The 71,156-nt window shown below is 39.2% G+C and overlaps 5 protein-coding genes across 14 annotated transcripts; 4 read left to right on the top strand and 1 right to left on the bottom strand.

Moving 5' to 3' along the window:
* The first annotated feature begins 1,216 nt into the window (after positions 1-1,216).
* On the top strand, positions 1,217-8,911 carry LOC105279596 (general transcription and DNA repair factor IIH helicase subunit XPB). Of its 2 annotated transcripts, none has more exons than XM_011339468.3 (15): positions 1,217-1,382; positions 1,908-2,113; positions 2,213-2,323; positions 2,405-2,554; positions 2,643-2,816; positions 2,913-3,104; positions 3,193-3,290; positions 3,380-3,486; positions 6,859-7,155; positions 7,232-7,500; positions 7,579-7,743; positions 7,845-8,031; positions 8,123-8,271; positions 8,413-8,529; positions 8,679-8,911. In XM_011339468.3, exons 1-15 carry the CDS (start codon positions 1,349-1,351, stop codon positions 8,805-8,807), a joined length of 2,385 nt encoding a protein of 794 aa, XP_011337770.2. In that variant the 5' UTR covers positions 1,217-1,348; the 3' UTR covers positions 8,808-8,911. The 2 variants fall into 2 exon arrangements, with proteins under 2 accessions (XP_011337770.2, XP_011337769.2); XM_011339467.3 differs by having other exon boundaries at positions 1,896-2,113.
* Positions 8,912-13,765: 4,854 nt separating this feature from the next.
* LOC105279594 (ceramide glucosyltransferase) lies at positions 13,766-16,753 on the top strand. Its single transcript, XM_011339466.3, has one exon. It carries the CDS (start codon positions 15,062-15,064, stop codon positions 16,256-16,258), a length of 1,197 nt encoding a protein of 398 aa, XP_011337768.1. The 5' UTR covers positions 13,766-15,061; the 3' UTR covers positions 16,259-16,753.
* Positions 16,754-35,038: 18,285 nt separating this feature from the next.
* LOC105285387 (leucine-rich repeat flightless-interacting protein 2) lies at positions 35,039-48,168 on the bottom strand. Of its 7 annotated transcripts, none has more exons than XM_011349544.3 (9): positions 47,613-48,168; positions 42,618-42,795; positions 40,214-40,349; positions 39,994-40,133; positions 39,233-39,496; positions 37,096-37,240; positions 36,886-37,011; positions 36,530-36,744; positions 35,039-36,449 (listed from the first exon to the last, which is right to left on the bottom strand). In XM_011349544.3, the coding sequence occupies exons 2-9, from the start codon at positions 42,699-42,701 to the stop codon at positions 36,339-36,341; spliced, it is 1,221 nt and encodes a 406-aa protein (XP_011347846.1). In that variant the 5' UTR covers positions 42,702-42,795; positions 47,613-48,168; the 3' UTR covers positions 35,039-36,338. The 7 variants fall into 7 exon arrangements, with proteins under 7 accessions (XP_011347846.1, XP_011347849.1, XP_011347850.1 ...); XM_011349547.3 differs by having other exon boundaries at positions 42,618-42,749; XM_011349548.3 differs by having other exon boundaries at positions 42,618-42,749; positions 47,681-48,168.
* A 2,240-nt stretch (positions 48,169-50,408) lies between these two features.
* On the top strand, positions 50,409-57,175 carry LOC105285389 (sugar transporter SWEET1). The gene is made up of 4 exons (XM_011349555.3): positions 50,409-50,674; positions 56,254-56,331; positions 56,419-56,701; positions 56,835-57,175. The coding sequence occupies exons 1-4, from the start codon at positions 50,598-50,600 to the stop codon at positions 57,048-57,050; spliced, it is 654 nt and encodes a 217-aa protein (XP_011347857.1). The 5' UTR covers positions 50,409-50,597; the 3' UTR covers positions 57,051-57,175.
* A 103-nt stretch (positions 57,176-57,278) lies between these two features.
* On the top strand, positions 57,279-68,240 carry LOC105285388 (FAD synthase). 3 transcript variants are annotated; one of them, XM_011349552.3, is made up of 10 exons: positions 57,279-57,562; positions 57,663-57,938; positions 58,016-58,110; positions 58,190-58,313; positions 58,431-58,687; positions 58,743-58,885; positions 59,059-59,262; positions 59,329-59,517; positions 59,669-59,923; positions 62,058-62,146. In XM_011349552.3, the coding sequence occupies exons 2-10, from the start codon at positions 57,818-57,820 to the stop codon at positions 62,113-62,115; spliced, it is 1,446 nt and encodes a 481-aa protein (XP_011347854.2). In that variant the 5' UTR covers positions 57,279-57,562; positions 57,663-57,817; the 3' UTR covers positions 62,116-62,146. The 3 variants fall into 3 exon arrangements, with proteins under 3 accessions (XP_011347854.2, XP_011347856.2, XP_011347855.2); XM_011349554.3 differs by lacking the exon at positions 62,058-62,146 and adding an exon at positions 67,911-68,240 and having other exon boundaries at positions 57,279-57,938; XM_011349553.3 differs by lacking the exon at positions 62,058-62,146 and adding an exon at positions 63,640-63,767 and having other exon boundaries at positions 57,279-57,938.
* The last annotated feature ends 2,916 nt before the right edge of the window (positions 68,241-71,156 follow it).

Here is a 71,156-nt window from a genome sequence, read left to right as displayed (position 1 = left end):
CAGAATTAGTTATTTAAACTCATAAAATAATACGGGTAAGGCCGGATGTCCCATTCCACCAACGTTGCTTAATTTTAACCGTAGTTTAACTCACTCTGTCTCTTTCTAGGGCGAATAGTTAGAAAGAGACGAAAAAAATATATAAAAGGCGATCATCGTTTTAAATTAAATTAAGTTTGAAATTAAATTAAATTATTTTGTCGACAATAAATAAATATGTGTATTTGAAACTTTTAATTCATCTAGCTTCCACCAGATGTCCAAGGTGGTCACGTGCACGGTCTTACATACAGGTCTGGAAACTACCTCTAATTTCAGTGGTGGGAGTATGGCCGCTTTTTGAAGACACATTTAGTTTCTAGCATAACCACTACTCGTCGCTGTCATCGATGTCCGCAGATAAATATAACCTGAAAAACCGGAGATAAGAACCCACGTGTGTTCATGACTCTTATTGAAAAATGGTTATTGACTACAAAAGTTATTGAAATGACGAAATGGTGTGCGGTACCGAATCGCAAGACCGGCGGTAGAACCGAGCAGAAACGTTCTTTATTTCGAGTGCCGAAAGACATTGTTACTTGGAAAAAGTGGGAAAAAGCTATTACCCGGAAAAATAAAATAAAAAGATAAAGGACAGATTTAAACATAAAATCCTGATGGAAAAAATATAATAAAATTTTGCTAAAATGTGTTTGAAAATCTCTATCAATTGATCCCGGTTCATTATGATTTCATCATAAATTTTCAAACTTTTGGAATATTAGATATAAAATTTCTAATAAAATACGAAAATTTCTAATAAAATATAAAAATTTATGATGAAATGTTAATGAATCGAGGTCAATTGACAGAGAGTTTCAAATACATTTCAACAAATTTTATTACATTTTTTTCCATCACGGAAGGATTCGTTTTTATTCACACTTAATTTTGAGATTAAAAACTCAATTTTATTTCATATACATATTTCACTAATTCATTTATAGTCTTAAATTATTTAAAGCGTTATTAATTTATCATATTGTTTTGTGAAGACTGCGAGTGGAATAAAGACGGACAGATATTCCCCCAGCCTCTGACGTCCCTCGTCCGCCTGCGAACATCGATCGCAACGCCTCTAGTGGCTACTAAAGAAATAAAAAGCGACACAAAATGATCCATCTCCACCTCTGAAGTTTCCAGACCTGTGTATAAGACCGTGGTCACGTGACTCACGCCACTCGCTTCTCACGGGTTCGGTTCATGTGAGGCCTTAGTGGGTGTCTGTTGCGTTTTACCCTGTACTGGCCATCGCATGCAATGCGCAAGTAGACTTATCGCCAGAATTTCAGTTGGATTTTGAAGAATGGGTCCACCGAAGCGTTTCAAGAGAGATACTGGTATGTCTTTTCTATTCTACGCGCATTGCTTTTGCGCTAATACTTAACCGTATGCACGAGTTTGCTTAACCAATTTCTTCTTCGATTATTTATTTTTGTATAAATGTATAATTTAATCTTTCTACTTCAGATTTTGACGTAGATTTATTCGATAGCATTTTTGCGTAGAATAAATTTTGAAAACTTGTACAGAAAGTAATAAATGATTAAAAATAGCGTTTTGTTAGGTTAGGAAATCTATCACCGACCTAATGTATTATAACTGTTTGTGGACGTGTCGTATTATGTTATGCCCATAATTGTGTATTTCGTATGTGCAAATGCTTCATGCGTATAACTTTGAGGTTACGCAAGAAAGTTATCAAATAAGTCTTCATAAATTTCTGAGCAAAACGTGCAATCAAGTATCAAGTGTTTTATATTATATTGTGATATCTATTAAGTGTATCATTTATATTTACGTTTGCATTACTAAAGAACAATTGTATTTCACATTTTACTTACATCTGTCAGTTTTTAATAAAGGTAAATGGAAGAAACGTAAGGACGATTATGACGAATACAACGATGAAGATTCAATTGATAGCAATGAAGCGGATGGTGTGCCAGATGCAGCCAAAAACGATGTAGAAAAGCAGGATGAAAGTGCGATCGAGGATGAGTTTGGTGCAAAGGATTATCGCTCGCAAATGATTTTAAAGCTAGACTGTGCGTCTAGACCATTATGGGTGGTAAGATTTGAAACTTTTTAGATAAATATGGCAGAAGATTTTAAATTTACTTACAAACAAACCTCTTATTAGAAATAATACTTTTTGTATTCTCCATAGGCACCAAACGGACATATCTTTCTGGAGTCCTTTTCTCCTGTGTACAAGCATGCTCATGATTTTTTAATAGCTATATCGGAACCTGTGTGCAGGCCTGAACACATCCACGAGGTATGATAAAAATTAAGATTCATAAAAAATATTGAAAAATTTTTAACCACATATACATGCATCATGCTTTGATTTTTCCAGTATAAACTGACCGCGTATTCACTCTACGCCGCAGTCAGCGTAGGTCTGCAAACGCAGGATATAATAGAATATTTGAAAAGACTGAGTAAGACTAGCATTCCTGATGGTATAATTGAATTTATCAAGCTGTGTACATTGTCCTACGGAAAAGTGAGTGGAAATAGCTTGTCATCGTAAAATACTTGTCCAACACTGTCAGCAGATATGCTTAATAAAGTAGTATATGTTTATTTCATAGGTCAAGCTGGTCTTAAAACATAACAAATATTTTATCGAGTCGCCGTTTCCTGAAGTATTGCAAAAATTACTGAAGGATCCGGTAATTCAAGAATGTCGATTGAGGAAGATCGTGGAAGATACGGAAGCTGATGACATTGTTACAAATGTTCAAGCCAAAATAAAAGCCCCTCAGGTCAGCAACACATGCTAAACAAATTAATTGTAATTAATTTTTATCAAGCATGCAATTTTTGGATCAAAGTTTGTTCTTTTGTGTCGATACATGCAGTTTGGCGCAAAAGCAGCTGGTAATGTTCCTGCACCTAGCAAGACCAATCCAGAAACCGAATCTGACCAAGTGATAACGGAAACGGTCGCTATTCCAGAAGACATAACTGCATTCTATGATAAAATCGACAAGGAGGACGAGGACGAGGAGGAAGAGCAAGAATTAAAAACAGTCAGTTTCGAAGTGAATCAGGTGCGTATTTATTTTAACATATACTTCAAATAAAATGTATTTGCTTGATTTATACAAAATGCTGTAAGATATTTCTGACGATTTAAAGGAGAAAATTGAAGTTATACAAAAACGATGCATCGAGCTGGAACACCCTCTACTCGCAGAATACGACTTTCGCAACGATACCGTAAATGCAGACATAAAGTAAGTGAAATTGAGTATAAATGGTTAATGTAAAGTTTCTTATACATGTATGACGAAGAATGAAATGGCAACATCTTGTAATGCTGCAGCATCGACTTGAAGCCGTCAGCTGTGTTAAGGCCTTATCAAGAGAAAAGCTTGCGGAAAATGTTTGGCAATGGGCGAGCCAGATCTGGGGTGATAGTCTTACCTTGCGGTAGGTGCTTCGATCAGTTCTAGCCCTAGAGGATTATATGTTAGGTTGGCCAAAAAGTAATTGCGTTTTTTTCCAATAAATGGACATACATGTCTTGAAATGTAACTAACTTCATTCTAAATCGCAAATTCATTATGTAGGTTAACAACTCACAGTTCAAGCTTGTTTTACAAAAAGAAAGTACACGATTTCGTTAACAATTGTTTGTTTGCCGTCGATTTCAAAATGGAAAATCAAAAAGAACATTTTCCTCATATTTTGTTTTATTACTTCCGAGAAGGGAAAAACGCTGTGCAAGCTTATAAAAAGTTATGTCATGTATATGGCGAAGATGCTTTAAAACTGCGGCAGTGTCAAAATTGGTTTACTAAATTTCGATCTCGAGATTTTAATGTGAAAGATGCACCACGCTCAGGAAGGCCAATCGAAATTGATGATGACAAAATAAAGGCACCGATCGATTCCAATCGGCGTTTAACGACACGAGAGATTGCTGAGAATCTTAACATATCGAAATCGAGTGTTGAAAACCATTCAAAACGACTTGGATACATTAGTAAGCTCGATATTTGGGTACCACATGAGCTCAAAGAAATTCATCTCACTAAGCGTATTGACATCTGCGATTCTCTTTTGAAACGTGAGGAAAATGATCGATTTTTGAAACGGATGATAACAGGCGACGAAAAATCGATCGTCTACAACAACGTCAAACGAAAAAGATCGTGGAGCAAGCGTGATGAACCTGCTGAAAGCACTTGAAAAGCAGATATTCACCAAAGAAAGATTATGCTGTCAGTCTGGTGGGACTGTGTATTTTGAGCTGCTTGCAAGGAATCAAACCATTAATTCAGACGTATACTGTCGTCAACTGGATAAGTTAAATGATGTCATCAAACAAAAACGTCGAGAATTGGTGAATCGCAAAGGTGTTGTGTTTCACCATGATAACGCTAGACCACGTACAAGTTTGGTCACTCGTGAAAAATTGTTGCAGCTTGGATGGAATGTGTTACCACATCCACCATATTCGCCAGACCTGGCACCATCAGATTACTATTTGTTTCGTTCTTTGCAAAACACCTTGAATGGTAAAACCTTTACTGCCGATGAGGATATCAAATCGTTGTTGGAATTGTTTTTTGCTGAAAAAGATAAGAACTTTTTTGAGCACGGAATCATGAAGTTGCCTGAAAAATGGCAAAAGATAATCAAACAAAATGGACAATATATTGTTTCATAAAGTTTTTGTTTCCCATGAAACATTCGCCTTTTATTTATATAAAAAAAACGCAATTACTTTTTGGCCAACCCAATATATGGCGAAGATGCTTTAAAACTGCGGCAGTGTCAAAATTGGTTTACTAAATTTCGATCTCGAGATTTTAATGTGAAAGATGCACCACGCTCAGGAAGGCCAATCGAAATTGATGATGACAAAATAAAGGCACTGATCGATTCCAATCGGCGTTTAACGACCCGAGAGATTGCTGAGAATCTTAACATATCGAAATCGAGTGTTGAAAACCATTCAAAACGACTTGGATACATTAGTAAGCTCGATATTTCGGTACCACATGAGCTCAAAGAAATTCATCTCACTAAGCGTATTGACATCTGCGATTCTCTTTTGAAACGTGAGGAAAATGATCGATTTTTGAAACGGATGATAACAGGCGACGAAAAATCGATCGTCTACAACAACGTCAAACGAAAAAGATCGTGGAGCAAGCGTGATGAACCTGCTGAAAGCACTTGAAAAGCAGATATTCACCAAAGAAAGATTATGCTGTCAGTCTGGTGGGACTGTGTATTTTGAGCTGCTTGCAAGGAATCAAACCATTAATTCAGACGTATACTGTCGTCAACTTGATAAATTAAACGATGCCATCAAACAGAAACGTCGAGAATTGGTGAATCGCAAAGGTGTTGTGTTTCACCATGATAACGCTAGACAACGTACAAGTTTGGTCACTCGTGAAAAATTGTTGCAGCTTGGATGGGATGTGTTACCATGATGTTACCACATCCACCATATTCGCCAGACCTGGCACCATCAGATTACCATTTGTTTCGTTCTTTGCAAAACACCTTGAATGGTAAAACCTTTACTGCTGATGAGGATATGAAATCGTTGTTGGAATTGTTTTTTGCTGAAAAAGATAAGAACTGTTTTGAGCGCGGAATCATGAAGTTGCCTGAAAAATGGCAAAAGATAATCAAACAAAATGGACAATATATTGTTTCATAAAGTTTTTGTTTCCCATGAAACATTCGCCTTTTATTTATATAAAAAAAACGCAATTACTTTTTGGCCAACCCAATATATGGCGAAGATGCTTTAAAACTGCGGCAGTGTCAAAATTGGTTTACTAAATTTCGATCTCGAGATTTTAATGTGAAAGATGCACCACGCTCAGGAAGGCCAATCGAAATTGATGATGACAAAATAAAGGCACTGATCGATTCCAATCGGCGTTTAACGACCCGAGAGATTGCTGAGAATCTTAACATATCGAAATCGAGTGTTGAAAACCATTCAAAACGACTTGGATACATTAGTAAGCTCGATATTTCGGTACCACATGAGCTCAAAGAAATTCATCTCACTAAGCGTATTGACATCTGCGATTCTCTTTTGAAACGTGAGGAAAATGATCGATTTTTGAAACGGATGATAACAGGCGACGAAAAATCGATCGTCTACAACAACGTCAAACGAAAAAGATCGTGGAGCAAGCGTGATGAACCTGCTGAAAGCACTTGAAAAGCAGATATTCACCAAAGAAAGATTATGCTGTCAGTCTGGTGGGACTGTGTATTTTGAGCTGCTTGCAAGGAATCAAACCATTAATTCAGACGTATACTGTCGTCAACTTGATAAATTAAATGATGCCATCAAACAGAAACGTCGAGAATTGGTGAATCGCAAAGGTGTTGTGTTTCACCATGATAACGCTAGACCACGTACAAGTTTGGTCACTCGTGAAAAATTGTTGCAGCTTGGATGGGATGTGTTACCATGATGTTACCACATCCACCATATTCGCCAGACCTGGCACCATCAGATTACTATTTGTTTCGTTCTTTGCAAAACACCTTGAATGGTAAAACCTTTACTGCCGATGAGGATATCAAATCGTTGTTGGAATTGTTTTTTGCTGAAAAAGATAAGAACTGTTTTGAGCGCGGAATCATGAAGTTGCCTGAAAAATGGCAAAAGATAATCAAACAAAATGGACAATATATTGTTTCATAAAGTTTTTGTTTCCCATGAAACATTCGCCTTTTATTTATATAAAAAAAAACGCAATTACTTTTTGGCCAACCCAATAATATATTAACACATTGTGGATTATTTTTAAATCGCAGGGGCTGGTAAGAGTTTAGTAGGAGTGACAGCTTGCTGCACGGTGCGCAAGCGCGCCCTAATACTGTGCAACTCCGGCGTGTCGGTGGAACAGTGGAAGCAGCAATTTAAAATGTGGTCGACCGCTGACGATTCCATGATCTGTCGGTTCACCAGCGAGGCGAAGGACAAACCTATGGGCTGTGGAATATTGATCACCACGTATTCCATGATCACGCACACTCAGAAACGGTCGTGGGAGGCTGAGCAGACGATGCGGTGGCTTCAGGAACAGGAGTGGGGTATTATGGTTCTGGACGGTGAGTGTTAAATATTCGCATGTGGTTAACGAAACGATCTTCATTCCCATATAATAATTCTAATGTTTATGTTCAGAGGTACACACTATTCCCGCAAAAATGTTCCGTCGAGTATTAACGATCGTCCAGTCTCACTGCAAGTTGGGCCTAACGGCGACGCTCCTGCGAGAAGATGATAAAATTGCCGACTTGAACTTCTTAATCGGCCCTAAGCTGTACGAGGCTAACTGGCTGGAGTTGCAAAAGAGAGGATTTATTGCGAGGGTACAGTGCGCGGAGGTCTGGTGTCCAATGACGCCGGAATTTTATAGGGAATATCTCGGTTGCAAAATGAGTAAAAAATTGGTTAGCGTATTATCATGTCTGTAATAATACAATTTATAGCTTCTTCCAATTTATTTACTAATTTCTTGATCATTTCAGTTGTTGTACGTGATGAATCCAAATAAATTCCGTTGCTGTCAATACTTAATACGGTATCACGAGAGACGCGGCGATAAGACGATCGTCTTCTCAGACAACGTGTTTGCATTGAAGCATTACGCGATTAAAATGAATAAACCATACATTTACGGTCCTACTAGTCAGGTAAGTTAGTCAGCACACGAGAACTTTATCCATCATTATGTTTGCGTAGCATATCGCTTTTTCTTCTCTGACCTCCGTGACTCACTGGTTCATATTTTCAGAATGAAAGGATACAAATCTTGCAAAACTTCAAGTTTAACATGAAGGTGAATACAATATTCGTTAGCAAAGTCGCGGATACCTCTTTCGATTTACCGGAAGCCAACGTCCTGATACAAATCTCGTCTCACGGTGGATCCAGGAGGCAGGAGGCACAACGATTGGGACGTATTCTCAGGGCTAAGAAAGGTATCGTTTGTTCGTTGTATAATAAGTTAAATAATTGAAAATTTGGATAAAAAATAAAATGTAAGTTTTAAATCAAAAATTTTTTTTACAGGAGCAATTGCGGAGGAGTATAACGCATTTTTCTACACGCTCGTGTCGCAGGACACGATGGAAATGAATTACTCGCGGAAGCGTCAACGGTTCCTCGTGAATCAAGGATACGCGTACAAAGTTATTACGAAACTCGCCGGCATGGACGAGGTAAGAGTCGATGCAATCGAACGGGTCAATATTTAGCAAGCCGATATATAACATTCTCTCGATACAACACGCGCGGAGTGTTATCAGTTTAGATGTAGGACGATGATAATGTGAATAACATGCAATCCCGATTTGTGGTAGGAGCCAGATTTAATGTACACGAGTCGGGAAGAACAGGGTCAGCTGTTGCAACAAGTCTTAACGGCCAGTGACACGGATGCGGACGAGGAACGTATACCTGGTGAAGGAGCAAGACCGGTAAGTTAATTAATAACAAATGTATATTATTAAAATTAAAATATATTATTAAAATAAAAATTAAAATAAGAACATTAAAAGTTGTTAAAATAATTCCTTATAAGATTGCTTAATGAGAGCATCATTAACAACTGTCTCTGGCATTTCAGATTATACGCAAAGCTGGCACTATGACGTCAATGTCTGGGGCGGATGACGCCGTCTATTACGAGTATAAGAAAGCTGCCAGCTCGTCAACAGCGAATAAGCATCCACTCTTTAAGAAATTCAGAACGTGAGACAAGTGAATGTTCAATTATTGTGATATTTATCTCGTACGTCAGCGCTTGTAATAAAAAATAAATGATGTAATTACAGTTTGATTAAAACTGATTTATTCTCATTTATGTAATTCATTTACGTAATCCAAATAGTAATTTTTATTTATATTATTTTCAATTAACTTTATGATTTTATTGCTTATCCTAACCACAGTATAATGATATACAGTAGGGACAAAGAGCGTCGGCACCTTTGATCTTTTTCAGCCGATCCGCCATGTCTTCGGGCGGCAAGTAGCGTATCAATAATATTAGAAACCACCGCTATCAGCAAATATTTTTAATGTGTTTTCTTAAAAACAATTACATATTTTATAAATACGTAAGTAATGTATACCGTTCTTTCTCTTTTGGAAAGCGAAAAAATGATATATTATCATCATTAATCATTGTGAAAACAATTTTGCACCGCACACACTCGATGTATTCTCTTAGACATTGTTTTTAACAAAAGCACAAAACAAACAATACAATACAACCTGCGAATGTTTATGTTTGGTTATGTTTCTCTATCTATATGTGATCACAGTTACGGAGATAATGTGCGTTCTTTACTTTGAACGGGATTGGAAGCCGCCCAAGAACATGGCCGCTTGGGATGCGCAAGCAAATCTGCGCGGCTGACTCGAAAACGGGTGCTTGTCCCTACTGTATATCCTTCATTGACATAGGAATGTATGGACGGAGCCAATGCTACGAACTTAGGCAAGGGGGATTATGAGATTTGCGGTAAGGAGAGGCTGCTGGCAAATCGGGCGAGTTCGGCTGTTCTCGACATCGCCCGAATAATACTCGATAAAGTTTTGTAAAGTTGTGATACTGAAATTACATGTACGATGAGTTATTGTGTTGTGTTGGAATGTAGCAATCGCATTAATACAAAAAGGAAAAATTGGCAACAACTTACGAAAGAAAATGATCCGAAAATTTCTTTTCATCTGTAAGTAAAATACATACAATTGTAGGTTATACACAATGCCGGTAAAACGTTTCAGATATTGTTATGTGTTTATTATTATTTAAATTTATTATTATTGTGTTAAGAAAGTATTTTGGCTTGTTTATTATTATATTCATATGAACAATTGTTCGATAACAGTTTTTCATTTATAGTTTTTATTAATTCATATATTTAATAATTATATATACGATTTGACTATATATACAGGGTGTCCGAAATAAAGTGACTCAGACGAAAAGTACATGTAGATAGGAGTAAACCGAGAAGAAAAGTCAAATACTATTTTTCGAAATTCGCAATAGGTATTAAGTTATTACATATACGTCTGAGCCAATAAACGCGCTGAAAGCGTTAGGCCGGACTCGGGAGATAGAGCGAGAGGCGGAGTCAAGAAGAGAGGGGCGAGGGGGGAACCGCGAGCGACTCGCGAGTCGCGAAGCGCGGCGCGTGACATATGATACCGCGCCGAGAATCTATTATGTATTTGTGCTTTCCGTACATTGCCGACGAGGAAACAATAATTTTCCAGCGCGGTGTTTTTAATAGCAAGGAAATGATACGCTATCATTTCCACACCACCTAGCGGTAGATAGCTCGGTGCGTTTTTTTATAGTGATTTCCCCGGTAGGCCTAATCCACTCTCATTATTTAATTCGATTAATTTAATTGAATTGTTCGAAACGTCGTCCCCTTTCTCGTACGCAGAGGTCGGCTCGAACACGACGCACTGGAATTCCTCTCGTATTATGCACGAGACACCCTGTTTCACGCAATTGTTGTACAGTGCGAAAAATCGTACGCGATGTTGGATAATATGCACGCCCAGGAAATCGTTCGGCATAAATCCGAGCCGCGAGACGCGCATTTTCGCCTGCTAGCCCATAAGCCACTATCATATTCGTATACTCTTCCGTAGTATATCGCATCGTCGCTGTCTACCACCTCGAACACTTCGAATATCTTGAACACGAGACTTATACGCGGCTGTACAAGAAAATATCGTGCGAAAATATCGTGTAGGCAGAACATGACTTTCAATTGACTTTCAGCAACTGTAGACAAAACACGAACATTGTTTGCTGCCTGATGGCTCGCGAGAATCTCGGTTTGAGGTGTTCGAGGTGATAAACAGTGATATTATCCAACATATCGTACACTTTTTCGCGCCGTACAAAAATTGAGACGCAGAAAGAGTGCTCGACGCGTTTCATGAAAACCCTGGAACCAGCGTACGTCGTACGGCACTCGAATTTGGTCTTTCGCGGTCCGAGGCGCATTCCATCTTACGGCAAAATGAGTTGCACCCGTACCATTACCAACGAGTGCAACAGATTTTACCGAGGGATGTAGAACGAATATACTTTTGCGAAGGTTTGTCATTATCAACTTTTTATATTCACGATAATTTGAAAATGTACTAACCGTCGAAAAACCATACGCAGGATTTCTCGCACAATGTCGACGGAATGTCTCTTTTCCCGACATTATTTTATGGACGGACGAATCAACGTTCACACCAAACGGCGTGTTCAATTGCCGCAATTTTTTGTATTGGGCAGACGAAAATCCTCATGTCGTCCGTCAAGGCGCATTTCAATATCGTTGGTCCATTAACGTTTGGGCGGGAATAATCGGCAATCAAGTCGTAAGTTTAAGTTGAAAGAAAGCAATTTCTCCTGCTGTTTAAGTAAAATATGTTCGTTTATACTTATTATTTTCGGATTAGTCCATACTTTCTGCCACCGCGTTTAACCGGCGATATTTATAGAAATTTTATAGTGAACGAATTGCCGATACTTCTCGCGGATGTGCCTCGTCACATACGAAGACAATTAATATTTCAGCACGACGGGGCTCCGGCTCATTTTAGTCGTCAAGTACGCGAGGTGTCAGACGCACATTTTCCCGATAGGTGGATAGGTCGTGGTGGCCCTATTATCTGGCCGGCACGGTCGCCAGACTTGAACGTGTTAGATTTTTTTGTATGGGGACATAAAAAATGTAATCGAGCACCAGCGTAATGGTACAGAAAACGAGGTACGTGAAGCTATTGTTGCGGCCTTCAATACCATTACGCCGGACATGGCGCACCGTGCCACACGCGATATTGTACGAAGAGCCGACCTCTGCGTACGAGAAAGGGGACGACATTTCGAACAATTCAATTAAATTAATCGAATTAAATAATGAGAGTGGATTAGGCCTACCGGGGAAATCACTATAAAAAAACGCACCGAGCTATCTACCGCTAGGTGGTGTGGAAATGATAGCGTATCATTTCCTTGCTATTAAAAACACCGCGCTGGAAAATTATTGTTTCCTCGTCGGCAATGTACGGAAAGCACAAATACATAATAGATTCTCGGCGCGGTATCATATGTCACGCGCCGCGCTTCGCGACTCGCGAGTCGCTCGCGGTTCCCCCCTCGCCCCTCTCTTCTTGACTCCGCCTCTCGCTCTATCTCCCGAGTCCGGCCTAACGCTTTCAGCGCGTTTATTGGCTCAGACGTATATGTTAGTAACTTAATAACTATTGCGAATTTCGAAAAATAGTATTTGACTTTTCTTCTCGGTTTACTCCTATCTACATGTACTTTTCGTCTGAGTCACTTTATTTCGGACACCCTGTATATATAGTCAAATCGTATATATAATTATTAAATATATGAATTAATAAAAACTATAAATGAAAAACTGTTATCGAACTATTATTCATATGAATATAATAATAAACACATAACAATATCTGAAATGTTTTACCGGCATTGTGTATAACCTACAATTGTATGTTTTACTTATAGATGAAAAGAAATTTTCGGACCATTATTTTCTTTCATACGTTATTGCCGATTTTTCCTTTTTGCATTAATGCGATTGCTACATTCCGACACAACACAATAACTCATCGTACATACAGGGTGTCCCGGGTTTTAACCGACAAACTGCGGGAGCATATTCTACTAGTGGAAATAAGAAAAAATTCTTATATCGAGTTTGCTTAGAAATGCTTTATTACAAAGTTATAAACCAATATTGAAAAGAAATATCAGATAAGTAACAACGGATTTTTTCACAAAAATAAAAATTATGTCTCTTTGTCTGGTAGTATGTAGATTATTATGAGCCCATACATGGCTATTATGAGAATTGAATATGCCTCGTCTTGTAAAGGTCGCTTCATCTGTCCATAATATCATTGATGAGAAAAGATTGTCCCTTTCTACTGCATTCACATACCAGTTACAAAATTCGACTCGTTTCTGATAATCGATTGGAAGTCATTCTTGTACAGGTGTGTAACGATATGCGAATCTGTCATCAGCACGCAATGTTCTCCAAATAGTGTTTCGCGATATCTGCAGTTGAGCTGAAGCACGTCGAACACTTTGTGTAGGAGTATTATCAAAAAGATTTAAGATTCTTTCCGCGCGTCGTCGGTGTCTTAGAGCTGAACGAACATCATCATATTCATTCATAGGTCGAAATGAACCCAAATTATGTAATTGCAAATGGGTATTACTAAACACAGAACTATCTGGTACTCTCCTGTTAGGAAATCTACGTTGACACTCTCGTACGGCAGCTCGTGCATTTCCGTGACAGAATCCGTACACGAAATGAATATCAGTGTATTCCTCATTTGAAAACACTTTTGGCATTCTGATAGTAATTGCTAGTTGACACGACGATTGAAATCTAACGGCTACTGTTGTGAAAGTAACAATCATACTGAATCGTTTCAACATAGTGAACATGAATACATGTGAACATCTTCGACCTTGCAAATTCTACACTATGTTACTTATCTGATATTTCTTTTCAATATTGGTTTATAACTTTGTAATAAAGCATTTCTAAGCAAACTCGATATAAGAATTTTTTCTTATTTCCACTAGTAGAATATGCTCCCGCAGTTTGTCGGTTAAAACCCGGGACACCCTGTATATATATCACTAGCGGAACCGAACATACCCGAACAGCCGAAGTTACACGAAGTGCCAGTGCTCCTCCTTACCGCTAATCTCGGCTTCCCCTCGTAAAAGGCTCCGTCCATATATCCTATGTCAATGATATCCTTATACTGTGTCGTAACTCTGCCTTATCGAGTAAGGCAGTGTAGCTTTACTACAGCTACTCGGGAAAAAATTTGCATAGATGGCGGTCCCCGTCTCGAAACTTTTGATACATTTGACTGATTTGACCGTTGCCGCTGTTGCAAGCAATCGAATGCGTTTGTTCGCCGCACGAAGCGTCCAGCTTCTTGCGCCAATCACGAATTCGTATTCGAGTCACAGGTCAATTATCGTCGTGGCATGTGTCCTTCTCGTTACTTTACTCTCGTTACCGGGTCTACGAGTGACGCGCGACGCGGTTCGCGCATTGATCATGGCAGTACGGAGGGACGCACGCCGGATTAAGTGAGTCATCCATATGACGGAAATAAACGCTGCGAATCCTCCGACAGAGGAGAGAGAGCGAGCGGGCGAGTGCCGACAATACGCGTGACTGCGCGCGTCACGTCGGGCGGTGCGAGATCGAAACCTCTTCGTTCGGGAGTTCCTTGCGCGACTCCGCTCGAGGGTTCCCTCCACGTTTCTCGTCGCTTCCATCGAAGAACGGAACGATAACTCGAGGCTCGAGCGGCCCGACGGTCCGGAGTCCGGAAAGCACGATAAGTGCGCGCGAGTTCCCGGAGTGCGAGCGGGGTGGACGGTAGGAGAGTGTCAATGCTACGAAGTGCGGCGTGGACGAGGAAGGATACACGGAGACGCGGTGAAGTTGCCGGGGATCGCGGGATCGAGTGGCTCGGTGCGTGCGACGTCGACGATGCGCTCGAGCGCGGGTGTCCCGCATGCCCGAGGACGGAAAATGGGATCCCGCTGCGGCGAGGAGCGCGGTTACCCTCGCACTACGGGCGAGTCGTGCAGTTGACGCGCGTCGGGGAACTTATCTCCGTTGGCAAGACGGACGGCGATAAGGGGGAGCAGGCGCGCAACGCCGACGGACGGCTCGGCTGAACACGTGGATGCGTCGCACGGGGCGAGCACGTCGCCGCCGTCGCCGCGAGAAAAGCCGTAGCAATGGCCGGTCAGTAGGGCGCATCGCTCGACGTGAGCTCCGCCGCGTCGAGCATGCCGCGAGCGGGACCCCCGTGATGCGTCCGCGCGGGGGCGCGTGGCCGAGGAACAGTAGCGGCGAGGAAGCGAAGAGGGTGCCGGCGGCCTGAGCGGAAAAGCTCTCGCCCTGGAAAATGAACTCCATGCTATACACCGTGTACGGGTTCGCGATATTCTTCACGATATTCTGGTCGGGCATGTGGGTGGTGCACGTGCTGGCGTTGATCGCCGGCCGCTGCAAGCTGCACCGGAAGACGAGCCAAGCGCCGAGCTACGAAGTGCCCCTGCCGGGGGTCTCGGTGATCAAGCCGCTGATGGGGGTGGACCCGAACCTGTTCGGCAACCTCGAGACCTTCTTCACGATGGAGTACCCGCGGTACGAGCTGCTGTTCTGCGTGGAGGACGACTCGGACCCCGTGCTGATGCTGGTGCGCAAGCTGATCGAGAAGTACCCCGAGGTCGAGGCGCGACTGTTCGTCGGCGGCTGCAACGTCGGGGTGAACCCGAAGATCAACAACATGCAGCCGGCGTACGAGGCCGCCAAGTACGAGCTCGTGCTGATCAGCGACAGCGGCATTCGCATGAAGGAGGACACCCTGCTGGACATGGTGAGTCACATGACGGACAGGGTGGCGTTGGTGCACCAGATGCCGTTCACCTGCGACCGCGAGGGCTTCGCCGCCGCGTACGAGAAGATATTCTTCGGCACGGTGCAGTCCCGCATGTACCTCGCCGCGGACTTGCTCAGGATAAACTGCCACACCGGCATGTCGGCTCTGCTGCGGAAGTGCACTCTCGACGAGGTCGGCGGCCTGAAGGCCTTCGGCATCTACCTCGCGGAGGACTTCTTCTACGCCAAGTCGCTGACCGACCGCGGCTGGCGCATCACCGTCTCCTCGCAGCCGGCGCTCCAGAACAGCGGCAACTGCGAGGTGAACACCTTCCAGGCGAGGCTGCGCCGGTGGGCGAAGCTGCGGGTCGCGATGCTGCCCACCACCATCGTGCTCGAGCCGCTGAGCGAGTGCCTCGTGCTGGGCGGGTGCGCTTCCTGGGCAGCCAGCGTGCTCTTCGAGTGGGACTCCCTAGTTTTTTACCTGGTGCACGTACTCCTGTGGTTCATGTTCGATTGGATGCTGCTGTGCGTCGTGCAGAACGGCCCGTTGCCGTTCAACAAACTCGAGTTCATGTGCGGCTGGCTGCTCAGCGAGACCACGAGGCCGTACCTTTTCCTCCAGGCGGTCCTGGATCCCCTCATACAGTGGCGATCGCGCGTTTACAAGCTCAAGTGGGGCGGCGTCGCCGAAGAGGTCAAGGCGAAAGTCAAATATTAAAAATTCATATGCATGAGTGCGTGCGTGCGTGCGTGCGTGCCATCGAGCAACAAGCAAGCCGAAGTCGCGATGCTCCTTTTCGCGACCGCGAAGCGCGCGTGCACGAGGCATTCTGATCATCGTGACTGCGAGTCGTTTTTCGCGGAAGTCGGTAGCGGATGCTCAACCGATTACGGTCTCGATTTTAGCGAATTCGGAGTTACGAAGGCGTAGACAATTTATCTCGAGATTATTTGTGTCTCTTACGCTTTCCCTGAACGATATTGGACTTTTACACACACACACGTGCAAATAATTTAAGCGTGAACTGAAATTTATTTTTGACCCATTTAAATTCCAGTTTAAATTGGGACTAGTTTTGGGTACGGTGTATAATTGAGTGTAAGGTTTTAATTTATAATTATCAAATTATATTGGTAGTTTGAGCATCGCGCGAAATGCAATGAATGCTCCGTCTGATAATTCGCTTTTGTTCCCGGAAAAGAACTTGCGGCATATAATAAGAACTCGCAGAAAAAGAATGCACGATGCTTCGGGATGTCTTGCTTACACAATTTGCGTGTGTATCGATATGCGTTTCAGACCTGTCGTGCACGGACCGACTTGTCCAGTTATCGAAACGAACAAATCTATTTTTACTTTTGAGTAAACAACATCAATCTCTACGATAAAATGCTCGTTTCACGAACAAAAAGTGTAAAAGGATGAGTATGTGTATTAGGCAAGTGGCAATTCGTTTCAATTTATTGTTAACGGTGCACGTTAACGATTAACGCCAACTTGACAGATGATTCGATGATATACAAATGAGACGAATAATCTTATCGTGCTGTTACGTTAAGCATAATGAAGGAGATACAAGTTGGTCAAATCGATTTGTACAAGCCGCGTTAACGCGCCACGAAGCCAAGAAACGTTAAGGGGATCCTGGAGTCGTCTGTATTACCGGCGGAATCGGTCGATCTTACTGTACTAATTACTCTTTCATGATCGTATAGAATGAAAAATCCTTCTCCACGATTAAAGTATACAAAGAAATATACCGAGCGAAACTCGACTTTATGTTAAAAACGACAAAAAAATTTACAGTTTTATTATCGGCTTATTATGACGTCACCTCGTACATTAATGTTCTTAATATAAATGTTTTGCAGTTCGTGTGGCCAAAATTCGATAATCGCAAGGACGGAACAAAATGAAAGAATATGGGGAAGCTTTTAGAAATGAGTTTAGAAGCCTAGTGTAAAAGTAATTAGTGCAGAAAGATTCGTGATCATTTCGTGCCTACGTATGCCTGTGAAATCGTGGCTGAATCAAAAATTGTGATTTTTTTCCGTTTGGAAAGTTAAGTCCTGCTTTTTACATTACATTATTGTGTGTACTTTCATCGTGGAAAAGGATTTTTCATTCTGTGAGTTCAATAAAAAGAAAATACAGGAAAATCATCGATTCCGCCGGTAATTCAGACGCCGCGACGGAGTTCACTGGCCACTCCAGGATCCCCTTAAAAGCGAAAGGAATATTACGTGTTATTTCCATCGAGTCAAGGTATGCTTGATATGGTGCAGTGTTCTCCGCGCGTAAATTATTTATAATACTACTGATTTCGTCTCGATACTTACTAGTCGTTAAAAATACAACGTCGACGATATCGTCGTTCCCTTTCGCAACGATATCGCACACACTTGTCTTTCCACGTATTAGTTATGCAACGTACTTTGCGATTAAAATGAATCGAGATTAGGGCGCGCGAACGTATAATTTTTCTTATTGCATTAGCAACCAAATAAGTCGCCAGACGCAAAGTCCGAAAAAGCGTGGTTTTTTTAACGGGCAATTGTCTTAATTAAAATTTATTAATTATAGATGCCTGTATGCTCTGTAATGTAACTATAAGAATGTGTGTGTGTGTGTGTGTGTGTGTGTGTGTGTGTGTGTATCTGTGCGTATGTGGGTTTATTACATATATATATATATATATATATATGTTTTGATTTTTTCTCACATCTATTTATTTATTTATTTATTTTAGATTTTCATGATATTAGAAAAATACAAGACTGTGACCTACCAGTTTAGTAAATTTTCATATAGGATATTGTATGTACATGGTAATAATATTATTACGTTATACGATTTTATTTGTTATCTTTGAAATCATCAATTGAAATTATAAAAGCCACTTGCGCTGTACTTACTATCAGAGAAGAACTTTTATACATACATAAAACTTCAGTTAGCTCGACACTGATAACCCGAACATTAAAACAAACAATTAAGCTGAAACATGTAAATAAATACCAATTCATAATTTGTCCCTTTATGATTATTAATGTAATTATATAATGTATATGTGTTTCAGCCTTGTCCAGTTATCGAAACGAAATCTATTTTTACTTTTGAGTAGGTAACATCAACGGCTATGATATATTTTCACGAACAAAAGGGTTAAAGGAACGGATATGTATGTTAGACAAGTGACAATTCGTTTTTATACTCTTCTTTCTATATTATACAAACATGAAGCGTACATTGCTTACATTATCTTGTTTAAAACATCAATTTTATTTTTTTTTTTTTCTCAAATAAATTTATATGGAGTAATTTGTAATAAATGTATCGTTGCCTCTCGATTAATCGATGTTCGGATAATTGATGTTAATTTGCTATTAATAACACCACTACTTGATTTGTGAACATCAGCTTGTCATTAAGAGTTAGTCATACTTATTAAACGCAAGCGCAGTTCAACAAAGCAGTTTTTTTGTGAGATTAGAAGAATACTTAAAAACCACGAACAGAACACCCTCAGAAAGGATTTCTGATAACAAGACGAAAAATATTCTTGACTAATTTAATCGTATTACAAGTATAAAAAATATGAAAATAAAACAATTTTTTATTTAAATCAGTAATTTCTATTCTTCTCTCTCGAATTAAATAAGATTGTCTTACTGTCTCGAGACAAGAGTAACATGTACAAATTTATGCTTATATATCCTTGTATGTAGAATAATTTGATATTAGCGCCACTTTATAGTAGGTTTTGTCAATGTCGACGCATCATTTTCTCACAGTCGCTCGTCGACTCGGCGCTTCTGCGTCCTTTATTCGGATAAAACGGCCAATATTTATGTGTTGCAATCGAAAATCGGGAAAGTGTTTCTGTTATTTACAATGAATAAGTGCAATACTCTACAAGAAATATTAAAAGATATGGAAATGTAAGTAAGTATATACAATATACTTACTTGAGAAATAAGATTCGAGATAAGACATTTCCACTTATTCATTGTAAATAACAGAAACACTTTCCCGATTTTCGATTGCAACACATAAATATTGGCCGTTTTGTGCAGATTCTACAAATTCTCTTAGAAGAATAGAATAAGATGTCTTTTAGATCTCACAATATTCTGAAATCAAGAATATTGTGAACTTGCTACAAATTTTTATCTAAATCCTTCTGAGAAAATGAATGAGATAGCACCAAGATTATTTTAATCTAGATTTTAGAATTTTCTATTCGAGATTAAAATATGCTTCTTTTCAATAATAAATATGATTGTCGCTATAGCGATCTTATTTTATGATAGATTAAAGAGTAATAGCATTAAGTCCAGAAATCTTTTCTGTGGGTGAATGTATGTAAATTTTAGCATACATTGCCATCGAAGTTTCGAATACTTACGTAGTACGTGTTGGGAGATTCCGAGATGAAACAAGAGCAATATATTTCATATAAATATATTTCATCATCGATCTTAAATAATATATATCGATAAATGAAGTACTTACTAAAAGACTTGGTATTCTAAGCGCGCAAATGCGTGTTACAAGAACCGAATTGCCCACTTTGATGTGACTTGATCACCTTTTGTTTTAGTTTTTTTTAGGACTTTTTTAGCTCGACTGCAAAACAAACTAGGCATGTAATGTGTGTTCTATTGTTTCGACTTTTTTTTCTTATAAGAAGAGACAAATACTGATACCGTTTATCACTCGTACTCACAATGTTAAAATAACGAACAACATCATTCATAGAATAACGTGACGATAATTATAAATGATTTCACGGAATGTAATTGCACACTCTCTGGTGAATCACACGATATCACAAAAGCGGGTATCCTGTTAGCGGGAATAGATAGCGATATCGGATCATTGCGTCATTATAATTTGCCGACTCGGCTTGTCCGCGATGAATTAAAATTGCCGGCTTAATCTGCCGATAGAACAATTTCTTCGAGCGATATCAGCAACGACTATCGACTTATTGTTAGTAAAGAGTGTTTCCTACGCGTTTGTCATGTGTAAACAAGATTGAAATGATTGCGCTTCGTGGATATTAATAGTTGAAGCAGGCTACTGGAACGCGTTTCCGTATTTAGCATTGTCTGCAGGAAAATGCGAGTCGTGCGGAAATGTAACGTTTATTCATGTGCACACTGGAAAAAAAAACGATTAAATCGATAAAGCCATTCTCATTCAAATGTCATATTCAACGAACTGATTGCGTTTATAGCATGATAGATCGTATCAGTTTTACTCAGTTAAATCGCAATTGTTGAATCAATCAACGGTTTGTTGCAACACTTACGTAATTTGTTTAGAATATCAAACAAATATTGCGTAATATTTTTTGTTTTTTCGAGAAAATATTGGGTTGGCCAAAAAGTAATTGCGTTTTTTTTTATATAAATAAAAGGCGAATGTTTCATGGGAAACAAAAACTTTATTAAACAATATATTGTCCATTTTGTTTGATTATCTTTTGCCATTTTTCAGGCAACTTCATGATTCCGCGCTCAAAACAGTTCTTATCTTTTTCAGCAAAAAACAATTACAAGAACGATTTGATATCCTCATCAGCAGTAAAGGTTTTACCATTCAAGGTGTTTTGCAAAGAACGAAACAAATGGTAATCTGATGGTGCCAGGTCTGGCGAATATGGTGGATGTGGTAACACATTCCATCCAAGCTGCAACAATTTTTCACGAGTGACCAAACTTGTACGTGGTCTAGCGTTATCATGGTGAAACACAACACCTTTGCGATTCACCAATTCTCGACGTTTCTGTTCGATGGCATCATTTAATTTATCCAGTTGACGACAGCATACGTCTGAATGAATGGTTTGATTCCTTGCAAGCAGCTCAAAATACACAGTCTCACCAGACTGACAGCATAATCTTTCTTTGGTGAATATCTGCTTTTCAAGTGCTTTCAGCAGGTTCATCACGCTTGCTCCACGATCGTTTTCGTTTGACGTTGTTGTAGACGATCGATTTTTCGTCGCCTGTTATCATACGTTTCAAAAATCGATCATTTTCCTCACGTTTCAAAAGAGAATCGCAGATGTCAATACGCTCAGTGAGATGAATTTCTTTGAGCTCATGTGGTACCAAAATATCGAGCTTACTAATGTATCCAAGTCGTTTTGAATGGTTTTCAACACTCGATTTCGATATGTTAAGATTCTCAGCAATCTCTCGTGTCGTTAAACGCCGATTGGAATCGATCGGTGCCTTTATTTTGTCATCATTAATTTCGATTGGCCTTCCTGAGCGTGGTGCATCTTTCACATTAAAATCTCGAGATCGAAATTTAGTAAACCAATTTTGACACTGCCGCAGTTTTAAAGCATCTTCGCCATATATTGGGTTGGCCAAAAAGTAATTGCGTTTTTTTTTATATAAATAAAAGGCGAATGTTTCATGGGAAACAAAAACTTTATGAAACAATATATTGTCCATTTTGTTTGATTATCTTTTGCCATTTTTCAGGCAACTTCATGATTCCGCGCTCAAAAAAGTTCTTATCTTTTTCAGCAAAAAACAATTCCAACAACGATTTGATATCCTCATCAGCAGTCAAGGTTTTACCATTCAAGGCGTTCTGCAAAGAACGAAACAAATGGTAATCTGATGGTGCCAGGTCTGGCGAATATGGTGGATGTTGTAACACATCCCATCCAAGCTGCAACAATTTTTCACGAGTGACCAAACTTGTACGTGGTCTAGCGTTATCATGGTGAAACACAACACCTTTGCGATTCACCAATTCTCGACGTTTCTGTTCGATGGCATCATTTAATTTATCCAGTTGACAACAGTATACGTCTGAATTAGTGGATTGATTCCTTGCAAGCAGCTCAAAATACAGAATACCTTTAAAGTCCCACCAGACTGACAGCATAATCTTTCTTTGGTGAATATCTGCTTTTCAAGTGCTTTCAGCAGGTTCATCACGCTTGCTCCACGATCGTTTTCGTTTGACGTTGTTGTAGACGATCGATTTTTCGTCGCCTGTTATCATACGTTTCAAAAATCGATCATTTTCCTCACGTTTCAAAAGAGAATCGCAGATGTCAATACGCTCAGTGAGATGAATTTCTTTGAGCTCATGTGGTACCAAAATATCGAGCTTACTAATGTATCCAAGTCGTTTTGAATGGTTTTCAACACTCGATTTCGATATGTTAAGATTCTCAGCAATCTCTCGGGTTGTTAAACGCCGATTCGAATCGATCAGTGCCTTTATTTTGTCATCATCAATTTCGATTGGCCTTCCCGAGCGTGGTGCATCTTTTACATTAAAATCTCGAGATCGAAATTTAGTAAACCAATTTTGACACTGCCGCAGTTTTAAAGCATCTTCGCCATATATTGGGTTGGCCAAAAAGTAATTGCGTTTTTTTTTATATAAATAAAAGGCGAATGTTTCATGGGAAACAAAAACTTTATGAAACAATATATTGTCCATTTTGTTTGATTATCTTTTGCCATTTTTCAGGCAACTTCATGATTCCGCGCTCAAAACAGTTCTTATCTTTTTCAGCAAAAAACAATTCCAACAACGATTTGATATCCTCATCAGCAGTCAAGGTTTTACCATTCAAGGCGTTCTGCAAAGAACGAAACAAATGGTAATCTGATGGTGCCAGGTCTGGCGAATATGGTGGATGTGGTAACACATCCCATCCAAGCTGCAACAATTTTTCACGAGTGACCAAAGTTGTACGTGGTCTAGCGTTATCATGGTGAAACACAACACCTTTGCGATTCACCAATTCTCGACGTTTCTGTTCGATGGCATCATTTAATTTATCCAGTTGACAACAGTATACGTCTGAATTAGTGGTTTGATTCCTTGCAAGCAGCTCAAAATACAGAATACCTTTAAAGTCCCACCAGACGTACAGCATAATCTTTCTTTGGTGAATATCTGCTTTTCAAGTGCTTTCAGCAGGTTCATCACGCTTGCTCCACGATCGTTTTCGTTTGACGTTGTTGTAGACGATCGATTTTTCGTCGCCTGTTATCATACGTTTCAAAAATCGATCATTTTCCTCACGTTTCAAAAGAGAATCGCAGATGTCAATACGCTCAGTGAGATGAATTTCTTTGAGCTCATGTGGTACCAAAATATCGAGCTTACTAATGTATCCAAGTCGTTTTAAATGGTTTTCAACACTCGATTTCGATATGTTAAGATTCTCAGCAATCTCTCGGGTTGTTAAACGCCGATTGAAATCGATCAGTGCCTTTATTTTGTCATCATCAATTTCGATTGGCCTTCCCGAGCGTGGTGCATCTTTTACATTAAAATCTCGAGATCGAAATTTAGTAAACCAATTTTGACACTGCCGCAGTTTTAAAGCATCTTCGCCATATATTGGGTTGGCCAAAAAGTAATTGCGTTTTTTTTTATATAAATAAAAGGCGAATTTTTCATGGGAAACAAAAACTTTATTAAACAATATATTGTCCATTTTGTTTGATTATCTTTTGCCATTTTTCAGGCAACTTCATGATTCCGCGCTCAAAACAGTTCTTATCTTTTTCAGCAAAAAACAATTCCAACAACGATTTGATATCCTCATCAGCAGTAAAGGTTTTACCATTCAAGGCGTTCTGCAAAGAACGAAACAAATGGTAATCTGATGGTGCCAGGTCTGGCGAATATGGTGGATGTGGTAACACATCCCATCCAAGCTGCAACAATTTTTCACGAGTGACCAAACTTGTACGTGGTCTAGCGTTATCATGGTGAAACACAACTCCTTTGCGATTCACCAATTCTCGACGTTTCTGTTCGATGGCATCATTTAATTTATCCAGTTGACAACAGTATACGTCTGAATTAGTGGTTTGATTCCTTGCAAGCAGCTCAAAATACAGAATACCTTTAAAGTCCCACCAGACGTACAGCATAATCTTTCTTTGGTGAATATCTGCTTTTCAAGTGCTTTCAGCAGGTTCATCACGCTTGCTCCACGATCGTTTTCGTTTGACGTTGTTGTAGACGATCGATTTTTCGTCGCCTGTTATCATACGTTTCAAAAATGGATCATTTTCTCACGTTTCAAAAGAGAATCGCAGATGTCAATACGCTCAGTGAGATGAATTTCTTTGAGCTCATGTGGTACCAAAATATCGAGCTTACTAATGTATCCAAGTCGTTTTGAATGGTTTTCAACACTCGATTTCGATATGTTAAGATTCTCAGCAATCTGTCGTGTCGTTAAACGCCGATTGGAATCGATCAATGCCTTTATTTTGTCATCATCAATTTCGATTGGCCTTCCCGAGCGTGGTGCATCTTTCACATTAAAATCTCGAGATCGAAATTTAGTAAACCAATTTTGACACTGCCGCAGTTTTAAAGCATCTTCGCCATATACATGACATAACTTTTTATGAGCTTGCACAGCGTTTTTCCCTTTTCGGAAGTAATAAAACGAAATATGAGGAAAATGTTTTTTTTGATTTTCCATTTTGAAATCGACGGCAAACAAACAATTGTTAACGAAATCGTATACTTTCTTTTTCTAAAACAAGCTGGAACTGTGAGTTGTTAAGCTACATAATGAATTTGCGGTTTAGAATGAAGTTAGTTACATTTCAAGACATGTATGTCCATCTATTGGAAAAAAACGCAATTACTTTTTGGCCAAGCCAATATTTTCCCAAACTAGGTTGTTCTTAACATAGGTATATTTTTTTCAGTACGTTGTAAATATATTTCAAACGACGTGGGTAGTCATAAGACAACGCGTTATCGCGTACTTTTTTGAGTTTGCAGTATGTAATATCAGATGATTCTCGCGTGGCAGCCGGGCAACAGTCACATTAATTCCCTCGTTATTACGCATAATTATGTATAATCCGTTTCAAAGTAGCATCAGACGTGCGTACGATCATGCGATGCACGACGAGCATGCAAGGACACGAAGCACATGTGTGTGTTACACATTTATATCGTGTGACTATCTGTTTTGTTGTGACCACTTATTTCACACAGTCGAGTGGCAAGCATGAATTACTTTAAATTTTACCTGATACACGCGCCAAGTTCCAGCATAAATGTTTATTTCACCTTCTGCACCGCTGCCTCCTCTCTCGCGTATCGCAAAACTCGAGGGTGTTGTTTTTTTATGGAACAAGTGTGTCTTAATTATTGAAATTCCAATATTGATTTAAAAAGGAAGTTGACTCATCTTTATCTGTAGTAAGATATTGTTGAACTTTGCCGTATCGATTGACACGTAAGCTGAATGGCGCGAGTCGAACAATTGCGACAAGATAACGTGAGCATGACACGCCTCCTCACTTATATAGGACTGTCAGGAGTTGAAAAGCTATCGTAATGATAAAAATGTTAAACTTAAAATTTCAAATTTTCAATATTGCAATTTCCGAGCACTTTTCTGCAATATGCAATCTGCAATGCTGTTTACTCCTTTCGACCTTATATTCTTCTATATCAAGGAATGTTTGTTCAAACGTCTCATGCGCATCTTGTACTCCGTTATTGTACTCTGTTATTTTTGCGTTAGCTATTTCTGGCAAGGTTTCTATTGATAATTTATCGATTTATAAAATCGATGTTTTTGTGTACCCACGCTGGTTCGGACATAAAAATGCCGTTTGTGCGTTTCATTGCGAAAAATAATCCGCTACTCCATTACTTGTTAGCGAGTTTCACAAATTATCATTTTTCTTTCATTGGTCATCAGCCTTCTCTGTAGCATTATTATTTAAATGAAATATTAAACAATACGGGAACAGTTTGTACGATTAACAAATTACCTTTGAATGATATTTAGCCATTTACGTGGACATGTATAAGTCGGTGGATTCTATTTTTTTATTTCTATGATCAAATTTATTGTGTAATTTAGCTTACCTGGTATTTAGAGAGAGAGGGGGGACGCAATAATAATAGATTTAGTGACTGATTCTTGATGATATTTAGTTGACCTTTTGAACATCAATGGCGGATTAATGGCAAAATAATTACCTATTTAATTATTCCGATTAAGCGTTGTAGAGATACCGAAATACTGCGTTAATGTATGTAAATTTCGCCGAATCTCTCTCTCTCTCTTTCTCTCTGTCGACTGATTTGTACATATTATAAATTGATATATAAATTAATATAATTATAATATATATGATAGATTAATATAATGCAATTTTAGTTAAGCATGATGAATGCATTTATTACCCATTTTCGAACTCGTCTCATGCGCGTCGTATGCAACTGTGCCCGTATTATTATTTCGGTTTATACGTTTGTACATACGTACATTTCACATCGAGCATCGAGATTTCCTCTGTCGAAATTTTTTTCTCTTCGTTCACAGGAAAAACCAACTTGCTCTCATTAGATCTTTTCGTATCGAGCGTAAAATATATAGTGTATTCATTGCGCCGTGTAGTGCATATATCTATGTATATGAGTTTGAAAATTGAATGGGTATGGATGTACAAGTGCGCGCAGATCTGCATGTATGTGTGTGTGTGTGTGTATCTACGTATGTACGTGCGTGAAGAAAAAAAAAGAGATTAAACGAATAAGTGACAAGTACAAGGAAATTTGTACTTTCTACGTCGTCATTGTCAACAATGGTAATTATGTACTTTAACGGACCCAGCCCCGATGACCTTGACCTTGACATATGAATTTGAAAATTGAATGGGTATGGATGTACAAATTTGTTGTCAAGGTCACCCTCCTGAGTGACCTTGAAGAAGTTTTAGCCGTCGCTCGTTGTTTGTTAAAAAGTTATAAACAAAGAAAGGTTAATGATTTCGCACGAATTTTTAGCTGTCCACGTGAAGCAAGAACATGATACTGACATATATTACAAAGGTCACCTTCCCGAATAACCCGCACTAGGTTTTAGTCGTCGATCGTTGTTTATGAAAAAGTTATTAACAAAAGCAATTTCGAAAATATAGTAGTTATTTTGAAAGAATATTGAATATTGAAAGATATAAACGACGAATATGTATATGAACGAAGAGAGGAAAGTCATTTAAAGCAGTGAATTGTTAATATATAGAATAGTTTCTTTTAATATAAGTACAAAGTATTCTTCACTTTAACGAAAAGCACAAACAGTTAAATACAAAGTGTTCTCTGCTTTAACTTAACCTAACCTAACCTAACCTGGTTAGGTTATATTTTCCGAAACTGGAGCCCCGGACACATACGCTCGTTTTCAGCCCGCTTCGCGGGAGGGTGGGGGGAGGGGCTTTGCCCCTCCCCCCCCCGACGGGGCCAGTGTAACGGATTTCACCGTGCAGATTTTGATCACCTGGTACACGCCACGGAGTCCGGCGGATTTAAAGCTAAAATTCCATCAAATATACTCTTTCGTAAGCGTATATGGTATCATAAAATTATGCTTTATTCATTAAACATTTTTGTTAATAACTTTTTAACAAACAACGATCGACGGCTAAAACCTAGTGCGGGTTATTCGGGAAGGTGACCTTCGTAATATATGTCAAACTCAAGTCCTTGCTTCACGTGGACAGCTAAAAATTCGTGCGAAATCATGAAACTTTCTTTGTTTATAACTTTTTAACAAACAACGAGCGACGGCTAAAACTTCTTCAAGGTCACTCAGGAGGGTGACCTTGACAGCATATATCAAGGTCAAGGTCATCGGGGCTGGGTCCGTTAAAGTACACAATTACCCCAACAATTTCCGCGTACGATTGTAATACCGCCTATACTTTTCATTCCATCGACTATCGTGACTATTTGCCGTCATCCACGAATTTAAAGCGCAAACGCAACTCGAAAAAACAAACTCCCGTTTCTGTCTCGCAAACCGGATCGCATAAAACGCGAATGCATAAAACACGTGTGCGCGTAAAAATAGCGCCGTGGGAAAAATGCCTGTTATTTCTGTGGCGTTGTGCAGCCTTACTTACATTCTTTCTCATTTAACGTTTAGACCTTTTTATCTTTCCCCGCTTTATCTTTAAAGTAAAGGCGCGTACAGACTTGTTGCGTAAACCCGTGTCGTATCACTGTCCTACCCGTGGATGAGAGGCGCTGCAACGTTACGTATTAGAAATTGGATGCGAAACAAGATTAACGCATAAATTCTCGCTTGCCAAAGAACCTAATGTCAACGCCAAACGGAAATAACTTTTAGAATCTAGTCTTTTCAGATTTTCCCGCCAATCTAACAGAGTAGTCGGTAGTCCCAAGTTCGCCACTGTACCACTCACTCGTAAAGTTATACAGAAAGATACGATACAAGGACATGCCCCGCAAGTCTGCATGCGGAATTCACGTTACACGCGAAATCTCTTCCTTCGAAACGACCGTTGCGTAGTTATGAGCCACACCAAGGAAAACAAAACTACCGCACGTGTTCAAGAAAGACATTAAAATAAAATACTGCAACGAGCGAGAGAGCTCGGAAATGCTTTGTTAAACTATCGCCGTCTAATTCCGAGGCGGGAACCGAACTGCTGAAAAACAAACCCAATAGTGAACGTTTCTATTAAACTGATCCCGATGGGATCACGAAAAAGAAAATTGTATCTTCGTTTATTACATTTATTACCCATACAGGCTGTGAAATAATAATCTCGCGTCGCACGTAAAATCTCTGTAAAGGATAATATATTATTTATCCTTATTTCAATAACTAAGCAGCTGAGCAATGAACAATAAAAAATGGAAAAAAGGATGTCGAAGCTGGCACTAAATAGGAATGTGTAGATACGTTTTTCTTCTCTCTTTAATTACGATCGTGAATATATTTAAAAACGAAGAAAACTGAGAATACCTTTAACGAAGATTTTCACGTTAGATACATTTTTGCAGTTTTAATATTAAATAGTGGCATAAACATCGCGTAACAGTGTGGCTCACGCTCGCAGCATATACCAGCATACGCGACGTTATGCTATGAGAAACCCCATCATCAACTCTGCTACATTGTATTTATGCTACGCTATGCTACGCTACGCTGCGTGTGCGTTTCATCGCGTTATATTCTATTTCAATACCGCGGCCACATGGCCGTGGGATGGGATACGTGCATACGTAAATCTGAATAGTACGATCTGAGAGCCCATACAGCACGAAAACATTTCAGAAATATTTCAGAAGTATTTCATCTGACAGATGAAAGCATCTCATAAATATTGCAAAATGTTTCTGCAACAGTTATGAGACAACACCGGAATAGCAAAATGTCCGCGACACTTGCATTCAAAACCTTGTAGAAAGGTTGCTGAAAGGTATAGATCAATCTGCAACTTTTCTGAAATATTGCCGAAAGATTATTAAAATAGCTGAAATCTTTTTGATATATTACTAAAGGTTAATTGAAATAATTTTGAAACTTTCCTATGATGTTGCACACAAATTACAAAGCTCTTATTAAAATCAATTGAAAATACTTCAGAAATTATATTTAAATTTATTATACGAGTATTCAGAAGATTGCAAATACTAAAAAGTTATAATAAAAATTATATATAAAATGTATTTATTATTTTTATTTAATATTTGCAATCTAATTAATATAATAAATATGCTTAATGAAAAAAATACATAATATATATAAGATATATAGATATACACATACATAGCTAAACCAAGTATTCACCAAGTTTCCCTTTAAAAAGCGTGAATTGTTGGCATATTGACAAAGAGCCACTCTTATATTATATATTTTCCTTTTTCTTCCTCCAAATAGTTGATTAAAAGGAAAGAATTATATAGATATATAATTCTCTGTTCAACCAACACTTATATTTGAAAGAAAAAAAGGATACGTGAAGATAATGCATTTTTTTGTCAACTGGTTAGCTTCACTAAAGATCGAATACTTGGTCTAGGTATATACAGGGTGGCCCATTTTAATTTATACAGTCGATTTTTTAAAAACCTAAAAGAGATACGAAAAAATGTTTCAGACAGACATGTCACGATTTCGAGGGGGACATAAGATGATACCACTGGTTTGACCTTGAATAGTCGTTTGAAGGTCACGCGAAGATCACCTTCAATTTCTTAAATTGAAACCCCAACTTTTTATTGCAGATTCTTATTCTCCATCGAAAAGTAAGTAACTTTTGTCTGAAACATTTTTCCGAAAAATGTCATCTTATGTCCTTAAAATGTCCTCAAAACTCATCTTGAAGATCATTTTAAGGACATAAGATGACATTTTTCCGAAAAATGTTTCAGACAAAAGTTGCATGTTTTCTCGCGTAGAATCCGAATTCGTAATAAAAAATACCATGTCTCATTAAAAAAAATTTCAGAATTCTAACTTCCGGTCTGAAATTTTTTTTAATGAGACATGGTATTTTTTTATTACGGATTCGGATTCTACGCGAGAAAACATGCAACTTTTGTCTGAAACATTTTTCCGAAAAATGTCATCTTATGTCCTTAAAATGATCTTCAAGATGAGTTTTGAGGACATTTTAAGGACATAAGATGACATTTTTCGGAAAAATGTTTCAGACAAAAGTTACTTACTTTTCGATGGAGAATAAGAATCTGCAATAAAAAGTTGGGGTTTCAATTTAAGAAATTGAAGGTGATCTTCGCGTGACCTTCAAACGACTATTCAAGGTCAAACCAGTGGTATCATCTTATGTCCCCCTCGAAATCGTGACATGTCTGTCTGAAACATTTTTTCGTATCTCTTTTAGGTTTTTAAAAAATCGACTGTATAAATTAAAATGGGCCACCCTGTATATATATAAATTTTACTTTTTACAATATTCACATTTTTTCCAATTTATTGCATGTGGTAGGTTTTAGAAACATTTCTGTTGCAACATTTCATATGACATATTGCGGAATCCTTTCAGAAATGTTGCATATGAAATGTGAAATCTTGAAATGATTTTGAAACCTTCCTGAAAGCTTTCTGTATTAATCGGTGCTGTATGGGAGGGAAGAGCGCCAAATTTTCTTTTTTTTCCCACGATCAATAAATCGATTTTACAGCTGTCGGCGATTTGCCGAAAGGAAGGAATGGCATTAGTAAAATCAATCAGATTAAACGTAAGCGTTTGTCTCTCTCGCGGCGACGTTTGAAAGATAGTTCCGTTCGAAAATTTAGGACACGATAACGAGTGTGCACGGTGAACGTTTGGTTTGGCGGTTGTCAAGGGTAAAAATACTGCAATACGGCGCGGCGTGGCGATGCAGCGCGTTGCTACGATAGAATCAATCGACATAGCGTACAATCGAGTGCATCAATGTCGTCCGATACGCTTTCACATTCAACGATCAAAAACGCCTTTGTGACGTTCGAGGTGCACGTCTTTTATCGTCTGACGTACCCGCCGCGTCCTCGCAGAAGCGCCCTTTCCACGATAACGTCGCGACGTCGATTGCTCGCCAGCGACGAGCTATACAGAATCGGAACCGTTTTTCCCGTATTACACAGCCATTACATTAGCGTTGCCGCGCAATCGGACTGGGCGACAGGCTTTTCCTTTTCGCGCTATCGATTATTCGTAACTTCGCGATAGATGTTTACTCTTACGTAATTACACGGAGCACAGAGTAGTGACCGAACCCTTTTATGTAACTCCGATGCTCGTCTGAATTCTTAATGGAATTTGACAATTTTGTTCGACGCACATTTGTACGTTCCCAGGCAGCACACATTGGTTTCAAAACCGTTTCATAAACGTTTTGCCGTAACGTTTCATAACCATTTTATTGAAACGTTTATTTAGCAGAAAAATGTCCAACGAAAAAACGTTTCAGAAACCATCAGAAAAATATTTATCAATTTTATATATTAGTGTCTCAAAGATAGACAGGGTTAAGTCACATTTTTGTAAAAAACTAGATTTTTATATTTTATGAATTACTCTCTAAATTTCGTGCAGTGGAATCTCACTCTTTTGAAATATCACTTCAAGTAACAGTGATCTCAAAAGTTTCAAAAGAAAAGAAGAAGAAAAGAGTATTGGATCGGTTTTCCGGATGGTTATTTATAAGGTGATAACGCAAATGTTACTTGCGAGAACGTCACGTCTGGCCTGGCCATCTATCGGTCGCTTGGTGAATCAGAGGTGGGAATCACACACGCTTGTGTTGATTTTTGTCTCTTGTTCCATAATCGAGTACATTGAAACGTATGATGTAACAATAATTAATACTCGCAAAGTAAGAAGAAATTACTATTTTTTCTATATTAATTATATAATTTCAAATCAATTTAATAAAACACATTTTTCGTTTCTGTGGAAAGGTGAAAAATACGTTTTTAAAATTGAGGTCTAAAAACGGTTTCTATTTAAACCGTTTCTTAAATGGTACTTTATGTTTCTTAGACATTAGATACGTCTAAGAAACATATATTAGGCTAACATGTGCTGCCTGGGTTAATTGTGATCGATGTAGAGTCGAAGGTATAATTCGTACGGATCTCGTTACGTTCCTTTTTAATATGCTTTAACATTCTCAGCCTAGAATGCATAGCTTAGCATACGTACGTACGCGCCAAGAGGAGAGAAAGAGAGGGAGAGAGAGAATGAAGAGATTGAACAAGAATGGATTATATTGAATAGTTTTGTGTACTTTGCGTCTCTCATAAGCGCGGCATTACCATTCTTCAATTCGAAAATGCCAAGTAAAATTAAGTAATAAAATTGCAAATTCTGTTGAGTTTATTTAAAGGACTCGTTTTTTTCTTTTTAAACAAATGTCTCCCCATTCTAATAACTTAATCCAAAATTAACGACACTTGCACGTTTCACGAGGAAAAGTTTGTTCCATAGGATTTAATTCGTTCGCGGTGAATGAAGTTTGATTTCCCAGAGGATATCGCGGTTAAAATTAGAGACCTTGAAGTTTAAAGTCACGAAGTAACGGCAAAGTTAGATCGATGACGTTTCGGCTAAAATTAGAAATGTTTTATCCTGTTTTTGTCCTGTAAAATAATTCGAACATTGATGGTACTACATCGTGTTTTACTTCCCGGCAACCATCAACTGTAGTTTTTTCGCACGTTGTTTTAAAACAAATACTTTCATAACATAACTTTTTAGCAGAATTATTGTTGTTTCTTAGCAGAACAATCGGGCATTGTTTGATTTAAAATCTAATGAGTATATTTCATGTACAGACAGTGTACAACATAGACAGTTGTCATACAGTCGTATAATATCCAGTAGTTAACCTAAACATCGATATCAATCAAAATCGGTGACGTTATTTCGTGACTATAGGTCTGCTTTTTATTCCTACACTGCTGAACTGGTGCAATAGGTTAGAGTGAGAAAAAATATACTTGTTTCACTTTAACGTATTGCACCAGGGCATCTATCACGTAACTTTTCCCCTAGGATGGAAAATGAAAAATGAAAATTTCGCGTGAACTTTTACGTTATGATTTGCTGCTGAGATGAAAAAATTTTCATTTTTCATTTTCCATCCTAGGGGAAAAGTTACGTGATAGATGCCCAGTTAGACAGTGCGGGAATAAAAAACAGACCTTCCGATTCAAAAGTCTTTAACGATAAGCAAAACGTCTGAGGAGGGCCTCTATTCATTAACGTAGTTTTTTTAGTGATTAAGGGGATGCTGGAGTTGCTAGTGAACTATTTTTTCACTATAGCGATGGTAATTGCAGTTTCGAAAATTCTCTTTATTGCTTGTGCAGAATAAAAAATCCTTTTCCACAAATGAAGTATAGATAGAAAGAAAGCCCGCTCTACAGGACTTTATATTCAAAATGGAAAAAAGTTAAAAACTTGCATTTGTCTTTTCTAACTTTTTTTCATTTCGAATATAAAGTCCTGTAGAGCGGACTTTCTTTCTATCTATACTTCATTTGTGGAAAAGGATTTTTTATTCTGCACAAGCAATAAAGAGAATTTTCGAAACTGCAATTACCATCGCTATAGTGAAAAAATAGTTCACTAGCAACTCCAGCTTCCCCTTAATACGCCATATTTAGTCCCGTTTCAGAATTACACTAGATGTCACTAAACACACCGTTCTTTTATTTTAGTAAATTCTTTACTTGAGCCAAATGGGCGTGTTCCTGATGGCTTTATCAATAAAAAAATTTATTTTTGGATTAGATATTTCCGTGATAAATGCATCCGACCTGCAATAAATATTCGTACTCCAACTCCATTATTGAGTACTAGTGGATTCTATAATATACTAGACTGTGAACGAAGCCGCCGTATCGCGTGTGAAGCAGAAGGCTATCTTTTTTCTTCTTACGAGGCTTATAGATCACGTGTTCTGTCCTCCAACACGGTATATATATCCCAACTCAGGTAATACTCGGTGATATGTGGAGACGTTTTCCGTCTTTTCCACAGCAGCACACCGCACATGGTCTACGAGCAGGATTTCTACTTGTTTACCTTTCAGTATATTAGAATTTACCGATTAATAGAGAAATATAGACACAGCATTTTGTTCCAAGAGTAAAGTATTGTCGAAAGAATGTTGAGGTAATATACATTTACTTTTTGATTAGTTTATTTGCTATCCGAAATTTTACAGTCTGTTATCTTGTATAACTGAGAAAAATTATATGTGAAATAAATAGTTCAAACAAATATATGTATAATAGATTGTACATAATATTAAGTTAATTAACTGAAACATAATTATAATTTCCTAGACAGTAGATAAATCTAGATAGATGCATCTTACCAAGAAATATATCTAATTTATATAATTATAATATACTTTTGAACAAACTTTTGAAATTTAATTGAACTATTATACAATGCATAAAGTTGTCATATATTTGATAAACTTTTTACACATCAAAAAGAATTAATATTAATGAATGTTCGTGAAACGATTTCAACAATATACTTTATTTTAAATGTACACAAAGACCACACTATCGTATATCTCTACGTTTGCTTTATCTTACATCAGTCTGTCGAATAAGCATACAACAATTCGTTGCAAGAATCAGTTCTGGAGACAATTCAAGTAAAACAAAATACCATGGGTTTTAGTCAGCGTCAAATGTGAGTTTGATTAGTGGTACATGGAAAATTGAGTTGACATAATTTTGTTAATGTACTATTATGGTATTAGCAGTATAGAAATCGAGCTTTTATGCTTATCCTTAGGTATATTATATTAAACATTTTCATTACACTTTTATCACAGGGATAGGTAAAGGAAGAAACTACCGAAATACTCTGCCGCATTCAATTTAATATAAGTAAAAAGCATTTAACTGTTTGTCGTTCGTTCGTCATAATTATAAATATTCTGCGCTTTTAAAAAAATATATATATATTAGTAATTTTAAAGTAATTTCCACGAACTCATATTGCAATGAGACAGAAGCGTATTACACTATTTAATCGTTTGTCATCTATGTGGAAGTACAAAGAACTTTGAATCGACTCCATAACTGCTTTATATAAATTTGTAGAAAACGTTTTAACGTGTGAAATGCGTCGTTAAGAAATATATCTTGCTCCATCTCACTAAGAGGACAATGCGGGAGTAACGAAAATCAAATCGAATCAAGACTCGAGTGATGTTAAGAAGTGGTAAGAGGTAAGAGGTAGGGATCTTCCTCACAGCGATTTCCTGTGTGGTCGTGTCCAAGTGACATCCACTACAATATGAAATATTATAACGGGAATACGGTGATCCTCGCCTTTTTTTGTAAACTACATCCAAAGTGTTAAGTAGTATTAATATCGAGGCAACGTCGGCACACGATCTCTTTTTCAGGGTTTATAAGTAAATGACGGATTCATTGTACATCGTTGTGCACGTCGCTCCGTCAGAGCTCCTTCAGCAGAGCGGATTTAGCATTTTTAAGTTTATCCAATCGCCTCTGCAGATGAGAATTCGCGGTCTCCAATTCCTCTACGCGACCCTGCGTCTCCCTCACCTGGGAAGTAAGAACGAACGTACAACGTGCGCGATGCATGAATCTCTCATCGTGTCTGCGATAAAGATAAAGATTCATACCTCTCGTTGCAGCTTCCTTTTCTCCACCTTCAGTTCATCCTCGGCTTTCTCAGACGCCTCTGCAGCCGACTTGTAACGAATTACTTGGCTCTCCAGTCTAGCTACCGTCGCCTGCAGCGTGGACATGTCTTGCTCCGCCTTTTGTAATTTAAATTTATAATCCGCCAGCAACTTGTTTGCCTCACGCTGAATATCTTCGTTATCCGACAAGGAACCTGTCGTAATGGACGTGTATTAATTGGTATAAATGATTAATAATATTATTAATTATCGTTTCAGTCTTTTATATTCCGTATTAATAATCGCACGTAGAATTGAAAAGCAATGCTGGGAAACAGATTTGTATAAACGTTTACCTAATACTGAGCCAGATGATCTCTCGGATCTCACGCGATTTCTGGTCTCTTCCAGCTCTAATCTTAAATGTCGAATTTCATCTTGCAATTCCTTCTTCTCGGAGGCAAATTTTCTCAGTCGAACATCTGAAACAATTATAGGGATTGCAGAGATGATAAAAGTTTACGATATAAATAATACTAGATGCATGGATTCGATCAAGTGCATACCTAGGGAACCTTTACCAGCGGTTTCTAATAATTCTGCAGCTTCTGTACTGACTAGTACTCTTCTTCCATGACATGGTCCATTTTCAATATTTCTATTCTCTTCATCCTCGCTTCCTTCATCGTCAACAATGACTAAGCCGTTTTCCTAAATTACAATTTTTAACATTTCTCAGTGACGCTATCAAAACGTTAATATATGTATTAGGAGTGTGATTTAGTTTTGAGGATTTTGCAACAGATAGCTGTAGTGTCAGTTTGTTCCAATAGCTGTTTCCGATAACTGTTGTTTCTTACGGTGTTGACATTATCCATGACATTTAGTAGCATTATAGCAATAGATGCAATAACAATCGTGTTTATATCATCGTAAAAATGCAACTTCCGAAAGAGCATTTTCGACATGCGTTGCTTTTGTTTTTTAATCAAAAGAAAACTGCGGCTGACGGTTATAGAATTCTTGTGGAAACTTATGGTGATTCTGCCCCATCAATTAAGACGTGTGAATACTGGTTTAGACGCTTTAAAAGTGGTGATACTGATGTGAAGGACAAAGAACGCTCGGGACAACCAAGAAAGCTTGAAAATGCAGATTTGCAAGCATTATTGGACGAACATCCAACAGAATCCACTTCAGAACTTGCCAGGGCATTAAATGTTGATCGTACAACAGTTACCAAACATTTACATGAAATGGGAAAAATTCAGAAAGAAGGGAAATGGGTTCGACATCAATTATCGGAAAGTGCCATTTGAACATTTGCATTTCGTTGATCGCCGGGCAAAAAAAGAAGAGTCTTTTGTTTCAAATTGTTACTGGGGATGAAAAGTAGATCTATTTTGATAATCCCAAACACGGAAAATCATGGGTGGATCCAGGCGAACCATCAACATCCACTCCGAGACGCAATATTCACGGTTCAAAAGTAATGCTCTGTATTCGGTGGGATAGTGTACTATGAGCTGTTAAATCCGCACGAGACTGTCACGGCTGATCGTTATCGATACCAATTGTACAAGTTGAAGCAAGCATTGGACGAAAAACGACCACCAATTGCGAGCAAACGACGGAAAGTAATTCTTCTTCGTGACAACGCTCGACCTCACGTTGCGTTATCAGTGAAACAAACACTATTAGAGCTTGAATGGCAAGTCTTCTCCGGACATTGCTCCATGCGATTATTATTTGTTCCGGTCGATGCAACACGCTTTAGAGGATACACACTTTGATAATTTCGAAGAAGTGCGAAAATTCGTCGACGAATGGATCAACTGAAAAGAAGAGTCATTTTATCGTGGTGGAATCCATCTCTTGCCAGAGCATTAAATGTTGATCGTACAACAGTTACCAAACATTTACATGAAATGGGAAAAATTCAGAAAGAAGGGAAATGGGTTCGACATCAATTATCGGAAAGTGCCATTTGAACATTTGCATTTCGTTGATCGGCAGGCAAAAAAAGAAGAGTCTTTTGTCTCGGATTGTTACTGGGGATGAAAAGTGGATCTATTTTGATAATCTGAAACGCGGAAAATCATGGGTGGATCATCAACATCCACTCCGAGACGCAATATTCACGGTTCAAAAGTAATGCTCTGTATTGGTGGGATAGTGTACTATGAGCTGTTAAATCCGCACGAGACTGTCACGGCTGATCGTTATCGATACCAATTGTACAAGTTGAAGCAAGCATTGGACGAAAAACGACCACCAATTGCGAGCAAACGACGGAAAGTAATTCTTCTTCGTGACAACGCTCGACCTCACGTTGCGTTATCAGTGAAACAAACACTATTAGAGCTTGAATGGCAAGTCTTACCGCACCCCGCGTATTCTCCGGACATTGCTCCATGCGATTATTATTTGTTCCGGTCGATGCAACACGCTTTAGAGGATACACACTTTCATAATTTCAAAGAAGTGCGAAAATTTGTCGACGAATGGATCGACTCAAAAGAAGAGTCATTTTATTGTGGTGGAATCCATCTCTTGCCAGAAAGATGAGAAAAAATTATAGAAAACGAAGGAAAATATTTTGATTAAGGTATTCATCCATTATCATATTTAAATACATGCGTTTTTGAGCAAAAAAACCCTGAAAACTAAATCACACCCCTAATATATTCAACACACACATACTTGTATAAGCGTATCCCTTTCTAATAACTGTGCTCTGCAGATGTCCGAATCCTCCTTCAATCTCTGATTGGCCCGTTTCAATTGTTCGACGTCTCGATTCTTCTCTCTCAATTCCCTACGCAATTGTGCCGTTGTTTCCTCCAGCTCCTCCAATTTGTCTTTTAATAAATCGACTTGGTAGGCGTAAGACGATTTCTCATTGTCTAACTGAGCGTTCGCTATCATGGCCTTTCTGAATTTCTCTTCAAATTCCTTTAATTCCAGCTGCGCGTAAACATTGAAAAAAAGCCAGTGATACATCGCCGAAGCTTCACCAATTCCTCAAACTTGCGTGATGAAAGATTTAAGGGGATGCTGGAGTTGCTAGTGAACTATTTGTTCACTATAGCGATGGTAATTGCAGTTTCGAAAATTCTCTTTATTGCTTGTGCAGAATAAAAAATCCTTTTCCACAAATGAAGTATAGATAGAAAGAAAGCCCGCTCTACAGGACTTTATATTCAAAATGGAAAAAAGTTAAAAACTTGCATTTGTCTTTTCTAACTTTTTTCCATTTTGAGTATAAAGTCCTGTAGAGCGGACTTTCTTTCTATCTATACTTCATTTGTGGAAAAGGATTTTTTATTCTGCACAAGCAATAAAGAGAATTTTCGAAACTGCAATTACCATCGCTATAGTGAAAAAATAGTTCACTAGCAACTCCAGCTTCCCCTTAAGATTCAATAAACTAAATTAATTTATACACGCTCTCGTTTACGTACCCTAATATCCCTACTTAATCCTGCATCTTCCAGTGAATCCTCCGAGGATCTACGACTCGACTGGAAGTTGTTGGAATTCGTCAGAAGCCGCGACGTGCGCACCGGGTCCGGAGTTACTCTCATGGTTCTGTTCACGTCGGCTACAATAATCCACGTATTGAATACACGGAATGAGTATGTAAAACGACCGGAGTGTGAAATTATGATGTGACTTATTTACTTGAACTACCTGCGCACATGTCATAAACCCTGTCGGCATTCTCCTCCGCCTCTTTCTGCTGCCTCTCCAGCTCGCGCATTCGTATCTCTCTGGCTTCTGCCCTTGCCTGTCTTCTAGCAGCCAGCCTTGCTTCTGCCTGAAAGTATGTATGGAAAATCCATCCTGTTACCAAAAACACACGTTTACATTTGATAGGCTATTAACACGTCACCATATTACAAAGCTCCTCTATTAACATCAACATTAAGATACAGAACAACACGGCAATTACGAATCCTCGAGTAACGAGATAATCCGTTGCCTATTTTTGTCCAGAGATAAATTACATACACAATTGTTATAATCAAGCTCACTGTTTGTTATGATGTATTTATTCTAATAAATCTAATATATAAAAGAGAGCTATGCCAAGTTCTTTCAATTTAAAATAATATTTAAACATTCATTATTTGAAAGAGACATGCAAATCAACAAGTTTGAACGAAGCAAAATATAGCACGCAATTAAACGCATTGTTCAAAATCAATATCCAAGAAAATTGCTGCTTACAAACAATTAATGAACAGATGTAGGAGACATTTCTGCTACATTCTTGTGCTTTCTCCTTTCTAAAGGTATAAATACAATTTTATATCAAAAGATGCATACAAATTGTCTGCCGATAGCCACAAGCGCATGCGCTATGTACAAATACTGTTCTTTTAAATCGTTGCAAGCACGACAGTCTCAGCTTTTCCATTGTAGCGTCAATTTATATGTTCCGAGCCACTATGATAAAACTGATGAGTGCAATTTATACAATGCGTATTATTTATATCACACGTGAACTGGCATATGGTACAGAAGCATCGCAGAATGGCAGCGAGAGGTCTCGTTGACAAATTCACCACTTTTAGGTACGTGTGTATTGGGTTGATGAACAAGTTCGTAGCGTTTGTGTTTGGTATGGCAACACTGCGGTATTGCGGAGTTTGTTTATCATTTGTCATTTGGAGTGACAATGTTGTACTTGTGAATACGCCTTGCATTTTGCAGATTTGAAGAACGTTAGTGCTATCTGTGAGCTACAGAAGATGGAGTGTCAAGTGGAAAAAAACTAACACTTCCGACATATTCTTCTGTTCGAGTTTAACAGAGGAGTAAAGGCAGCGGAGGCGACTCGAAACATTTATACCGTGTACGGGGAGAATGCCATCGGGAAAAGCACGGCAAGAAAATGGTTTTGTCGTTTCAAAGAGGGCCACTTTGAACTGAGTGATTCTCCACGTTCAGGAAGACCATCAGACCTTGATGAAGATCGTTTAAATGCTTTAATCCACGACGATCCACGTCAGTCAGCCCGAGAATTGGCAAATGTGATGAATTGTGACCAGTCGACCATCGTGCGACATTTTTATTCCATGGGCAAGGTTCAAAAATTGGGTGTATGGATACCGCACACTTTAAGCGGAAACAACAGAAATCAGCGGATAGCCATTTGTGCTTCTTTGCTTGCTCGTTATCGGTTAGCTCGTGAACAACATCGATCATTCCTATCCAGGATCGTTACTGGTGACGAGAAATGGTGCCTTTATGTCGACATCAAACAAAGAAAGGAATGGCTGAGCCCTAACAAACAAGCAACTCCCGTATAAAAGCTAGTGTCCATCCGCAGAAGATGATGTTATGCGTCTGGTGGGACACAGAAGGCGTCGTGTATTACGAATTGCTTCCCAGGAATGTAACCATCACTGCTGATATTTATTGCCAACAACTCAGACGCCTTGCGGCCGCACTTCAAGAAAAACGACCGGGAAGATTGCATCAAGTGTTGCTGCAGCACGATAATGCTCGCCCGCACTCCGCCAACATGACAAAAGCATCTATCCATGAGCTTGGTTGGGAGGTTATTCCGCATCCCCCTTATTCTCCCGATCTTGCGCCCTCAGATTTCCACCTTTTCCGCTCTCTAGCCAACAATCTTCGAGAAATCTCCTTTGATAACAATAATGCTCTTCAAACTTGGCTTGACGACTTTCTTAACTCCAAAACAGCAGATTTCTTCAGGCGTGGAATCGAAAAACTACCTCAACGTTGGCAGACAGTCCTAGATACTGCAAGAGAATATATTACGGATTAATCTCTCGTCTTCTGTTCATTTCAAATGAGTATTAAATAAAAACGTTTACCACAGCGAAAAAACGCTACGAACTTATGCACCAACCCAATACATATAAGTACAGAGCGTACACGTATATACACAGGATGTAGCAGAAGGAGATGCAGAAGAGCTCAAAGTTTGGAACGCTTCATACCAACACCCTCTAAATACAATCTTTTAGTAGTGCCTTACGCCTGTACATTACTATCTATCTTTTTCACATGTGTGCACGTGTGCGTGTGTGTATTCTAATCGAAATCATACCTCCTTAGCTATTTGATCGAGTGCTTGATCTTCCGCAGAATGCCGCGTGGCTGTTCGCCTTCGCCCAGCTATAGCTGATTCCATTCTGAATTTCTTTCCTTACAACTTTTGTTTCAATTGCAACGATTCTAGCTAGGAGAATCCATATCCAACACCACATTAATAGGTAAACGATTAGCTAAGGACAAATTTGTACAAACATAAGCTAGCGGTTAAATTGGCGGGGAAGTCATTGTACATAAACCAAAACTCTGCGTTAAATCTAAACTCCTCTCTCTCTCTCAATCGCAATCGTTCGTTTCCTCCTCCAGTTTAAGACAGTTTCAACCCGCACACTCGTATTGCGCTACCTCGAAACGTCGAAGCGTCGAATAAATAACTTTATTAAGGGGATGCTGGAGCTGCTAGTGAACTATTTTCTCACTATAGCGATGGTAATTGCAGTTTCGAAAATTCTCTTTACTGCTTGTGCAGAATAAAAAATCCTTTTCCACAAATGAAGTACAGATAGAAAGAAAGTCCGCTCTACAGGACTTTATATTCAAAATGGAAAAAAGTTAGAAAAGACAAATGCAAGTTTTTAACTTTTTTCCATTTCGAATATAAAGTCCTGTAGAGCGGACTTTCTTTCTATCTATACTTCATTTGTGGAAAAGGATTTTTTATTCTGCACAAGCAATAAAGAGAATTTTCGAAACTGCAATTACCATCGCTATAGTGAAAAAATAGTTCACTAGCAACTCCAGCTTCCCCTTAAGGTGATCCTGGAGTTGCTAGTGAACTATTTTTTCACTATAGCGATGGTAATTGCAGTTTCGAAAATTCTCTTTACTGCTTGTGCAGAATAAAAAATCCTTTTCCACAAATGAAGTACAGATAGAAAGAAAGTCCGCTCTACAGGACTTTATATTCAAAATGGAAAAAAGTTAGAAAAGACAAATGCAAGTTTTTAACTTTTTTCCATTTCGAATATAAAGTCCTGTAGAGCGGACTTTCTTTCTATCTATACTTCATTTGTGGAAAAGGATTTTTTATTCTGCACAAGCAATAAAGAGAATTTTCGAAACTGCAATTACCATCGCTATAGTGAAAAAATAGTTCACTAGCAACTTCAGCTTCCCCTTAAGGTGATCCTGGAGTTGCTAGTGAACTATTTTTTCACTATAGCGATGGTAATTGCAGTTTCGAAAATTCTCTTTACTGCTTGTGCAGAATAAAAAATCCTTTTCCACAAATGAAGTACAGATAGAAAGAAAGTCCGCTCTACAGGACTTTATATTCAAAATGGAAAAAAGTTAGAAAAGACAAATGCAAGTTTTTAACTTTTTTCCATTTCGAATATAAAGTCCTGTAGAGCGGACTTTCTTTCTATCTATACTTCATTTGTGGAAAAGGATTTTTTATTCTGCACAAGCAATAAAGAGAATTTTCGAAACTGCAATTACCATCGCTATAGTGAAAAAATAGTTCACTAGCAACTTCAGCTTCCCCTTAAGGTGATCCTGGAGTTGCTAGTGAACTATTTTTTCACTATAGCGATGGTAATTGCAGTTTCGAAAATTCTCTTTACTGCTTGTGCAGAATAAAAAATCCTTTTCCACAAATGAAGTACAGATAGAAAGAAAGTCCGCTCTACAGGACTTTATATTCAAAATGGAAAAAAGTTAGAAAAGACAAATGCAAGTTTTTAACTTTTTTCCATTTCGAATATAAAGTCCTGTAGAGCGGACTTTCTTTCTATCTATACTTCATTTGTGGAAAAGGATTTTTTATTCTGCACAAGCAATAAAGAGAATTTTCGAAACTGCAATTACCATCGCTATAGTGAAAAAATAGTTCACTAGCAACTTCAGCTTTCCCTTAAGGTGATCCTGGAGTTGCTAGTGAACTATTTTTTCACTATAGCGATGGTAATTGCAGTTTCGAAAATTCTCTTTATTGCTTGTGCAGAATAAAATATCCTTTTCCACAAATGAAGTATAGAGAGAAAGAAAGTCCGCTCTACAGGACTTTATATTCAAAATGGAAAAAAGTTAAAAATTTGCATTTGTCTTTTCTAACTTTTTTCCATTTTGAGTATAAAGTCCTGTAGAGCGGACTTTCTTTCTATCTATACTTCATTTGTGGAAAAGGATTTTATTCTACACAAGCAATAAAGAGAATTTTCGAAACTGCAATTACCATTGCTATAGTGAAAAAATAGTTCACTAGCAACTCCAGGATCACCTTAAGGGGAAGCTGAAGTTGCTAGTGAACTATTTTTTCACTATAGCGATGGTAATTGCAGTTTCGAAAATTCTCTTTATTGCTTGTGCAGAATAAAAAATCCTTTTCCACAAATGAAGTATAGATAGAAAGAAAGTCCGCTCTACAGGACTTTATATTCGAAATGGAAAAAAGTTAAAAACTTGCATTTGTCTTTTCTAACTTTTTTCCATTTTGAATATAAAGTCCTGTAGAGCGGACTTTCTTTCTATCTGTACTTCATTTGTGGAAAAGGAGTTTTTATTCTGCACAAGCAATAAAGAGAATTTTCGAAACTGCAATTACCATCGCTATAGTGAAAAAATAGTTCACTAGCAACTCCAGCTTCCCCTTAAGGTGATCCTGGAGTTGCTAGTGAACTATTTTTTCACTATAGCGATGGTAATTGCAATTTCGAAAATTCTCTTTATTGCTTGTGCAGAATAAAAACTCCTTTTCCACAAATGAAGTACAGATAGAAAGAAAGTCCGCTCTACAGGACTTTATATTCAAAATGGAAAAAAGTTAGAAAAGACAAATGCAAGTTTTTAACTTTTTTCCATTTCGAATATAAAGTCCTGTAGAGCGGACTTTCTTTCTATCTATACTTCATTTGTGGAAAAGGATTTTTTATTCTGCACAAGCAATAAAGAGAATTTTCGAAACTGCAATTACCATCGCTATAGTGAAAAAATAGTTCACTAGCAACTTCAGCTTCCCCTTAAGGTGATCCTGGAGTTGCTAGTGAACTATTTTTTCACTATAGCAATGGTAATTGCAGTTTCGAAAATTCTCTTTATTGCTTGTGTAGAATAAAATCCTTTTCCACAAATGAAGTATAGATAGAAAGAAAGTCCGCTCTACAGGACTTTATACTCAAAATGGAAAAAAGTTAGAAAAGACAAATGCAAATTTTTAACTTTTTTCCATTTTGAATATAAAGTCCTGTAGAGCGGACTTTCTTTCTCTCTATACTTCATTTGTGGAAAAGGATATTTTATTCTGCACAAGCAATAAAGAGAATTTTCGAAACTGCAATTACCATCGCTATAGTGAAAAAATAGTTCACTAGCAACTCCAGGATCACCTTAAGGGAAAGCTGAAGTTGCTAGTGAACTATTTTTTCACTATAGCGATGGTAATTGCAGTTTCGAAAATTCTCTTTATTGCTTGTGCAGAATAAAAAATCCTTTTCCACAAATGAAGTATAGATAGAAAGAAAGTCCGCTCTACAGGACTTTATATTCGAAATGGAAAAAAGTTAAAAACTTGCATTTGTCTTTTCTAACTTTTTTCCATTTTGAATATAAAGTCCTGTAGAGCGGACTTTCTTTCTATCTATACTTCATTTGTGGAAAAGGATTTTTTATTCTGCACAAGCAATAAAGAGAATTTTCGAAACTGCAATTACCATCGCTATAGTGAAAAAATAGTTCACTAGCAACTCCAGCTTCCCCTTAAGGTGATCCTGGAGTTGCTAGTGAACTATTTTTTCACTATAGCGATGGTAATTGCAATTTCGAAAATTCTCTTTATTGCTTGTGCAGAATAAAAACTCCTTTTCCACAAATGAAGTATAGATAGAAAGAAAGCCCGCTCTACAGGACTTTATATTCGAAATGGAAAAAAGTTAAAAACTTGCATTTGTCTTTTCTAACTTTTTTCCATTTTGAATATAAAGTCCTGTAGAGCGGGCTTTCTTTCTATCTGTACTTCATTTGTGGAAAAGGAGTTTTTATTCTGCACAAGCAATAAAGAGAATTTTCGAAATTGCAATTACCATCGCTATAGTGAAAAAATAGTTCACTAGCAACTCCAGGATCACCTTAAGAGAAATTATTTTGACAGTTCAATGTACGTCAACTTTTCCGCCGCACACGATAATTGTATGATTAAAGCTGTACAAATTGCAGCACTGAAAGGAACGATAGTGGCAACGCGGTTTTTCAAGTAACACGCGAAGAGTGCATTCTACTCTCGTTATGCAAAATTCTATAAATTGACCGATTTACCCGTAACGATACGTAGATCACTAGTTACTTCGTGGACAGTCACAGCTCCGAAATTTCGTTACAACTTGCGTTTTTTTTTTATGCGTAATGCGCGACTACGACGATAACGCGTATGTATAACCACAAGGCTCGTCAAGGCTACGCAAAAGGACGTAATCGGATACGCGTTGATAAGGCGAACGCAAAAATCTGATATTTCACAGCACGTATGCATGTAATACCATCACAAGCGAGCACTCGCAGACGATATACATATATATGCATATATATATGTGTGTATGTATATATGTATGCTGCATATATACATACATATACATATATACAGGGTGTTTCCTAAGTAAGTAGACAAACTTAAGGAGGATATTCCTTGGCTTATTTTAAGAAGAAAAGGTCATATAAACATATGTCCCAAACTGCTTTGTTTTCCAGAAAAAAGTACATCACTGTTTTCGTTCACTTTTCGTTTATTATAGAACAGTTTGTGTTATTGCAAATGAAACAAATGAAAAACAATAGTAACCAAAAAGAAAAATAATAACATCACAGTAACTGCTGAAAATGTCCACCTGCAGCCATGATACACGCCTCAACTCTCCTTTCCATTGATTGACGTACACGCTCAAAAATAAAAAAGCAGTTTAGGACATATATGACCTTTTCTTCTTAAAATAAGCCAAGGAATATCCTCCTCAAGTTTGTCTACTTACTTAGGAAACACCCTGTATATAAAATGTCTTACAATATATAGCTATATTTTATCTCGGGGCTCCACCAACTCTGGCTGACTCGCTGCAGGCGAGCACTTACGATATTGGGACACGTCGTCAACCAGTGGACAGATGCATAATTTTTCCGGGCGCACTACCGTACGCAAAACTACAAATCGGGATCTACGCGCACTATAAATATACAATTGACGGGAATCGAACGACCGTGTCTCTCACAATGACCATTTGTGGTATGGGACTTGGGGGAAGTCCTGCGCGTGTGACTTTGCGGTATCTCCGTTATTAGGCCTGCCGTAATCTACGATCGGCGGCGACGGGCTCTATGTATCTCGCGGTACGTGGGCTTCGCTTGGGATTTCCCAGTGACCGGCAGGACCGACGGCGGCGGCGGCGGGCGCTCTCTCGCTCCCTCAATCACAGGCGGCGACTTGCGAACGCAGGGCGCGATATCGCGCTCGGGCTCGGCGAGAGACGCATCCCTCGATCGCTCGAATCACTCTCCGTGCACCGCGAGACTAAACGAAACGGCAACGTACGTATGTACGCAACACGCAAAAGCGCACAGTGTGCGCTGCGCCGCTCGCGCCACTTCGCGCCGCGCCTACATGCATCCGAGTCGGAGCCATCTCTCGACCGAACGGGATGTTACTTCACCGTTATCGATCGTACCAATCGATCGTAAATTGGATCAGATGGCTCTCGGCGTGAATTAGCTGTTTTAGGGGAAAGTGCATACTGAGCGAGCAGGAAGGCGTATTTCAATTGATAAGAATGTCTTGTTGCTGTATTCACGCTACTTTTATTCTTGAATTATCGTTGACAACGGAAGATTAGGTTAGATTGGTTATTATTGAAGTGGTAACGCGGTTTATATAGGTTAAGTAGGTAGAGGCTTGGGTAATTGTGAAGGAGAGCTCCTTCCTCTCCGATTTCCTTCAAACTTGGTAGAAATGTATATTTTGGTCCTAAAACACGATTGCGAGAAGGAAAATCGTCGCTCTCAAGTAGAACCAAAGTTACAGCTTACTCAAATGACGGTTTCGGGGTTAGGAAATCTGTCATACCGGCAGTCTACGGGCGTAGCGCACACTGACCAAGCATGCGCGGTGTTGGTAATTGTGAAGGAGAGCTCCTTCCTCTCCGATTTCCTTCAAACTTGGTAGAAATGTATATTTTGGTCCTAAAACACGATTGCGAGAAGGAAAATCGTCGCTCTCAAGTAGAACCAAAGTTATAGCTTACTCAAATGACGGTTTCGGGGTTAGGAAATCTGTCATACCGGCAGTCTACGGGCGTAGCGCACTGACCAAGCATGCGCGGTGTTTTTTCACACGCTTTTTATGCTTATTGTGTTCATAGTATACTTTATAGCAGCGAAATGTAAGATTACTTGTGTTAAGGCGATCCTGGAGTCGTCTGTATTACCGGCGGAATCGGTGATTTTCCTGCATTAATTTCCAAATTGCTATTACACTTCGGACACTGTATTTCTTTGTTTATTAAATGATGCTCATTGGCAAATAAAAAGATAATTTGGTAATTATAGTTAAATACACGGTATTCTCTGCTTTAACCAAAATCAAACAGTTAAATAGAAATTATTCTCTACTTTAATCGAAAGTAAAAACTGCGAAAGACCTAACCCAACCCAACCGCGTTTTTTATTTAAAATCGGGAAGGTCGTCTGTAGTAAACTTAATTACCAAATTATCTTTTTATTTGCCAATGAGCATCATTTAATAAACAAAGAAATACAGTGTCCGAAGTGTAATAGCAATTTGGAAATTAACACAAGTAATCTTACATTTCGCTGCTATAAAGTATACTATGAACAAAATAAGCATAAAAAGCGTGTGAAAAAACACTGCGCATGCTTGGTCAGTGTGCGCTACGCCCGTAGATTGCCGGTGTGACAGATTTCCTAACCTCGAAACTGTCACTTTTCAGCACGTAATAACTTTTTTTCTACTTGAGAGCGACGATTTTCCTTCTCGCAATCGTGTTTTAGGACCAAAATATACATTTCTACCAAGTTTGAAGGAAATCGGAGAGGAAGGCGCTCTCCTTCACAATTACCCGGCAACGGCATCTTGGATCATTTTCGATCAGAATGCGGCCATTTTGTCTGGTTGACGCCCAACCAGAGAACTCTGCGGGGCGTTCGGTAAAAAAGGTATCGCCGCTCACGAAGAGGTGGAGCGGACTGAGTGGAATAAAAAATCTGTATTCAATTCCACCATTTTGCGAACAAACACGTACAATTTTTTGTTATTAAATAAAGAAAAGTAGCAAATAAACGCGGAGTGTTCTACGCACAGCAACGGCCGTATTGTCTAATAACGAGCAACATACGACAAAAGAACAGCCGCTGGCATAATACGATTTTTATAATATTTTCTAATAGGCCATTGATATTTATTATCGGACTATTTGAAAGAAAAAAAAGGATAGAAAATATTTGTAGCATTCGCAGTGCTAACTGGACTAGTCTAGGACTAGCAGTATCTCTATTTGAGCAATCTTTTTCCCGCTCTCCCTATTGGCTGCGACGTCAATGCAGTAACCAATGGAAATGAAGAATGTGGTTACAACAGGAAGCCATCAAGTTGCCAGGGCCGAGGTTCTGCAACTCGTTATCGATAATTTTCGATATCATTAACTAGCGATAGCCAATGGCAAGGACGACCTTGGAGAAAAGCGTGGCTCTCATAGGTTGTCGCTAGTTAACGATACCGAAAATAATCGATATCGAAGTTACAGGATTTCAGCCCAGAATTGAATAAATCCCAGCACTGTCTAGTGTATATCCCGTCAAATAAGCAAATACGCTCCCCTATGAGCGAAAAATTTTCTGTTGATACTCGTTGACAAAAACATACTCCGTGAACTCCGCCGCTATCTCACGCGAATGTTGAGCGCAATAAAACGCAAGATAACACGGGTAACATAGACGTGTCAAATGATAATCGGTGGAAAAGAAATGCATGTCCTAAATTATGACTTCGATGGAGATTAAGAATGCCCTCGCGTTATCTGCGTCGATCTGTACAATTTTACAATTCCTAGCCGGAATGTGAGTACGATATAAATATATATAATTTTTTTCTGTGCAGCTGTCAAACCGTGATTAACCCCTTGCGATAACATTTAATGGGGGTCGCGAAGATCAATTATAATCTATAACATATTCTAATTATTGGGTTGGCCAAAAAGTAATTGCGTTTTTTTCCAATAGATGGACATACATATCTTGAAATGTAACTAACTTCATTCTAAACCGCAAATTCATTATGTAGGTTAACAACTCACAGTTCCAGCTTGTTTTACAAAAAGAAAGTACACGATTTCGTTAACAATTGTTTGTTTGCCGTCGATTTCAAAATGGAAAATCAAAAAGAACATTTTCCTCATATTTTGTTTTATTACTTCCGAAAAGGGAAAAACGCTGTGCAAGCTCATAAAAAGTTATCTGATGTATATGGCGAAGATGCTTTAAAACTGCGGCAGTGTCAAATTGGTTTACTAAATTTCGATCTGGAGATTTTAATGTGAAAGATGCACCACGCTCAGGAAGGCCAATCGAAATTGATGATGACAAAATAAAGGCACTGATCGATTCCAATCGGCGTTTAACGACCTGAGAGATTGCTGAGAATCTTAACATATCGAAATCGAGTGTTGAAAACCATTCAAAACGACTTGGATACATTAGTAAGCTCGATATTTGGGTACCACATGAGCTCAAAGAAATTCATCTCACTGAGCGTATTGACATCTGCGATTCTCTTTTGAAACGTGAGGAAAATGATCCATTTTTGAAACGGATGATAACAGGCGACGAAAAATCGATCGTCTACAACAACGTCAAACGAAAAAGATGGTGGAGCAAGCGTGATGAACCTGCTGAAAGCACTTGAAAAGCAGATATTCACCAAAGAAAGATTATGTTGTCAGTCTGGTGAGACTGTGTATTTTGAGCTGCTTGCAAGGAATCAAACCATTCATTCAGACGTATACTGTCGTCACTGGATAAATTAAATGATGCCATCAAACAGAAACGTCGAGAATTGGTGAATCGCAAAGGTGTTGCGTTTCACCATGATAACGCTAGACCACATATAAGTTTGGTCACTCGTGAAAAATTGTTGCAGCTTGAATGGGATGTGTTACCACATCCACCATATTCGCCAGACCTGGCACCATCAGATTACCATTCGTTTCGTTCTTTGCAAAACGCCTTGAATGGTAAAACCTTTACTGCGATGAGGATATCAAATCGTTGTTGGAATTGTTTTTTGCTGAAAAAGATAAGAACTTTTTTGAGCGCGGAATCATGAAGTTGCCTGAAAAATGGCAAAAGATAATCAAACAAAATGGACAATATATTGTTTCATAAAGTTTTTGTTTCCCATGAAACATTCGCCTTTTATTTATATAAAAAAAAACGCAATTACTTTTTGGCCAACCCAATATATGGCGAAGATGCTTTAAAACTGCGGCAGTGTCAAAATTGGTGTACTAAATTTCGATCTGGAGATTTTAATGTGAAAGATGCACCACGCTCAGGAAGGCCAATCGAAATTGATGATGACAAAATAAAGGCACTGATCGATTCCAATCGGCGTTTAACGACCTGAGAGATTGCTGAGAATCTTACATATCGAAATCGAGTGTTGAAAACATTTAAACGACTTGGATACATTAGTAAGCTCGATATTTGGGTACCACATGAGCTGAAAGAACTTCATCTCACTGAGCGTATTGACATCTGCGATTCTCTTTTGAAACGTGAGGAAAATGATCGATTTTTGAAACGGATGATAACAGGCGACGAAAAATCGATCGTATACAACAACGTCAAACGAAAAAGATGGTGGAGCAAGCGTGATGAACCTGCTGAAAGCACTTGAAAAGCAGATATTCACCAAAGAAAGATTATGCTGTCAGTCTGGTGGGACTGTGTATTTTGAGCTGCTTGCAAGGAATCAAACATTCATTCAGACGTATACTGTCGTCAACTGGATAAATTAAATGATGCCATCAAACAGAAACGTCGAGAATTGGTGAATCGCAAAGGTGTTGTGTTTCACCATGATAACGCTAGACCACATATAAGTTTGGTCACTCGTGAAAATTGTTGCAGCTTGAATGGATGTGTTACCACATCCACCATATCGCCAGACCTGGCACCATCAGATTACCATTCGTTTCGTTCTTTGCAAAACGCCTTGAATGGTAAAACCTTTACTGCCGATGAGGATATCAATCGTTGTTGGAATTGTTTTTTGCTGAAAAAGATAAGAATTTTTGAGCGCGGATCATGAAGTTGCCTGAAAAATGGCAAAAGATAATCAAACAAATGGACAATATATTGTTTCATAAAGTTTTTGTTTCCATGAACATTCGCCTTTATTTATATAAAAAAAACGCAATTACTTGAAATATATCGGATGCTAAATGCGAGTGTCAATTGGTGTACTATGTGAAAGATGCACCACGCTCAGGAAGGCCAATCGAAATTGATGATGACAAAATAAAGGCACTGATCGATTCCAATCGGCGTTTAACGACCTGAGAGATTGCTGACAATCTTAACATATCGAAATCGAGTGTTGAAAACCATTTGAAACGACTTGGATACATTAGTAAGCTCGATATTTGGGTACGACATGAGCTGAAAGAAATTCATCTCACTGAGCGTATTGACATCTGCGATTCTCTTTTGAAACGTGAGGAAAATGATCGATTTTTGAAACGTATGATAACAGGCGACGAAAAATCGATCGTCTACAACAACGTCAAACGAAAAAGATGGTGGAGCAAGCGTGATGAACCTGCTGAAAGCACTTGAAAAGCAGATATTCACCAAAGAAAGATTATGCTGTCAGTCTGGTGGGACTGTGTATTTTGAGCTGCTTGCAAGGAATCAAACCATTCATTCAGACGTATACTGCCGTCAACTGGATAAATTAAATGATGCCATCAAACAGAAACGTCGAGAAATGGTGAATCGCAAAGGTGTTGTGTTTCACCATGATAACGCTAGACCACATATAAGTTTGGTCACTCGTGAAAAATTGTTGCAGCTTGAATGGGATGTGTTACCACATCCACCATATTCGCCAGACCTGGCACCATCAGATTACCATTCGTTTCGTTCTTTGCAAAACGCCTTGAATGGTAAAACCTTTACTGCCGATGAGGATATCAAATCGTTGTTGGAATTGTTTTTTGCTGAAAAAGATAAGAACTTTTTTGAGCGCGGAATCATGAAGTTGCCTGAAAAATGGCAAAAGATAATCAAACAAAATGGACAATATATTGTTTCATAAAGTTTTTGTTTCCCATGAAACATTCGCCTTTTATTTATATAAAAAAAAACGCAATTACTTTTTGGCCAACCCAATATATGGCGAAGATGCTTTAAAACTGCGGCAGTGTCAAAATTGGTGTACTAAATTTCGATCTGGAGATTTTAATGTGAAAGATGCACCACGCTCAGGAAGGCCAATCGAAATTGATGATGACAAAATAAAGGCACTGATCGATTCCAATCGGCGTTTAACGACCTGAGAGATTGCTGAGAATCTTAACATATCGAAATCGAGTGTTGAAAACCATTTGAAACGACTTGGATACATTAGTAAGCTCGATATTTGGGTACCACATGAGCTGAAAGAACTTCATCTCACTGAGCGTATTGACATCTGCGATTCTCTTTTGAAACGTGAGGAAAATGATCGATTTTTGAAACGGATGATAACAGGCGACGAAAAATCGATCGTATACAACAACGTCAAACGAAAAAGATGGTGGAGCAAGCGTGATGAACCTGCTGAAAGCACTTGAAAAGCAGATATTCACCAAAGAAAGATTATGCTGTCAGTCTGGTGGGACTGTGTATTTTGAGCTGCTTGCAAGGAATCAAACCATTCATTCAGACGTATACTGTCGTCAACTGGATAAATTAAATGATGCCATCAAACAGAAACGTCGAGAATTGGTGAATCGCAAAGGTGTTGTGTTTCACCATGATAACGCTAGACCACATATAAGTTTGGTCACTCGTGAAAAATTGTTGCAGCTTGAATGGGATGTGTTACCACATCCACCATATTCGCCAGACCTGGCACCATCAGATTACCATTCGTTTCGTTCTTTGCAAAACGCCTTGAATGGTAAAACCTTTACTGCCGATGAGGATATCAAATCGTTGTTGGAATTGTTTTTTGCTGAAAAAGATAAGAACTTTTTTGAGCGCGGAATGATGAAGTTGCCTGAAAAATGGCAAAAGATAATCAAACAAAATGGACAATATATTGTTTCATAAAGTTTTTGTTTCCCATGAAACATTCGCCTTTTATTTATATAAAAAAAAACGCAATTACTTTTTGGTCAACCCAATATATGGCGAAGATGCTTTAAAACTGCGGCAGTGTCAAAATTGGTGTACTAAATTTCGATCTGGAGATTTTAATGTGAAAGATGCACCACGCTCAGGAAGGCCAATCGAAATTGATGATGACAAAATAAAGGCACTGATCGATTCCAATCGGCGTTTAACGACCTGAGAGATTGCTGAGAATCTTAGCATATCGAAATCGAGTGTTGAAAACTATTCAAAACGACTTGGATACATTAGTAAGCTCGATATTTGGGTACCACATGAGCTGAAAGAAATTCATCTCACTGAGCGTATTGACATCTGCGATTCTCTTTTGAAACGTGAGGAAAATGATCGATTTTTGAAACGGATGATAACAGGCGACGAAAAATGGATCGTCTACAACAACGTCAAACGAAAAAGATGGTGGAGCAAGCGTGATGAACCTGCTGAAAGCACTTGAAAAGCAGATATTCACCAAAGAAAGATTATGCTGTCAGTCTGGTGGGACTGTGTATTTTGAGCTGCTTGCAAGGAATCAAACCATTCATTCAGACGTATACTGTCGTCAACTGGATAAATTAAACGATGCCATTAAACAGAAACGTCGAGAATTGGTGAATCGCAAAGGCGTTGTGTTTCACCATGATAACGCTAGACCACGTACAAGTTTGGTCACTCGTGAAAAATTGTTGCAGCTTGGATGGGACGTGTTACCACATCCACCATATTCGCCAGACCTGGCACCATCAGATTACCATTCGTTTCGTTCTTTGCAAAACGCCTTGAATGGTAAAACCTTTACTGCTGATGAGGATATCAAATCGTTGTTGGAATTGTTTTTTGCTGAAAAAGATAAGAACTTTTTTGAGCGCGGAATCATGAAGTTGCCTGAAAAATGGCAAAAGATAATCAAACAAAATGGACAATATATTGTTTCATAAAGTTTTTTTTCCCATGAAAAATTCGCCTTTTATTTATATAAAAAAACGCAATTAATTTTTGGCCAACCCAATAGATACCGGAACTGTCTAATTATGACTAACTATGTACATGAAAAGAGTTTATTTATCTTGATGTTTTCACTTATCTCGTAAAATGCATAATATCTGCAGAATATGTTTCCAATGCAAGGTTCAATATCTTATCGCCTCGCGTTTCTCTCAAAAATCACGAGCCATCTATGAATCTGTTTCATATTACTATATTAAATTTTATTAATGTAATTTTATTATTAATATATTAAATAAAATTTAAAACCTTTACAGATTGGTATGTAAGAAATATATCAGAAATGGTACAACCGGTGACAGCTCCGGCTTAGCCTTTGTCACATGTTTCATGTCGTATGTATTGTAATAAAATGATACAATCATGTACGATGATTGTAAGTGGTGACTCAAACTTGAAGCTTGATATTTTTATTATTGCAGCTGCAGCTTATGGTTAATATATGGAGGACTCATTAAGGATTTGTTCATCGTATCTGTAAATATTTTTGGAACAGTCTTACAAATATGCTACGTGCTCATTTACATCTTGTACAGCGTGAAAAAATCGACCACTATCAAGCAATTCGTAGCAGCGGACTTCTTCGTTTTGCTCATGTATCTTTATAGCATTTACCAAGAGGACAAGACCCTAGCCGCAAAGCATGTGGGGTTTCTCAGCTGCAGCCTGACCGTACTGTTCTTCGCATCGCCACTGATCCTACTTGTAAGTAAAAATAAGATTTCACTCGTGCTTCAAATCTAATTAAATCTAATTAAACAGATGATAAAGAGTAGTAATTTTTTTTAGTGAAAATACGTTTAATGTAACGCACTCATTTGTAACACATTCCTTACAGACACACGTGATAAGAGTAAAAAGCGCAGACAGTTTACCGTTTCCAGTGATAGTGGCTTCGATGGTAGTATCGTGCCAGTGGTTCGCGTACGGATGCCTGCTTGGCGACCAGTTTATACAAATACCAAACTTCATGGGCTGCGTTTTATCGGCTTTTCAACTCTCCCTGTTTCTGATTTACCCGAGCAAACGAACGGATCAAGCCTATTTTATATAAAAATTATCATGCGTTTTGTATTATAATTAAATTGTAATTACAGTTTCCGCTCTGTGCAAAATAACATTGATGTTAATGTTGTAACAAATATTATACTAGTGGTATAAAAATACTGATTTACATAATTTACGGTTTTCCTTTTTTTATTCGCAAAATATATTCAAATATGTAGTTTGAATGAGCCGCGTGGTGGGGCCAAAATGGCGGATGATCATGGTACCTTATATAGCTAGTGACTTTAGTCGTCTGGCAGCGCTGCTGCTAGCCGCCTCTGATTGGTAGTTTGTCCGCGGCCATCTGCTCGACGCCAATAGCCGCTACACTTCAAAACTGTTGTATTGTATAATTATAGGTTATTGAACATAATTATATACTGATCGCCACCTTTTACATGTTTCGTGATATAACAGTTTACGTCAGTCATTGATTAAAATGTCGTCTTGTGAGGTTATGATTACAAACCGGCTAGTTTTCTACATAGCCTCATGCAAAATGATTGCATAATTATACAGGTTTAGATTTAATATAATTACATATCTGAAATCTGGTTTTTATTTAACCAAGTTAACCATGTTAGGGAAGTACTATCTCGTACTAATTTGACATTGCCAGATTACAGTGATGATTATCACGCGGATACCGTGCAAATATGTTTTATGATAATTACAAAATTATTAAAGAGAAATTATGTATTGTCTATTTCATGTGAGCGTACACACGTATACCTTATGCTCGAATAAAGAGAGGTCTGAATCCACATAATAATAATGACATTACACAAATATCTTATTCGTAATATCTACGTAAGAAATTGCACAGTCTACACTCCAGTCTTGTTAAGACAGTACGTCACAAAAGCTACAAAGCATCCCACAGCGAGAATAATCGGTCAGAATAATTATTTACATATTAAGCAGGAGAACATCCAACAACTACTCTAAAATGTGGCATTTGTACATTTTTAGTTATCGGAGACGAGATACTAAAGGCACAAGTGAAGGATACAAATTCCTATTACATGTGTAATCTACTCTACAAATGTGGTATTAGAGTAAAAAAGGTAAGCAAGTAATGCTGATATTTTTAAATAAATTTTAATATTAATTTTTGTAGTAACATGCAGAGCAATTCGTTTACAGATCTCCATCATAAGCGACGATGTGGAAGAAATCTCAAAGGAAATTAAAAATGCTCGCGATAAGTACACTTATGTTATAACCTGTGGTGGAATTGGACCAACGCATGACGATGTCACGTACGAAGGTCAGTATTTATTATATCAAATTTTTATATTTATATTTATAACTATATTTCGTTCTTATATCCAATTAAAAGTAACAATCAAGTACTGTTTAACGTGTTTGTAATGTTTGATCGCAGGCCTTGCCAAAGCTTTCGGTGATACGTTACATTACCACCCCAAACTGGTAGACATAATAAAAAATAAATTTAACATCATCGATACTTCATCTCCCGCTTACAAGATGGCTCAGATCCCCCGAAAGGCATCGTTGAAGTTCGGACTGAACCCAAACACGGGCGAGCCGAGTGCTTATCCGTATATAGCGCTAGAAAATGTGTACGTTTTTCCTGGCTCACCTGTGTTTTTCGAGAGGATCTTTCAGAGTTTGTACAAGGTGAGCGTCTGCGAGGAAACTGTCGCTAGAAATCTGTAGTCGCGTTCCCCCGCAGGACTTACTCTCTACAAACAGACGATTTGTAAAGGAGGAGTTGTTTATTAATACAACGGAAGAGACGTACGCGAACGCTTTATCAACTGTGGCCAAGGAATTTCCCAGTGTTTCCTTTGGCTCCTACCCAGTGAGCAATTGCAGGTAATACAGAGTAGAAATTCAAGTTACAGGCATGAGGCGTCGTTCAAATTTTTCGTTCTCACATTTTTCATTTCTTTCTTTCTTTATTCCTTCTCTCTGATTCACGATTGTTTTTAGTAAGCATGTGTTTTGCTTGGAAAAACTAATAATAAGAAAACGATATATGTGTATAGGTACTTTAAAACGTTTATAACTATAGAGAGTGACAATGAGAGCGACACCGGCAAAGCGAAACGAAGGTTTCGCGAATTAAGCCCGGCAGACATTTTTGTAAGCTACGACCGGACGCCGCACGTAGACTGTGTCACCAAGTACAACGACTTTCTTCGGAACCGCGCACGTCGATCGGTCTACGAACGGACGCTCGAGGAGCTCAGGTGAAGACGTTGCATTTCAGATCGAAAAATGTTGCACGCTAATTTTTTTCCGTTCCGTGCATTTAGGCGACTCTATCGGAATCCCGAGTACGTTTCGATACGTATTGACGGCGGCGTGGAATCGAGCATCGTCGTCCATCTCGCTCATATATGTAGAGCCCAGTCGCGGTCGGGCGGCAAGCCGCAGGCGATTTACTTCAAGCAGAAAGAGGCGGCGCTCGAGACGGAGGAGTTCATCAAGGAGATGGTTGACAAGTAATGCAGAGTGATCCAGTCTCTTTATTCAAAAACCCATCATTTAAAATTAAAATTAAAAATTAAAAATCTATCATTTTGAATTGCTGCCACGTAATGGCCGCGATATCGGCGACAGAAATTTTTAAAAATTGGATTATGTATTTGTTAGATACAATTTGGCAGTGTCTACGGTAGATGCGACGTCTGAAGGGATGACGAAATTATCGTCCAGCGTGCAGTCGCACTTACGGACATTACTAATCGGGAGGGTCGGAAAAGAAATCGATCATAATTCATGCGCCACGAGTAACGTGTCGGGATTACAGATCGATAATCCGTTGCGTGATTGGACGGACGAGGACGCATGGACATTTGCCTCGTCACTGTGTCTGCCGTATAGCTCTGAACTGTCTGAAGAAAAATGGTAAGGAGGCATTACACGTTCTGAACGACGCACAGTGGGGCCAAATCCCGAAAAGCTGGTCAAAATATGAAAGCGTTCAATTTGCACGAAACTTTGTATCTAAGGGTTTTAGAGGTCGCCGATTACGAATCCGAAGTCAAAATTGCAATAATATGATGGCTCCAATATGGCCGACGTATAGTTCAAAAATTTTTTAGAACTTAAAAAGTACTGTTAAACTTAGAACAATATAAACAATGCTCTACCGTTATATTTCAATATATATAACATTAATATATATTTTTCTTTCATAATATGCTTCGATATATATTATAACTAAAAAACCTTAGGTAACCAAAGGTAAAAAAAGTACGCCAAGTACATAAAAAGTCCCACCTTTTACGCAACAAACAGTTTAAAAAAACTATTTATAAAATTCAAAATAAATATGAAATCAATAGTTAACCAATCAAGTACCTCGAAGCAATTCAGTTTGAGTATTTTACCCAAACGTTTTCTATGCATACTCTCTTATCGCATGACGACATTGAAGTACTTGGCGTGTCAGGGTCATGTATTCTTATAAATTTGTACAGTATCTTGATAAGGTTCTGTATTTTGTATCTTGATGATTTTCAATAATGACTCGCAAATGATTGTACGTCTCTTATAGGTAGAACAGTACGTTTTAATGCGATTCTTATTAGAAAAACGTGCGCGAAACCCGGAGTGGCACCTGGTGGCAGCTGGTTTTTGTTTTTCTTATTAAATAATAGTATAAACTATAATCTCAAATAAGTTTCGTTGCAGAACTCTGCGGAACTCATACCTTTTTCTTTACATTAAAAAAATTTTTACATGCAATTTTACATTCAATTTCACTACAAATATTTGTAAATTGTTATTTTGTATATTGATTGTGTAATAGATGTTAATATTCTACTTACTACTAGCAAAAGATTCCATTTTGCAGATTAAAAATTGGTTAATTTTACGAATTTTGACGTCCTCCTAAACAGATCAGTATTTGTGCGCGCTAGATGTTGTTTGTGCGAAGGTCGACTTAGTAGTGGATCATACACGGTCGACTCCTCTTAACTGTGTTATTTGACATTTGACTTATCAGTCTATCGAACCTAATACTTAAAATTCCCGAAATAGAAACTTTATTTTTCGACTTTTGGCCAGCTTTTCGGGATTTGGCCCCACTGTGCGACGGTAAGAATGAAATCGCGCGAGTGACGCACGATAGCTCGTCACCTTTTTCGACTTACGTTATAAATTTAATTGTTATAATATAATGTGAAGTGCATTATCGTGACACAAGGAGCGTGGAGCACGCGTATTTAAGGAAGACGACAACGGCGATGCAATAAAACGCGCGTTCGATAGACGCGCTTCAATGAAACTCGCAATCGATATTCACTGGCGCAGAAGCGTCGCGTGAATCGTAGAGCGTTGCGGTGTCATCGCGATACCGAGATCTGAATCGCGCAGATCTGAAAATACTTGCAATCTGAGTATTGTTTAATATTCGCAGAGATAAGGACGCGCGCGCGCGCTCATTCGCGCAGCAGCACGACAGCAGCATACACAGCAACTCATTGTTGCTATTGTCTATACGCGCTTTTAATATGTCCGCTCAACCATCCGAGTAGCGAAACTGGAATGTGCATAGAAGAGAGAAAGGGAGAGCGAGCGAGGGGTGTTAGAGGGGAGAGGGAGGCAGTGGGACCACGGGAGGCGAGACCAAGGTACCCTGCGAGAGTGGGGGCGGACTACAAGCTCGTATTACACATTTTTCAGCCGAGGAAAAGCCGGCTGGCCGGAGAGAGAAATATTCTCGCCGCCTCTTTCTGTGCTCCTTCACCCCCTTCGCCCGTCCTGTCCCTTCCGCTCCCTTCCCTCCCGCTCGTTCTATTCTTTTGAAATTTCATTCCGAGTTAAAGTATTCCCACTTTTATCTCCCTTGGAACTTTAAAATGAGATCGAGTCGCGCAACGTCAACGTGCCTTACTGATGTTTCCTATCGCCGCACTGTCTCTCGCGACTCCGTCGTCCATCCGCACTTTTATCCAAGTCTACACCCCGCCCGCCCTCCCCGCCCCTCTCGCGCGTGCCGTAATGAAAATGAAAAATTCTTCATTTCTCGTAGGGAACGTGTTCGTTCGAACACGCGTGACGCGCTCGCACTCACGCACACTCAAACGTGAGACAGAAGGATGAACCGGATACTGGAGACGGAACGAAACGAAACGAAACGAACGTATATTTCCAGAACAAATATTTACGCGCGAGAGATATAAAAAGAGCGAAAATGTGTTTTCTGTTTGATTTGCGACTGTATTTTTCTTTCCGGTCCAATGCCCCCCTGCCCCTCTCTCTCTTCCTCCCCCTCCCTCCCGCCCCCCGCTTTCCCCTCTCACCCTCGCCGCCATCACTCAGGCAACCACCCAACCACTCACTTACTCTCGACTAGTTCTCCCCCCCCCCCTCCCCTCCGCGCGCCTCCTCCCGCGGATCCTCCGCGCTCGCGCTCGCGCCCGTGGGCGGACAGAAGAGTAAAGGGGGAGGGACAATCCTGCGGGCATAGGTTACAGACGTATATAGGGTGGGCCGAAATATATCGAATTGATATTTAGCGCGACGGAGGAGCACAATGGGGAAGGAGGAGGAGAGGTGCAGGTCGATGCTCCTCACGCACCGAGCGAGTGCAAGAGCAATTCGTTTTTTTTTCTGCGTCAATTCGTCATCCTCGGCTCGGCTTGCGTCGCTTGTCGCGTGTCTTGCACGTTCCTCGCAACTTACTTTCGGCGAGGATCCTGGAGGATTCTCAGAATAGACGAGAAGGAACTTTGTTGACTAACGGACCACGTACCGGTATAAAAATGGTCACACCTGTGCGCGATTGAAAGATATACTCGTATCAAAGTTAACATTTATAATTATTTTAGTGCAGCCAGATCTATTTTTTATTAGCCATCTGGATTAATGAGAAAACTTTTTCCAAAATTTTCCACACACGTGTGCAAGGAATTTTCTCCGTGGCAATTGCTCCCCCGACACACGGTTTTTTCTCGGGCAAAAATTTTGCGGACAAATCTCATCGCAAATTACGCTCGCGGAACGGTCGCGTGCATCCCCGATTCTCGAGGATAACGCACGAGGAGCGGTAGAAGGGAAGGAGCCTCGACGCGTGCGCGCTCACGCTGTGCGTCCGATATCTCGAGCGCTATTTACGACATTTCGGTGTTTCAGTATTTTTCGCCGGGATATACCGCCGGCGTGCTGATCACGACTGATCCCGGTGAATAAGCTTTCCTGCGCGATATACGGAGAAACGTATACGGACACACTCTTTCACGTACCTACTCGGGGAGTTTAGATTTCATAAATTCCGTGATACGCGCGCGCCGTATTGGCTATCTATCAAAAGTTTATCTAGTCGTACATCTCACGGCGTACACATATATATGTCGCGGTGAAAAATGTGGACGTACATCCGGCTACGTACAATGACGGATCGCCAGACGGGAAGAAAATTATGAGTCCTTTCCCTGGACCCTGTTTATTGCGCGTCGCTCGTGAATCGCGTCATTCACGTCGATTCAATTATGTCGACGACAATCTTTCGGGAAGATTCACGTTATGAAAATGATCGTCATTGATCGACATGTCGTAATTTGTAATTGACTTGCTTAGCGATTTATATATTCAATAATAACATTCTGTTTCAGATTGCAACCAGATTGGTCAACCGAGCTTCGCTCGGTCGTAACGATCTGTGAAGTCGTCCAATAATTGGCAAGGATAATGTACTGTCGAAGGAAAAATACCTCAGAATATATACTTTAACGAATCAAACAATTTCCTAAGTTGTTTAGGTAGTATTACAAGTTCTTATTATCTGCCTGAGTCGATCCCACGAGTTGCTCTTTTACGGAAAACGCGGAGATATTTGTATAAACTTTTGTATAAAACATGTTTTCATATATCTTATATTTTCAAAGATATTCGCTAAAAATGAAAAAATTCATTATCTTCGAGGGGCTGTTTCAACCCCTAAACGTTGAGATACGCAGCTAAACAAAATAGGGGTCTAATATTTTTCGATGCTCTACAACATATCCAAAGTCCGTCAAAATCGGTGAGGGACAGTTGTGTTAAGGGGGGAGCCTGCTTTAGAACGTTGAAAATAAGGTATAATTTTACGAATTTTTTTTGGAGAAACTATACAGCGGATCATTATAAAACTTTGATGCATTTATTAGTACATGTTTAAAGATAAAAAAATTATTTTTTGATTTGAATATATCGTCTGTAGAGGTCGTCCTGGAGGCATCTTAGTGCAGCCGGCATTGTAAATTGGTGAGCATTCTCCTGCCTCCAAATTTCATCCAAATTGAAAAATTGAAATATTTTCTCGTTATTTATGAATTCCCATCGTCGATGAACCTTTAATATTCATAAAAACATTAAGTTACACAATTATTTTTGCATGAAAAAGTTCAAAAACTTTGCCTAAAAATCGTACTTTTGTGTTCTAAGCTCCACCATTTTGGCACTTTTCAACTTTCTTCTTCTCTCTTTGGTTCATCGACGATGAGAATTCATAAATAACGAGAACATATTTCAATTTTTCAGTTTAGACGAAATTTGGAGGCAGGAGAATGCTCACCAATTTGCAATGCCGGCGACGCGGCTGCACTAAGATGCCTCCAGGACGACCTCTACAAGCGATATATTCAAATAAAAAAATAATTTTTTTATCTTTAAACATGTACTAATAAATGCATTGTAAATTGGTGAGCATTCTCCTGCCTTCAAATTTCATCCAAACTGAAAAATTGAAATATTTTCTCGTTATTTATGAATTCCCATCGTCGATGAACCTTTAATATTCATAAAAACATTAAGTTAAACAATTATTTTTGCATGAAAAAGTTCAAAAACTTTGCCTAAAAATCGTACTTTTGTGTTCTAAGCTCCACCATTTTGGCACTTTTCAACTTTTTTCTTCTCTCTTTGGTTCATCGACGATGGGAATTCATAAATAACGAGAACATATTTCAATTTTTCAGTTTAGACGAAATTTGGAGGCAGGAGAATGCTCACCAATTTGCAATGCCGGCGACGCGGCTGCACTAAGATGCCTCCAGGACGACCTCTACAAGCGATATATTCAAATCAAAAAATAATTTTTTTATCTTTAAACATGTACTAATAAATGCATTGTAAATTGGTGAGCATTCTCCTGCCTTCAAATTTCATCCAAACTGAAAAATTGAAATATTTTCTCGTTATTTATGAATTCCCATCGTCGATGAACCTTTAATATTCATAGAAACATTAAGTTAAACTATTATTTTTGCATGAAAAAGTTCAAAAACTTTGCCTAAAAATCGTACTTTTGTGTTCTAAGCTCCACCATTTTGGCACTTTTCAACTTTTTTCTTCTCTCTTTGGTTCATCGACGATGGGAATTCATAAATAACGAGAACATATTTCAATTTTTCAGTTCAGACGAAATTTGGAGGCAGGAGAATGCTCACCAATTTGCAATGCCGGCGACGCGGCTGCACTAAGATTTCTCCAGGACGACCTCTACAAGCGATATATTCAAATCAAAAAATAATTTTTTTATCTTTAAACATGTACTAATAAATGCATTGTAAATTGGTGAGCATTCTCCTGCCTCCAAATTTCATCCAAACTGAAAAATTGAAATATTTTCTCGTTATTTATGAATTCCCATCGTCGATGAACCTTTAATATTCATAAAAACATTAAGTTAAACAATTATTTTTGCATGAAAAAGTTCAAAAACTTTGCCTAAAAATCGTACTTTTGTGTTCTAAGCTCCACCATTTTGGCACTTTTCAACTTTCTTCTTCTCTCTTTGGTTCATCGACGATGGGAATTCATAAATAACGAGAACATATTTCAATTTTTCAGTTTAGACGAAATTTGGAGGCAGGAGAATGCTCACCAATTTGCAATGCCGGCGACGCGGCTGCACTAAGATGCCTCCAGGACGACCTCTACAAGCGATATATTCAAATCAAAAAATAATTTTTTTATCTTTAAACATGTACTAATAAATGCATAAAAGTTTTATAATGATCCGCTGTATAGTTTCTCCAAAAACAATTCGTAAAATATACCTTATTTTCAGCGTTCTAAAGCAGGCTCCCCCCTTAATTCCCTTGTAAGCTTTAATGTTACGAATTTCTTTTGATTGGATAATGTGTCACGCGATTGATCGACGAGAATGAATAATCCAAGTCGATCGATCGTTGCGTTAGAAACATCTGGGAGAGATCCTTGTCGCATATCATTTGACAACTTAAGGGTACTCGAGCACACGCAAACGGAATTTGCGCGCGAGCGCAGGCACTCTCGCTGGGACGGCTGGTAAGCAGCGAATGAGTGAGGGTTCAAGTAGTTGCGGTGGTCCAAGCGCGGTTTAGTCAAGTCGAAGGGTTGGCAAGCTGCTGCCGCGTGCCACGCTGTTATCGATTCCTTCCTGCCACTCTCATCCCCTACCTATGCAACCTCAAACCCACCTTCCTTCCTTCCTTCCTTCTTCATTTTAGACACGCGTTATATTGCCGTCCATCTTCGCGTAATCCAATTCTTCTCTGCGACGTTCCACGACTTCCCGTTTGCTGAACAGCTACGATCATGGTTTTCGCATTGTTACGCGAATACAGAAAGGAAACATTGTTTTCCCTCCCAATTTTATTGAAATTAGTTTCCTCGTTTCGAGGTCGATACATTGGCAATATCATTAGAAGTGCTGGAACAATTGGCAGGGTGATAGTTATAATATTTAATATTTAGTGTTATTATGAAAGGTACTTGCACCCTCTAAGAATCATGCATAGCTTACATATTAAAATGATGATTGTTCTACTTTTTACGAATATGGAAATGAGTGTACGCTCCTCTGTTTTGCACCTATGTATCATCGCCACGTTGTCAACTTGTCACGCGACATCGATCGGTCGAAAATGTCCCGTTCAGTCACGTCGAAATTTCCAATCTGGTCCGCCGATCGAAAACTACGACATTGAAGGGTAGCTTTGCCGTCTAAGAGAGCGCGGACGGTGCGAGGACTCCGGGACTTCCACGCGGCACGTCCATCCGGGGACGAAAGGAAGGAAGGAAGGAAGATACGACGTTGTCGAAGAAGGAAGCGAGAAGGAGAGAGACGTCGTGAGGGAGAGCAAAAGGAGATCCGGGTCAGGGGTGGTGGCCGCGAGTCGGCGGCGGTGAGGCGGCGGTGGTGGCGGCGGCGAGACGACGAAACGAGCGAGCGAGCGAGCGAGCGAGGTACACGACGGTGGCGACGACGACGGTCGCGTGCTGGTCGCGTGCCGGAGGCGGAGCCAAGCTCCGCCGCTCCGCGTGCCACCCCCAACCCCGGTAACCCACGATCTTCCCTGCCCCGTCGCCGCTACACCCTCCGTGTGCTCTCCCTCGTCGGTTATTGATTCCCCCGGGTAGCTACCCCCATGGGGTGCTAAAGTGGGATGAGTACGGGACGCGGTGGTAGGTAGAGATGAAGTGGTGCGTTCCGGGAAGGGTACGGAAAACAACGAGATGTCTTGAAATTGCAACAACTAGTCGTGGTGATTACTTTTTTTCAGCGTCTCCTCTCCCCTCCCCCTCCTCCCCCTCTGGTTTTCGTTTTCTGTATTTTGTCCTTTTTGTCAAGCTGTGGCCCGCGAGCGTGTACCCGTGGCAATCCTCTTTTAGCCGCGCGGACAAACGCTTCGCGCATAAGGGAAAAACTAAATATGATGTACTAGGTTTTAATATTTCATAACCCCGAGTCGATCAGCGATTTCCATCAGCACTCTCTCTCTCTTTCTCTCTCTTATGCACTCTCGTATGGTCGGTCTTTCATCAGGAATTTGCTTGTTCTTGCTCTATAATGCGATTACGAGAAAAGGATCTCTCGTCTATAGACGTAATTAACGATCTTGCTATACTGCCCATATAGACGGGAGAGAAAGTAGGAATACATAAAGTCCAGAGTCAGCTCCGGGGAGAAAGGAGTCGAATAGACATCCTACCACCGCACCGGTTATAAGAGCAGCGTTGAATCCTTGAAGCGACCTAGATTTTTCCTTCTGGACCATGGCCAGCAACGATAAAGCTATGTTACACGGAGTACGGGGAAAAGGAGAAAAAGAAAACGGCACAATGGATCATTCAATATCGTCTCGAGCTATTAAATGTTTCTTGAATAGTGAGCTCCTTTTGAACTCTAATGATATTTACGACAATATACCATATTAGTGTTATAATAAAAGCTTTTAATTAATTCACTCAAATTATATTAATACTACGATTAAATTATATTAATGCTCGTCATTACCTGATACCTTCGATGTAGAGTGTTCTATCTTAATTAATTTCTCGCGTTGCCTGGCCGACTTTCGAATGGACGAAGGAAGAAAGGGAAGATGGAGAGAAAGCAGAGAGGGAGGTCGCCTCGAAAAAGATGGGAGGAAAACGGCGAAGTAGAATACATTCAAAGAGAATTGTGCGTCGGCGGGGGGAAGGGGATGGGACGGAATTGTGAAAAGGGGTAAGCGTTATGAGAGGAAGGTCCTCGACGTGGCGAAGATTGTAGCGGGCTATGGTTGGGAAGAAAGTATCACAAGCGGGAAGAGAACAGCAGGAGGGAAGAACGAGAGGGAGGAAGAGGGATGCGAAACGCGGACAAAAGTGAACGAGGAGGAGAGCGGCGAATATGTAGAAGGGCGGAGACAGACGCAAAGAGATATATACCTAATACGAGAAGAGGAGCGGGTAAGATGGAGGAGACGGGGGTAGGTGGGTAGGTAGGTAGGTAGGTAGGTAGGTAGGTAGTTACGAGAGGGAGCGAGGTGGAAAAGAGGGTGAACTGGTGAGGGGGTCGTTGGATATGATGGTGAGGTGAGGCAAGGGAGTAGAGGAGGAGGAGGAGGAGGAGGCGCGATGGGTATACGACCGACGGAAGAATATTGCCTGCAGCTTTATGGCTCTTAGAGGACACAAACTTTTACGATTATTAATCCCTCTGTTTCCCATAGATCCGTTCACCGCTGTATTCTCTTCCAAAGTGACGTCCAACAGATTATCCACGACATGGCGCAATCTGTATGAGATGAGACTCGATGACGAAGCGAGCGGCGTATTCTATTATGGATTTGGTCCGATCGATCGAACGCACATTTCCAGCTGCCTGTTGTGACAGATCTCGATAATTCGCAAATTCTATTAGCGGAATTTGTTAGTTTGTCGTACTCCAAGTTGGCCAAAAATTCTGACAATCACGTATCACCGATGACGTATCGCCGAATGATCGATGGAGATGGAGAACTTGAATAACTCGTGTGATTACGATTTTAATAATAATGATGATGATGTATCGTCGTATGTATTATGATGAGGTAACTCGTGTCGTATCGGAGTATCGCGATTAACCAGTAGCGGTTGATTCGGAGACCGAACTTAATCGATACTTCGCGTGCGCGTGAGTGACAAAAGACTTAATCGCGTCGGTAGATTGGAGGAAGATAAAGACGCATGAAACCATCGTAAACCATAAGTGCGATCCGACCGCGGGAGTGACCGCGAAAATAATTCGAATCATCGATCGACACAATTGTTTTGCGACGCGAAAATTTTCTCGCGGAATATCATAAATAAACATAACAATGCAGCAATATTTAGACATTCATTTATATTAGGAGTGTGATTTAGTTTTGAGGGTTTTGCAACAGATGGCTGTAGTGTCAGTTTGTTCCAATAGCTGTTTCCGATAACTGTTGTTTCTTACAGTCTTGACATTATCCATGACATTTAGTAGCATTATAGCAATAGATGCAATAACAGTCGTGTTTATATCATCGTAAAAATGCAACTTCCGAAAGCTCTTTAGCATTTTTATCATGCGTTGCTTTTGTTTTTTAATCAAAAGAAAACTGCGGCTGACGGTTATAGAATTCTTGTGGAAACTTATGGTAACGCAGAATCACCATCAATTAAGACGTGTGAATACTGGTTTAGACGCTTTAAAAGTGGTGATACTGATGTGAAGGACAAAGAACACTCGGGACAACCAAGAAAGCTTGAAAATGCAAATTTGCAAGCATTATTGGACGAAAATCCAACACAATCCACTTCAGAACTTGCCAGAGCATTAAATGTTGATCGTACAACAGTTACCAAACATTTACATGAAATGGGAAAAATTCAGAAAGAAGGGAAATGGGTTCGACATCAATTATCGGAAGGTGCCATTTGATCATTTGCATTTCGTTGATCGCCAGGCAAAAAAAGAAGAGTCTTTTGTCTCGGATTGTTACTGGGGATGAAAAGTGGATCTATTTTGATAATCCCAAACGCAGAAAATCATGGGTGGATCCAGGCGAACCATCAACATCCACTCCGAGACGCAATATTCACGGTTCAAAAGTAATGCTCTGTATTTGGTGGGATAGTGTACTATGAGCTGTTAAATCCGCACGAGACTGTCACGGCTGATCGTTATCGACACCAATTGTACAAGTTGAAGCAAGCATTGGACCAAAAACGACCACCAATTGCGAGTAATCGACGGAAAGTGATTCTTCTTCGTGACAACGCTCGACCTCACGTTGCGTTATCAGTGAAACAAACACTATTAGAGCTTGAATGGCAAGTCTTCTCCGGACATTGCTCCATGCGATTATTATTTGTTCCGGTCGATGCAACACGCTTTAGAGGATACACACTTTGATAAATTGGAAGAAGTGCGAAAATTCGTCGACGAATGGATCAACTGAAAAGAAGAGTGATTTTATCGTGGTGGAATCCATCTCTTGCCAGAGCATTAAATGTTGATCGTACAACAGTTACCAAACATTTACATGAAATGGGAAAAATTCAGAAAGAAGGGAAGTGGGTTCGACATCAATTATCGGAAAGTGCCATTGCGAACCGGTTGAACATTTGCATTTCGTTGATCGCCAGGCAAAAACAGAAGAGTCTTTTGTCTCGGTTTGTTACTGGGGATGAAAAGTAGATCTATTTTGATAATCCCAAACACGGAAAATCATGGGTAGATCCAGGCGAACCATGAACATCTACTCCGAGACGCAATATTCACGGTTGAAAAGTAATGCTCTGTATTTGGTGGGATAGTGTACTATGAGCTGTTAAATCCGCACGAGACTGTCACGGCTGATGGTTATCGACACCAATTGTACAAGTTGAA

Source organism: Ooceraea biroi, chromosome 13 (assembly GCF_003672135.1).
Source record: "Ooceraea biroi isolate clonal line C1 chromosome 13, Obir_v5.4, whole genome shotgun sequence".
Classification (NCBI taxonomy): domain Eukaryota; kingdom Metazoa; phylum Arthropoda; class Insecta; order Hymenoptera; family Formicidae; genus Ooceraea; species Ooceraea biroi.
The sequence above is the reverse complement of the archived record's forward strand: the minus strand, read 5'-3'. Positions and strand labels throughout refer to the sequence as shown.

What these genes read in the sequence shown, in the direction of transcription:
- LOC105279596 (XM_011339467.3), top strand. Translation starts at nt 1,349, where the DNA reads ATGGGTCCACCGAAGCGTTTCAAGAGAGATACTG. An exon ending in GGTGATAGTCTTACCTTGCG is followed by an intron (nt 3,487 to 6,858) that starts GTAGGTGCTTCG and finishes TTTAAATCGCAG; the next exon opens with GGGCTGGTAAGAGTTTAGTA. An exon ending in TATTCTCAGGGCTAAGAAAG is followed by an intron (nt 8,032 to 8,122) that starts GTATCGTTTGTT and finishes TTTTTTTTACAG; the next exon opens with GAGCAATTGCGGAGGAGTAT.
- LOC105279594 (XM_011339466.3), top strand. Translation starts at nt 15,062, where the DNA reads ATGAACTCCATGCTATACACCGTGTACGGGTTCGCGATATTCTTCACG.
- LOC105285387 (XM_011349544.3), bottom strand. Translation starts at nt 42,701, where the DNA reads ATGGAATCAGCTATAGCTGGGCGAAGGCGAACAGCCACGCGGCATTCT. An exon ending in TCGATCAAATAGCTAAGGAG is followed by an intron (nt 40,350 to 42,617) that starts GTATGATTTCGA and finishes ACATACTTTCAG; the next exon opens with GCAGAAGCAAGGCTGGCTGC. An exon ending in ATCATCTGGCTCAGTATTAG is followed by an intron (nt 36,745 to 36,885) that starts GTAAACGTTTAT and finishes CCATTACGACAG; the next exon opens with GTTCCTTGTCGGATAACGAA.
- LOC105285389 (XM_011349555.3), top strand. Translation starts at nt 50,598, where the DNA reads ATGACTTCGATGGAGATTAAGAATGCCCTCGCGTTATCTGCGTCGATC. An exon ending in TTTGTCACATGTTTCATGTC is followed by an intron (nt 56,332 to 56,418) that starts GTATGTATTGTA and finishes TTATTATTGCAG; the next exon opens with CTGCAGCTTATGGTTAATAT. An exon ending in CATCGCCACTGATCCTACTT is followed by an intron (nt 56,702 to 56,834) that starts GTAAGTAAAAAT and finishes CATTCCTTACAG; the next exon opens with ACACACGTGATAAGAGTAAA.
- LOC105285388 (XM_011349552.3), top strand. Translation starts at nt 57,818, where the DNA reads ATGACATTACACAAATATCTTATTCGTAATATCTACGTAAGAAATTGC. An exon ending in TGACGATGTCACGTACGAAG is followed by an intron (nt 58,314 to 58,430) that starts GTCAGTATTTAT and finishes GTTTGATCGCAG; the next exon opens with GCCTTGCCAAAGCTTTCGGT. An exon ending in TCTTTCAGAGTTTGTACAAG is followed by an intron (nt 58,688 to 58,742) that starts GTGAGCGTCTGC and finishes GTTCCCCCGCAG; the next exon opens with GACTTACTCTCTACAAACAG.